This window comes from Nicotiana tomentosiformis, chromosome 4 (genome assembly GCF_000390325.3).
Source record: "Nicotiana tomentosiformis chromosome 4, ASM39032v3, whole genome shotgun sequence".
In the NCBI taxonomy this organism is placed as follows: Eukaryota; Viridiplantae; Streptophyta; class Magnoliopsida; order Solanales; family Solanaceae; genus Nicotiana; species Nicotiana tomentosiformis.
Genome location: NC_090815.1, coordinates 6,894,114 through 6,966,202, shown reverse-complemented (window position 1 = coordinate 6,966,202; position 72,089 = coordinate 6,894,114). Strand labels below are relative to the sequence as shown.

Here is a 72,089-nt window from a genome sequence, read left to right as displayed (position 1 = left end):
CAAGCTTTGCGTTCGCGAAGTAGCCCTCGCATTCGCGAAGAGTAAAATTGGTCAGCAGAAATTTGTGCTTCGCGAATGCGAGGCACTGACCGCGTTCGCGAAGGGTAAAAGTTCCAGAAACAGAACTTAAGTTTTAGAAAATGGGATTCGTCCCATTTTCAACCCTTTTCCATTTTTGAGCTCGGGTAAGGCGATTTTTGGGCGATTTTCACGGAAAAATATTGGGGTAAGTGTTCCTTATCCTATATTGATTATATTTCACGACTTCATACTCATTTATATCATGAATCTGTGATTTTATGGAAGAAAAATCAGATTTTTATAAAATCTTCCAACAACGAAAATTTAAGATTTAAAGGTCCATTTGACATCGGAATGAGATAATTTTTATATGGTTGGACTCGTCTCGGAATGAGTGTTCGGATTTCATGAATTTTTCCGAGATTTGATACGTGGGTCCCACTGTTGAATTTTTAATGAATTTTGGATTTTTATCCGGAAAATGTGTAAATTCATATGGAATTAATTCCTATGATTAGTATTGAATATATTGAATTGTTTGTAAATAGATTTGAACCTTTCAGAGGCAAATGTAAAAGGAAAAGCTGTGGTTGAATAATTGATTGGAATTTACAAAGCGAGGTAAGTGTCAGGGTTAACCTTAACTTGAGGGAATAGAACCCTTAAATTATTTGTTATGTGAATTGTATGTGAACAACGTATAGGTGAGGTGACGAGTGTCTATACGTCGTCAAATTAATTTTTTGCCTACTTACTTGAAAAATCATAAATTATTTTTAATCATAAATTAATTATTATAATAATTATTTCTCTCTTATTCTTTGTCACATATTAATTCTTGAATTCCTGCATTAATTGTTACATGCTATTTGAATTATGTGTTTTAATTATTATTTGACATTTAGCATATTAAATATTAAACTGCCTATTTTCTCCCTGATTTCTATAATAATTTGCTATTTGTCATTGTTTGTTTCATAATTAAATCATAATTATTATATGTTTGTTGTCTTATAGTTTTGTATTAATTATTGTATTTATCGAGAAAAATTCTTCTATAAGAATTGGTAAATGAATATGTTGGAGGAGCGAGTTGCACGCCGCAACAGAATTGATTGAAATGGATATATATTGGAGGATCGGGTTGCACGCCGCAACAGACTTATTAAAAAGTCAATATTGGAGGATCGGGTATTGGAGGCAACAGACTTATTAAAAAGTCAAAATTGGGGGATCGGATTGCACGCCGCAACAGACTTAGTTAAAAGTCTATATATATACTTGATTGAAATAAATACATGACAGACTTGATTAAAAGGAATATATTAGGAGAGCGGGTTGCACGCTACAACAGAATTGAATGTGAATATATTGTGAAAGCGGGTTGCATGCTGCAACATAATTAGTTGAAATAATAATGGATTATGACTGCTGAATTGGCTTCAATTATTATAAATGAGTTACCTGATTTATTTTTATTATTTGTTGTTGTTATCAATATTGCGTACATGTTAATGTAAGTGAACCGCCTTAGCCTCGTCACTACTTCGTCGAGGTTAGGCTCAGTATTTACCAGTACATGGGGTCGGTTGTACTGATACTACACTCTGCACTTCTTGTGCAGATTTTGGAGTTGGTCCCAGCGGCGTACTATAGACTTGCTCGGATTTCAGCTACCAGAGGAGACTTGAGGTATAACTGCATGGCGTCCGCAGTTCTGAAGTCCCCGTCTATTTTACTTTAGCTGTGTGTTTATTTTCAGACTGCTTTATTTATTTAGACCTTTATTTGTATTTATTCTAGAAGATCGTGCCCTTGTGACACCAATTCTGGGATGGTATTTAGACACCGTTATTTTTATGGATTATTTCACTATATTTTAAACTTTGCTTCCGCTTTTGTTTCCTTGATTATTAATAATTTAAAGATTATTTAAAAATTTGTTAATATTATTCTAACGTTGGCTTGCCTAGCAAGTGAAATGTTAGGCGTCATCACGGTCCGAAGATGGAAATTTCGGGTCGTGACAGTCATCTTCAGGAATATCTTCCCATAACCTTCAATCTTGGTTGTTGCAGTATTTCCCATGGAAAGCTCTTCTTCGAGACCAACAGTAGAGTAAGTCGCAAATGTTTCTTTGACAGTACAAACATGTAGAGTGGCTACAGAGTCAATCCACCACTCCTTCAGATTTCCAACTAGGTTACATTCCGAAAGCATTGCACACAGATCATCAATGTCATTATTCTTCTCCGCTATGTTGGCATGTCCCTTCTTCTTATCCTTTTTCGGGAGACGATAATCAGGGGCTTTGTGACCAGCTTTTCCATAATTGTAGCAGTTGCTCTTGAATTTCTTTTTGTTCTGCTCCTTAGTCTGTCCAGAAGACCTCTTTCTCTTCTTACTTTTTAAAGAAGTCTCCTCAACGATATTAACTTCCATGATCGTTGAATTTCCACGAGACTTCTTCTCGGCTGTTTTGTTGTCTTCCTTAATCTTGAGACGAATCACAAGATCTTCCAACTTCATTTCTTTGCGCTTGTGCTTAATATAATTTTTGAAATCTTTCCACGAATGAGGTAAATTTTCAATCATTGCAGCCACTTGAAATGCTTCATTCACGACCATACTTTCAGCAATAAGGCCATGAAAAATAAGTTAAAGTTCTTGAACTTGGGTTCCAACGGTTTTGCTGTCTATCATTTTATAGTCTAGAAACTTGGCAACCACAAACTTCTTCAAGCATGTATCTTCAGTCTTGTACTTCTTCTCAAGTGCGTCTTATAATTCTTTCAAAGTTTGCACGGCACTGTAGACATTGTACAAGTCATCCTTCAAAGCACTTAGAATGTAGCCTTTACAAAGAAAGTCTACGTGTTTCCACGCCTCAACAATCATAAACTTCTCATTGTCCGACATGTCAGCGGCAGGCACTGGAGAGTTTTCACTGGTGAACTTCTGCATACAAAGTGTGGTAAGCCATAAAAATACCCTTTGCTGCCATCCTTTGAAGTTGGCTCCAGAAAATTTTTCCGGTTTCTCGACCGGTAGAACAACAGTTCGGCTTGACGAGGCTATCGTCGTTGCCGCAACAGTCACCGAAGAATTTTCATTATCAATTGCTATTTCTCACTGTCAACAACAGAAGAGTTCAATTAATGACAAAAAATAAAATAGTAAACAGTACTGTAATGAACGATAAATAGTACGTTTAATAAATAAAAACCGAAGTTTTTTATATACTGTTTCACAGTAATCGATGAAGTTTTTATGTTCTTCAAATCGTTTCTGAATTTTAATACTCCGATAAAGTTTTTATATCTTCAAATTAGAATAGAAAAAATCAGATGGAGTAGAAAACCACACAAGTTTTAATCTCCAAAAAACAGAATACAAAATACAATAAAATAATTTTCTTAAGATTGTTAGTCAGTACGTATTACTTTAAATAATGAAACAGTAAACTTTCTGAAACAGGAAAAACAGAAATAGAAAGTTAACAACAACAGAATGTCGAAATAATTTCTGAAAAAATAATTTCGGAATAAATCGAGCCCACTGAATGCACAGTGTGTCCTTAAAGAAATTATTCCCCTTAAGTACCCGAGGTGCTGGAATATTATCCTCCCAGGATAGAACAATTTAAACTCACCGGAGTGTTGGTACCAAAAATGCCGATAAAATAGCAAACCACTCGAAGGCTGTAAAACACACTGAAGATTTTGTGGAGAAGAAGAAGAAGAAGAAGAGCAAAAAATTTCGTAAGGAAAGATTCTAGGATTCAAAGCATATTTATAGACTTTCTGGCTATTGGAACATGCTATTTGAAATATTGCGGGAAAACGAATTTAAAATAATTCGGGAAAGAAAACGGACCGGACCGGGTCGCGTCGCGGGTCCTGGGTTATTTCGGGTTGAATTTTTGTTAATTAATTAAATAATTGAAAGAAATTTTGTCCAAAAATTAATCAATCAATCTTTGACCAAAGCCGAAGCCGAGCGGGCGACAAGGACGCGAGGCTTACTTTCTTTCCAACCCATTTAATACCAAGAGAAGTGCTTTCTCAATATAAGCACATTCATTTTTCTTTCCACTAACAATGATGGACACTTTGATCTTTCCAAAGCAAAAGGGAGCTCACTTTCCCTCCACTTTCTTCCCTCCATTTTCCATTCACCAATCTTTAATCCCAATAAAAACCTACTAAAATCTCAACAAATGTTAGATCTGAACCAATAATTTTAACAGTATAATAAGTTTAGTAGAAGGTTGAACCCATTAAATTTAAATCTTAAATCTTGTTCTTGTTGCCGGCAAGGTGAGGAAGTTCTAGATTCACAAAATGACGGATGATAGGTTCATGGTGGTCTTATTTTATATATATACTCGTAAATTAAACCTAAAGCAATAAGTTGAATTGAACCTAACCTATAAGAACTCACTCTATTCGCCTCTACTTTTACATACAATGAAAGTAAGAGAAAGATTTTAAGTTAATGCCCGATAAATATCATCGTACCTAATAATTTTTTTATAATTAATTAATTCAAATATATATCTTTTTAAAAATATCTGTTTATAATATGTCCAGTTTCTTGCACATACATCTACCCCTAGCTATAAGCATGAACTGGCACTTTCATTCCTTGTTTTTGCTCCTCAGACAATGTTGTCTCCTTATCCGACTCTGATGATAATAATATTATTATTTGTTCATGAATATGAATCTAATATTTTAAATGACATTATTTGTTTCGACAAAAGCTGTGAAAGATTTATTGTGTCTCTCTTTATTGTCCCAGCTTTAAGATCATAAATTATGAAATTTCCAAGAAATATTATCCAAGAAAAAGGATACTATCACTAATACGAAACATGAATGAGAATGAAATACGCTATTTTAATTTGCAATCGCTTGAGAAGCTAATCGTAAGGAAAGAAGCGAGGAAGAAGCAAAGTTGTCTCCGAATCTTTGTTTCGGATCCCTCTATACAGTTGCGGAATCAGAATTTTCGTTAAGGGGTGTCAAAATATATAAAAGTAAATATACCAAAAAATTAAGGAAAGTCAATACATAATATATATATACATATAATTTATTTATTTTACCTAGCTACACAGTGTATTTTTCCCGCAAAGGGATATCATTTGACACCCCTTCCTATAAGGTGGCTCAGTCAGTGCCTCTATAGTCGTAATACTTATAACTTATCTGATAGGCGAATTCAAGCTTTAAGTTTTATGAGTTCGAACCCATTATATTTTTTAAGTTCAAGGTTCATATCTAACGTAAAAATGCGACTTAAATTATGAAACTTTTTATGATATGATAGATATGTGAGCTTTATGTATGTGGTCGAACAATCTCATCTATGCATATTTTAACATATTGAGTCATGTGTACATGGTCTTGATTGATAGAAAACGTATCGCATTTCTTATTCTTTCCGCTATATATCAAAAAACCATATCAAATTCCTCGAACATATACGACGAACCTATCGCAAAGTCCATACTCTATAGTACTCTTCTTTCTAACTTCCACTGTAATATTTTTTTTCGCTAGTATAATCTTTTTGGCCTGTTTAATCTTCACTTGATACAAATCAAATATCTAAACAATGTTAATTTGTTAATATCCAACTTCATTTTTTCCCGTCAATAGAATTACCTTGATACATTTGTAGATGTATGGCATTAATTGTGAATCTAAAACGGTGTGTTTAATTTCCTCTAAAATAGTCTATACCTCAAATTTGTCAACGACACAATTAACGCGTGTGACATGTCACTATCATGTGATTACATATTGTGTGATATATTGTTGGCCGTTCGTGCTCTAACGTTTGATATTTGTCATGTACGATTCTACTAAAACAAGATTAAACATGATCCTTTTAATTAGCAATATAACATTGCGATTTAACTTGTAATCAACTCAGTCGTGTTGCATTTAGTTAGTACAAAGAACAGAAATATTGGGGTCATTTCCTAAACAAATTTATTATTATATATGTGGTGGTTCTAACATTGTATTTTGAAATATAATCGTTTTTTATATGCAAAAATAATAGCAAAAGTGTCTATAATGTTTATTATCTATCTAATTATTTTAGGGCTATGCCCAAATATTAGGCGTTATAGATGATTTATTCTTAAATTTTACTGTTACATTGGATAAAGTTCAGTGGTCATGAATGACATTAAACTAACAAACTTAGCAAAAATAATAAAGCAAGAAAAACATTATCTACATGTTAGTGCGACATTTCTTTTGCATTTCCCTTACAAACTCAAATTCAGACATTTTGAGATTAGAAAATCTAATATTTTGCCAATAGAACTATTGTGGAAGGTTAAGCTATTATTTCCTGTAGAAAAATCGATGACATATAGGTATACAAATATATTGTACGTATCTCCATAAGTTTAAAAGCCTCAATTTGAGAGGCACATTTTTATTATTATTAAAAGGTTAATAAACTTATCGCATAGCTCACATCAACCCTTTTTTTTTTTTTTTTTGCTTTCCTTTTATTTTCCATTTCTTTAAAAATTAATGAACTTGGTCCTCCAACGAATATAAGGATGAGACTGAAGTAGAATTTCCCAAACTCCACATAAATATGGGATGCTTTATGCATCGGGGTACCCTTTAGACTAAAGCAGAACCGTTAATTTTTGTGGTAAATATATTTGATAATTGAATTAACCTTAAACTTATTGAAAAAGAAACCCTTAAGCTTTACGTCTTTACTATTTAAGACAAGAAAATTGAATATTTGATAAATAAATATGTTTGTGTTATAAAATAAAGACAGTAAAGTAAAGACATGTATAGAAAGAAACTGATATATTATTCAAACTTCAAACTTATGTATATAATGAACTGAATTCTCCTCTATTTATAGAAGAAAAGAAGTTGATGTGTAAGCTGCTACTGCAAGCTGTTTGTAAGCTGCTGTGTAAGCTGCTACTCTAAGATGCTGTGCCAGATATAGATAATCTTCTACCATGGGTAATATTTATCCATAACGGAGTACCGAAAGGATAAGTTTCTTCGGGAGGCTTATTTTCAATGGAGTACTAAATAGATAAATATATTTACGGCGAAGTCTCATATGGATAAGCTTCTTCAGGAAGCTTATTTACAACGGAGTACTAAATGAATATCCATAATATAATATATTTATAACACTCTCCCTTGGATATTCATTAAAAGATAATGTGCCTCATTAAAACCTTACTAGGAAAAAACCCCGTGGGAAAAATCTTAGTGAAGGAAAAAGAGTACACATATTTAGTAATACGCATTGCTAGCTGCCTCATTAAAAACCTTATAAGGAAAACCCTGTGGGAAAAAATCTTAATAAAAAAAGAGTACATCGCGTATTTTACTCCCCCTGATGAAAATCTTGTTTCAAATATTTAAGTCTCCGTATTCCAATCTTGTATACCATCTTCTCAAAAGTTGAAGTTGGTAAAGATTTAGTGAATAAATCTGCCGGATTGTCACTTGAACGAATTTGTTGCACATCAATGTCACTATTTTTCTGAAGATCGTGTGTGTAGAATAATTTTGGTGAAATGTGTTTCGTTCTATCTCTTTTTATAAATCCTCCCTTCAATTGGGCTATGCATGAAGCATTGTCTTCGTATAAAATTGTGGGTCTTTTCTCACATTCCAAATCATATTTTTCTCGAATAAAATGAATTATTGATCTCAACCATACGCATTCCCTACTTGCTTCATGAATAGCTATTATTTCAACAATAATAGCATGATTTGAAGAAGTAGCAATAATAGATTGCTTTGTGGAGCGCCATGATATGATAGTACCTCCACATGTAAAAACATACCCAGTTTGAGATCTAGCTTTATGGGGATCAGATAAATAACCTGCATCTGCATAACCAACAAGATTTGCACTATCTTTGTTAGCATAAAACAAACTCATATCAAGAGTTCCCTTTAAATATCGCAATATATGTTTAATTCCGTTCCAATATCTCCGTGTAGGAGAAGAACTATATCTTGCTAGTAAATTAACAGAAAATGCTATGTCAGACCTTGTAGCATTAGCAAGATACATTAGTGTACCAATTGCACTGAGATAGGGTACTTCGGGACCAAGGAGTTCCTCATCCTCTTCTGGAGGTCGGAACAAATCTTTATTCACTTCAAGTGATCGGACAACCATTGGTGTACTCAATGGGTACGCTTTGCCCATGTAAAAGCGTTTTAAGACCCTTTCTGTATAGGCAGATTGATGGATAAAGATCTCGTCTGCTAAATGTTCAATTTGCAGACCAAGACAAAGTTGTCTTTCCAAGATCTTTCATCTCAAATTCTTTCTTAAGATATTCAATTGCCTTTTGGAGCTCTTCTGAAATTCCAACAAGATTTATGTCATCAACATAAACAGCAAGTATAACAAATTCTGAAGCCATTTTCTTTATAAAAATACATGGACAAATAACATCATTTATTTAACCGTCTTTCAGCAAATATTCACTGAGGCGATTATACCACATGCGCCCAGATTGCTTTAAACCGTACAAAGATCTTTGTAATCTGATTGAGTACATTTCTTGAGATTTTGAATATACTTCAGGCATTTTAAATCCTTCAGGGATTTTCATGTAAATTTTATTATCAAGTGACCCGCACAGATAAGCTGTAACCACATCCATTAAATGTATTTCAAGCCTTTCACGTAAGGCTAAACTGATGAGATATCGAAATGTTATGGTATCCATAACTGGTGAATATGTTTCTTCATAATCGACTCCAGGTCGTTGTGAGAATCCTTGTGCAACAAGGCAAGACTTGTATCTTTCAACTTTATTTTTATCATTTATTTTTCGCACAAAAATCCATTTATGACTAACTGGCTTTATACCGGCAGGTGTTTGGACTACTGGTCCAAAGACTTCTCTTTTAGCAAGTGACTTTAATTCCGATTGAATTGACTCTTGCCATTTTGGCCAATCAGATCTTTGTCGACATTCTTCGACAGATCGGGGTTCAAGGTTCTCACTATCTTGCATAATGTTAAGTGCAACATTATACGCAAAGATATTATCCATCACTATTTTAGATCGATTTAAATTAATCCCATCACCAGTAGAACTTATTAAAAGTTCCTCACTCACTTGAGTCTCGGGTTCATTGATTTCTTCAGGAATCTCAAAACTAATTAGATCTTGGGTCTCTTCAGGAGATCCCTTCATAATATCATTTTGATCATTTGTCGATTTTCTTTTTCTAGGATTTCGATCCTTAGAACCCAAAGGTTTACCACGCTTCAGGCGTGCTTTAGGTTCACTAACTCTCATGCTAGTAGCTGGTCCTGCTGGGACATCAATTCGGATAGGCACATTCTCTGCAGGGATATGCGACTTAGTTATCCTTTTCAAATCAGTAAATGCGTCTGGCATTTGATTTGCTATATTCTGTAAATGGATTATTTTCTGGACCTCCTGATTACATATGGGGGTACGTGGATCAAAGTGAGATAATGATGAAACTTTTCACACAATTTCTCTTTTGATTTCCTTTTTCTCTCACCCTAATTGTGAAAAATTTATTTCATCAAATCGACAATCTGCAAATCGAGCAGTAAATAAATCTCCCGTCAATGGTTCAAGATAGCGAATAATAGAGGGTGATTCAAACCCAATATATATTCCTAACCTTCTTTGGGGGACCATCTTACTGCGTTGTGGTGGTGCTACTGGTACATATACAGCACATCCAAAAATTCGTAAATGGACAATATTTGGTTCATGACCAAAAACTAATTATGAAGGAGAATATTTATTATAATGTGTTGGTCTGAGACGGATAAGTGATGCTGCGTGCAAGATAGCATGACCCCAAATAGTAGTGGGCAATTTTATTTTCATAAGTAGTGGCCTTGCTATCAATTGCAGTCGTTTAATAAATGACTTTGCAAGGCCATTTTGAGTATGAATATAAGCTACAGGATGTTCAATTTTTATTCCAACTGATAGACAATAATTATCAAAAGCTTGAGATGAGAATTCTCAAGTATTATCAAGGCGAATAGCCTTTATAGGATAATATGGGAATTGTGCCCTTAATCGAATTATTTGGGCTAAGAACTTTGCAAACGCCAGGTTGCGAGATGATAGTAGGCACACATGAGACCATCTTGAAGATGCGTCTATTAGGACCATAAAATATCTAAACAGCCCACTTGGTGGGTGAATAGGTCCACATATATCCCCATGTATACGTTCTAAAAAAGTAGGGGACTCAATGCCAACCTTCATTGGTGATGGTCTAGTGATCATTTTGCCTTGATAACAAGCATCACAAGAAAATTCATCATTTGTAAGAATCTTCAAGTTCTTTAATGAATGCCCACTCGAATTTTCAGTAATTCATCTCATCATTATTGATCCAGGATGGCCCAAATGGCCATGCCAAAGCACAAAAGTATTTGAATCAGTAAACTTCTGATTTACGATAGAGTGTTGTGCTTCAACTGTACTAATCTTTGAATAGTATAAGCCAGAAGATAAAGTTGGTAACTTTTCTACAATGCATTTTTGGCTAGAAATATTCTTTGTAATACAAAGATATTCCACGTTCATTTCATCTAATGTCTCAACATGATACCCATTTCGGCGGATATCTATTAAACTCAACAAGTTTTTTGGGACTTTGAGGAGAACAATGCATTGTCGATAATAAATTTTGTTCTCTTAGACAGAAATACAGTAGCTCTTCCGGAGCCTTCAATCAAACTTATATTACCAGAAATTGTTGAAACATTTACTTTTTCCTTATGCAAATAAGAAAAGTATTTCTGATCTTTGAATATGGCATGAGTTGTTCCACTATCAATTATACAAATATCTTCATGATTGGTCTTTGATCCAAACATAATTTGAGGATTATCCATATTCTTCAAAATGACATAAACAAAATAAATATGATAGTAAACATCATTTTCAAAGCATAACTTTTATTTATGTAAAACAATTACATAACCATACTATCAACTGCAAACAACAAAAATTAAAATATTTATATTTCTACAGATTCACTACCGATCACATGACTTGTTTCTCCTTTTGGGAGTGCAAAGTAATCAGCTACATCCAAATGCATGAAGTCTAAATTATCTTCAGAAATAAAATTTGCTTCAGCATTTTTCTCTGTCTTCTTCAGGGAGGCTTGATACAGCTCAACCAGGTGCTTTGGCGTACGATATGTACGTGACCGGTGCCCTTTTCCTCCACATCTATAGCATGTATTTTCTGGCTTTGCTCCTTGCTCCGCTTCATGCTTTTGTTCCTTCCTTTTCTACTGCTGGTGGTGAGGAGGGTTCTTTGGTGCATTATTATTACCACGATTAGAGTTTCCTCCCCGATCACGACTGGGGCCACGTCCTCTTCCACGCTTAGCTTGGTGGAAGTTCGTCTCATTCATTTCAGGGAATGGACAAGAATCAATAGGTCGACTTTCATAGTTTTTCATTAATAGCTCATTATGTTGCTCGGCTACAAGAAGATGTGAGATAAGTTCAGAATACTTTTTGAATCTCATCTCTCGATATTGCTGCTGCAGGAGCATATTCGAGGCATGAAAAGTGGTGAAAGTTTTCTCCAACATATCATGATCAGTAATATTATCACCACATAGTTTCAATTGGGAAATAATTCTGAACATAGCATAATTATACTCACTGATAGATTTAAAATCTTGTAGCCTTAGATGAGTCCAATCATAACATGCCTGTGGAAGAACGACCATCTTCAGGTGGTCATATCTGTCTTTCAAATTATCCCACAATATGACTGAATCTTTAACAGTAAGATATTCCATTTCCAGGCCCTCATCAAGGCGATGACATAAGAATATCATTGCTTTAGCACGGTCTTGGTTTGATGCCTGATTTTTGTTCTTGATGGTGTCTGCCAGACCCATCGCATCAAGATGAATTTCGGCATCAAGCACCCAAGACATGTAACTTTTGCCCGATATATCCAGGGTTACAAATTCAAGTTTAGAAAGATTTGACATTATTTAGAAAAAGAAAGTTCGTACCTCTGATACTTTCAAAGTATTTGCTCGAGATGGCAGAGTCTCGTGCTGATAACGTGTTATAAAATAAAGACAGTAAAGTAAAGACAAGTATAGAGAGAAACTGATATATTATTCAAACTTCAAACTTATGTACATAATGAACTGAATTCTCCTCTATTTCTAGAAGAAAGGAAGCTGTTGTGTAAGCTGCTACTGCAAGCTGCTGTATAAACTGCTTGTAAGCTGCTGTGTAAGCTGCTTGTAAGCTGCTACTCTAAGTTGTTGTGCCAGATATAGATAATTTTCTACCATGGGTAATATTTATCCATAACGGAGTACCGAAAGGATAAGCTTCTTCAGGAGACTTATTTCCAATAAAGTACTAAATAGATAAACATATTTACGACGGAGTCTCATATGGATAAATTTCTTCAGGAAACTTATTTACAACGGAGTACTAAATGAACATTCATAATATAATATATTTATAACAGTTTCGGAATAATTATCAAAGCATTTTTAAATTTTGTTAAAGATAACGCCTCTAGATTATTGAGGATGTTATTATTATTATAATAATGAAAGATATTCCTAAACATAAAGATATTACTAGGCTTAACACGTCATTGTTTCCTCCACGTGTCATGGGTCTCAGCCCCCCATTGGTTTGACCAGATTTGTCATGAAACTTCAAAAAGAATCTTTCCAGTGTCATTCCATTACGTAAAACGTGTAAAAAGCACATCTTAAAGTTATAAATAATCCTCTATAAAGAGTGACATCACTTGCTATTACAAATTAAGATGACCTGATAATATAATATTTTTAATATGAATGAATTAAAATTAACTCTTTATTTATTAAGTACAAGAGTTGTGGTATTACGAGAAAAATGGCAAAAAATGGTGACTACTGCTTATAATTTTTACGGAAAAGGGTCAAATATACCAGTGAATTATGCGAATTAGAATAAATATGCCCCTCATTATTAGTTTGGCCCAGATATGTCCAAACCGTTCAATACTTGTGCATCCATGCCCTTAGTTAGACGGAACCCAATATTTTCTCTCTTTTAAATAACTAATACCCGAACCCGACCTAAATCTAATGACCCGACCCGACCCACCCCTATTTCTAAAAGACCCCACATGTTAATCCCCCGTATCGGTATCTAGCCCTTCCTTTACCCATTCTCTCTTCCTTCTGTCCTTTCTTTCTAAAAATTTGGCCTTTCTTATTTCTGTCTCTCATATGGTAAGGATGTTTTAGACTGTTACCGTTATGGATGTTGTTTACACACTTAAGAGGCAGTGCAGGACTCTCTATGGATTTGGTGGTTAGGTTGTTTAGTTTGTGATTTTAGGGTGTTCGTTTCTCAGCACTACTATGGGTGTTGTTACTGCTATGGGTGTTGGTTTCTCAACAGCGTTGTGTTGAACTTTCTGGTGTTGGTTTCTAGAATCTGTTGTGTTGAACTTTCTGGCTCGTTGTTATTTCTTCTTTTAGACCCATTCTTCTTCAAATACTATGTCAGCACTTCTGTTAGACCTATTATTAAATGCCTTTAACTGTAGCCTCGCAAACATTGTTACTGACAGTGAATCTGCTATGTCTCGCAAACATTGTTGCTGTGATCACATTCGCAAATATTCTGCAAATACTATGAGCTTGCCATTTCCGCCAACTGTATTAACTCCCTTCTCTCAACTCTCTAATCCCCAAGAAACAAAAGGAAAACAAACAAAAATAAGAATTGATTCAACCACATATGTACAGAGATGAAAAGTAAATTTTGGCATTTAATTAGAATTGGTATTTAACTAGATACAGATACGGGGGATTAACATGTGGGGTCTTTTAGAAATAGGGGTGGGTCGGGTCATTAGATTTAGGTCGAGTTTGGGTATTAGTTATTTAAAAAGAGAAAATATTGGGTTCCGTCTAACTAAGGGCATGAATGAACAAGTATTGTACGGTTTGGACATATCTGGGCCAAACTAATAACGACAAACATATTTGTCCTAATTCGCATAGTTCACTGGCATATTTGGCCCTTTTTTGTAATTTTTATAGTTAATTATTTATCCGTAAAGTTATACAGTTGAATTTGTTACGTGGTTTATAAACAAGCAAACTGATGATTTGATCCAAAAATGACAAATAAACAAGATTAAAAATAAGACTTAGCGGTTAAAATCGAAGAAAATGACAAGCTTGGCTCCGAGAGAAATACCCCCGAGGACAGAAATAAGAACAATGTAAGAGAGAAAGTAAAGTTATCTGATTAAGCTTGAGAATGAAATATAACATAAGTTTTTTCAAGAATTTCGTGTCTTACAATTACTGTTCAGCCTACTATTTATAGTTATACCTAGGGAAACAAGATCCTAGGATCAAGCCTCTCTTAAATGACAATAAAGGGCTCATTGATGAATATGTAATGACATGTCATAAATAAAAATATTATCTGCAACGGCTGCTCATTTAATGTCAGGGAATATTCTTCAATGAATGTTATCCGATGGTAAATATTCGATCTGCTCACGTTGATCATGCTCCCTTCGGTGTCTATCCGATGTCAACTGCAACTGTTGTTCCCAGTACGGGTTGTTACTTGATTTTACTTTCTACATGTCTTCGGTTCTACGTGTCACGCTACTATTCGATCATTTAATACATAAACCAAGTGGCCTATTGTGGCCACTTGACAATTTAGGACAAAATTAGTTAGGTTAGATAATAGTTAATTTTTTTAATTTAAATTTTAAAAAAATAAATTATGCATTATGTGTTGTTAATAATTAGTTACTCTCTTTGAGTTAACAAATTTGGAGTTTTAAAATTATTCTAAAATAAAAAAAATAATAATAATAAGAAAAAAAAATGTCAATTCGAATTGGGGAGCGGTTTCTTCCTAATGGGGTAGTCTATATATATAAAGTTCTACAAATATTTTTTGATATTGAAAATAATTTGATTTCGAATTTAAAGATAAAAATACTATTTCAAATTTATAGATAGAAATATTTGAGTTGAGATAAAATAAAAGTTCATTTGCTTATGGCAAATAATGCAAAATTACTTATATGTTTATATTTTAACAAAAATTCAAAATTATAATTTAAATATGATAGTATTTCGATTATATATAAAATTCAAAATGAAAAAACTAATTATAATATTACATTAGAAAAGTTTTACAAAGATGCATGAAAATAGAGATAATATTAGGATATTTTAACTTTGAATTAAATTATAAAAATAAAATAAATTAAATAACTAATACCCAAATATATTATTGATAAATTTAAAAAATTGAAGCATTGTGAACAATAAAATAAAATTTAGCTCCAACAAAGTTGGAGCTTTAAATAGTTTGAAAAAAAAAAAACAAAAATAAAAAACTAAAAAAATGGCAATTCTAATTGAGAAGTAGTTTCTTTCAAAAAACAAATTAACATTGCATATTTAAAGTTTCATACTTAATAAAATCTTACTACAATTTTAAGTTAGAAACAATTATAATTTTTATTAGTTTTGAATGAAAGGTAAAATTTTTGAATCTGTGTGTTAAGATTAGACTAGCTTTCAACTCTATTCAAATCAAAGTTTGGATGTTTATCACTTTTTTTATTTTCATTTATTTTTCTCTAATCATAATTAATTGAAAATAATAATAATAATAATAATAATAATAATAATAATAATAATAATAATAATAATAATAATAATACTAAAACTTTTGAATTTGATCTAAAATTTATCCCACTGCATATCGTGAACATAATTATTTTTTATAATTTTATTATTAAATTTAAATATACTTAACTATTTTTTATGAAAATAATAATTTTTATATATATATATAGAGAGAAAATTATTTATTTTGTAACCCTTTTTATTTTAAATTTGAAAGTTACCCACACATAACATAACTTCATATATTATATTAAAAAAGTGGTAATGAAGCATGAGATCAAGTCAAGTGTCATATAGAGAAAATTCTAATTTGCACTTTAAAGGTAAAATTTAACTATATTTTATGACAAAATTTAATCTCGATCTATATTATAGATTTGTATAGATAATTTTGAATGCTAAATAATTAAAATCTGAAATACCACAATCTTTAATATTCTCATTATATTATATAATTTCAAGATTGTTTATATATTTGAATTGATATAAAAAATATTAGTCTCGCATGTCATTATCGATTCACACAAAATAATATATAATAATAAAATAATTACAAATATCATAGTAAAAAAATATAAAAATTAAAACTTTATATATAAAATAAAATAAAAGAAAATTTTAATTTCTTATTCCATATAATGTAGAAAAAAATATTAAAGATATTGATACATTTTACACAAAATAATAAAATAACATCTTTTTTAATGTAGTAAAAAATCAAAATTAGTATTAACTATAAAATTATTTCAGGCATAAATTATGGTTAAAATACTAATTTAAGGAATAAAAGAAAGTAAGTAAATGAAAATAAATATATTTTTGATAAATTTAGACAATTGAAGAATTAAAAATGATTGAAAGTGAAGCCAAGTGGTAGTCAAGCTTTATATGAATATATTATATTAAAAGGATAGTAGGGAAGCTTGATATGAAGCCAAATGGCGTATTGAGAAAAAGTACAAAATAAATATAGAATGAAGAGACTTATTTAAATTTGAGATGAGAAAGTGATTTTTCAATTATGAAGAAAAAATACAATAGATAATATCACGTAATTAAAATCATAATAAAATCAAAATTAAATAATATTGAACAATGAAAGAATTTGAAGTAACGAATAAATAAACTTACTCATAAGAAAAATAAATGTTTTTATTATAAAATTATAGAGATAAAACTTATTTGAATTTGAGATGAGAAAGTAACTTCTAAAGTATAATGAAAAAATTCATACAAATAACAAAATATAACTAAAACTATAATAGATAAAGTTAAAAATAAAAAAGATATAGAAAAATGAATAAATTTCAAGTAATGGAGTAATAAATTAATAATCAACTTTGTTAGAAGTAGAAAATCTATATTATTTATGCGATATTAAAGGATGTAATAAGTAAGGACATTAAATCGAAAGACAAACTAATAAAAATTTCATATGATAGTGCAATCATACCGAGCAACAAATAAATCAATAACTATAATCTAGGAACAAAAGAAGAAAAAGTAGAATAAAATATAAAATGATAATATGTATTATAACTTCAAATTATAAGGTGTTTTTGAGTATTAACAAATAAAACGTTATAATAAATAAATAAAATATTAATAAATACAATAGATTATGTAATAAAGAAAAACGAAGAATTAAAAAGTTATTGGACTGTTTTAATTTTATCCAATTTAATTATTGGTCATATTTTATTGGGTAAGGAAAAAAATTTAAAATTTAATTCAAGTAATATGATATAATATGGTGAAACAAATTAGATAACGGAAAAAAGTGAGTAATAAAAAAATCAAAGCCACCCTCCGCATATTTTCGTCCTTTCTTCTTCCACTGTCTTCTTATAAATCCGCCATTTTCATCACTTCTTCAAGCTCTCCCTCAAATTCCGCCATGAAAATTTCTTAAGAAAAACCCATCATAAAAAAGCACCCTGTTCACCGAATCTTAAAAAGTTAGCCACGCACATTTGAAACTCCTTTATTTTTTTCTTGTGAATTTTCCAGATATGGTTCTCCTGGAAAATTCTCATTCTCATGTTTCTTCTACTACCCAAACACGGCCTAATTATTACTATACTCCACCACCATCCTCTACTAAAGCCCACCGTTCACTTGGCCGGTCAATGCGCACTATCCGGTCCACTCTCTACCAAGCCGAAAATAATTCCGGTCCGGTTTACGAGAACCTCACCGATTCCATTGTCGATTTTCGGCTCAGCGAGCTCGCAAAAAAACCGCCGCCGCCGGTTCATAAATGTGATGTGGATTTTCTGGAACTTTCTAGATCTTTCAGTGATTTCTCGGCGTGTAGCAGTGATATTTCCGGCGAGTTGGAACGTCTGGCGAAGGTTCCAATTTCGGATCCGAATTGGAGCTCCGAACCAGAACCTTGTGTGGGATTTCTAGAGAGAGATTCGTTTTCAACGGAGATAATAGAGAGTATTGAACCGGAAGATCTTCTACCGACGGTGAAACTCTGCGTCGACAGTTTAAAGTCACCGTCGGCGGCCGTGAAGAGATCGGCGGCGGCGAAATTGAGGCTCTTAGCAAAGAACCGAGCTGAAAATCGCGCATTAATTGGCGAGTCCGGCGCGGTTCCGGCATTGTTGCCGCTCCTCCGGTGCTCCGATCCGTGGACTCAGGAACACGCTGTAACGGCGCTCCTCAATCTCTCGCTTCACGAGCCGAACAAAATCCTAATTACAAATTCTGGAGCTATAAAATCCCTCATTTACGTTTTAAAAACGGGGACGGAAACGTCGAAGCAAAATGCAGCTTGTGCGCTGTTAAGTTTAGCTTTGATCGATGAGAATAAGCTCTCAATCGGTGCTTGTGGTGCTATTGCGCCATTAGTGGCACTGTTAATTAGCGGAACAAATCGGGGTAAAAAGGATGCATTAACGACATTGTATAAGTTGTGTACTGTGAGGTTGAATAAAGAGCGGGCCGTGAATGCGGGTGCTGTGAAGCCGTTAGTGGGGTTAGTGTGTGAGGAGGGTGGAGGGTTAGCTGAGAAGGCTATGGTGGTGTTGAGTAGCTTAGCGGGGATCGAGACGGGGAGCGAAGAGATTGTTGAGGAAGGTGGGATTGGTGCACTGGTGGAAGTGATTGAAGATGGAAGTAATAAAGGGAAGGAATTTGCAGTGGTGACACTTTTGCAGCTGTGTGTTGACAGTGTGTGGAATAGAGGGATTCTTGTTAGGGAAGGAGGGATTCCTCCTCTTGTTGCCTTGTCGCAGAACGGAACTGCTAAAGCTAAGCATAAGGTTAGTTTCCTACTGTTTGATGCCATTAAAAGGAAGTTTTGATCACAATTAGTTGTGCTTATTGTTTGCTTGCCATAAAGATTGAATCTTGATCAATACTTGTGCTTATTGTTTGCCATTAAGTTTGTACTTTTATCAATTACACTTGTTTTATTGTTTATTCTAAAGAGGAAATCTTGATCAATTGCTTGTGCTTATTGTTTACCGTAAAGAGGAAGTCTTGTTAATTTGCTTTTGCTTGTGCTTGTTGTTTACCATAAAGATTGAATTTTTATTGTTTGCTTGTCTCATTGTTTACCATAAAGATAGAATTTTTGTAGATTGCTTGTGTTAGTTGTTTATCATAAAGTGAGAAACTTATTGATGGTCTGTCATAAAATAGCCATTGATCATTTCAAATTATAGATAACTATTATTTGGATTTACTTGTTAGACATGAATGGAGACTAATGGATTTAAAGGAATAATATAGCAGATTGATTGATTCGGATGTATATTTTATTTAATTAATGCTACCAGCTTATTGATTTAACTAGATAACAAAATATTTGGGTCGAACTTCAAATTAAGTTTTCAACATTCATAGTGCAATATATCAAGATTTTGACTTCTTCTAACCATGGTCATGTCATATGGGGTGTTCCCATTTTTTTGGATGTAAATCTGGAAGATGAACATGAAAACATGAAAAAAAACGAAAAAGGAAATCTGGAAATGGAGCTTTATAGTTGCCATGTGTGATGTGCCTTTATGAGAAATGCATTTACTTGTATTTGATGCTGTCATATTTGAAAATTGGTGCTAGCAATAATATATAGATCGAAAGTGGTTTGCAGTTTTGCTTTCCGCGATTGTGATGCATAATGTGTGTATTCATTTTTGGTCCATGAAATGGAAGCTGTTTTCAGACAGTTGCCATTGTTATGGAAAACTCAATCTTAATGGGGCTTGGTTGTTTTTGGCAGGCAGAAACGTTACTCGGATACTTGAGGGAACCAAGACAAGAAGTTTCTACTTCAACTCCTTAGAAAGGTTGGCATCGTCTGTTTATAGGAAGTGGTACGAAGAAGTTTGTACAGAGTGGTTACAAATTTAGGAGTTCACGACATATGTCGGGTAATCTAAAAAATAAATATGAAGCTAGCTTAAGGAAGCTGACTTATTTAGGTGAATTCTTTACTAGGTATTACAGAGGAGCTGGGCAGGGATTGTGGGAAGGTTCTCATGTTTCTCTTGAATTATTATCTGTTGTATGTTTTTGGGAGAGAACGTTTTTTTGCCTAGTTGTTTGGTAAGAATTTGATAATCATCCCTTAGTTTTGTTTAGGAATTCAGCCGAGGGTCTATCCGAAACACTCTCTCTGTCTTTTCAGGGTAGGGGTAAGGCTGTGTACATCTTACCCTCCCCAGACCCACTCGTGGGAATTCACTGGGTTTGTTGTTCCAAATTCTTCTGAAAGGTTTACTAATCTTCTGATTCTTAGTGTGTAAAAAAGCAACTATTCAGTATGCTTGAGTTTCTTTTTTCTTGAACAAGAATATACGGTAGTGTATGCTGTAACATATATGGCCAGTAATGAGATAATTTCTTGATTTTATGACTGAATTTTGTCAAACTTTAATGCTTGCTCCAAGGCTGGGTTGTTAATTTTTACAGCTATTAAATTTGTGTCTACATCTATACAACTAGAGAGCATCAGATGTCTGTCTTTTCCACTTGGTGTGAATACAAGGTGCAGCAACCCCATCTCTTCTTATTAACATCATTTGTAGCATTTTATTCTTAATATGCATTTATTCCTACATAGAAGGGGAGCCTTGGTAAAGTTGTTGTCATGTGACAAGGAGGTCACGAGTTCGAGTTGTGAAAATAACCTCTTGCTGAAATGCAGGATAATGCTGCGTACTATAGACCCTTGTGGTCCGGCCCTTCCTTGGACGCCATGCTCTTTTTTATATGTTGCCTATATAGCTTCTCATGTTTGTCTATATTCAATTACATTTCGACTTTTTAGCTGGCAGAGTTGCTTAAGATTTAGTCAATTGAGATGTGTTTAAATGAGTTGGTTAGCCAACAATGTGGTCCTCCAAATTTTGATCCCTCTTATACATTTGTAAGATAATCCAACACTTAATCCAAACTCTATTTGGGATCCCATTATTAAATTCAGGTGACAGTGAAGTAGTTTCTCTTAATGTACACATGGGACCCTGTGGAATAATAGTCACAACTCTCAAAATGTGGCATGATATGTTTGATAAAGTTGTGAGCCATTAATCATATATTGTGACAGTTGATATTTAATTGTTCTCCACTTTCATATTGTACCAAATGAGCACTGCATTGCTCAAAGGGGATTAATGGTAGGGTCCTTTGAATTATTACTCTTTGGTTGTAAAGGGTAGAGGAACTGCTGTGGCTTGGTCCTACCAGGACCGATTTTGTAACCAATGGCGTATGCAAAATTGTGTAAACAGTATGGGCTCATTTTTCTTTTTCTTTTGGGGCATTTGTGTTTATATACAATTTTCGGGTCACAATTGAAGTTATACTCACTTTGCACAAGTCTAGACACATTAGGATCACCTTCAGACTTATCGGGTCTGAAGTTGAAAAATAAGTAGCCTGAAGTGCAATGCAGTGAAGGCCAAATAGGTCTAAACTCTTAAGTACAACAAATATTTTCGTGAACTTAAGGCTAAATAGGTCTGAAGTGAAAAAATTGTACTTCAAATGCACTTAAGGCCAAGTAGGTCTAAAGTGCAATCAATATTTTCATGCACAGGTCAAATAGGTCTGAAGTGTAAATTGCCCGAAAGAGAAACTTGTTCTTCGAATTTCAACAATTCAATAAATGATTAACACCTAGATCTACTCCAAATGAGTTCAAATTTCTAATATAACTTTCAAATGTCATCAAGAACAAACCCCCATCATCAATTTGTCAAAACAATAATAAATCTAACAAACTCATGTTGCAACTAATAATAATAAGAAGAAACCCTAAGTAATAGTAAAAAATTAAGCGTTACAACAGGTCACTACTGTAAAACACCATAAATCACCTTAAAGCATGCTCACAAATACTATATAAATTCATCGTCACCTTTATTTTCACAACGGAGGAGGAGGGAGGTGTACTTTGGGTACTAGTTAAAAAAAATTTAAAAAGTGGATACAAGTTAAATAGGAGTGACCAAATAGGACGTCCCCTGAAATTTTACTTTTCTTTTTATCTAATGTGGCTGCACCCGATTCAATTGGAAAAAATTCAAAAATAGTCAGATTTACAAGTGGTAATTGAAAAATAGCCACATTTCAAAAGTAATTAAAATTTAGCCACTTTTCATGTAAAGATAAATCTGAAAAAAATACTGTTCAAAACCCGAAAAATATTCCAGCATAATATACTGGAGTTCCAGTATAATATACCAATCCAACATAATATGCTGGAAGTTCATACACGGGTACTCCAATCTCCAGTATATTATTCTGGACCGGTCTGTGTTGCATCAAAATAGTGACTATTTTTCAATGACTTTGCAAACGTTAACTATTTTTCAATTACCAATCCGAAAACTGGCTAACCCGTGCTATTTTTATTATTCAATCTGGGGATAAGTTCACAAATGACATTTAAAGAAGTTGATCTTGAACTTTTGACCTTTAGGGCATGCAGAACTTTTAAGTTTAAAAAGTTTTACTTCATGGGATTTTTTTTTTTTTAACTTTTAACGTTGAAAGTTTGCCTATTAGTACTACTCTATCCTATTGGCTATTGGGCACTTGCCATTTTTTTAACCAACACAAGTATCCACCAAGACTTGTGCAACTAAGGCTGAGATTTGGATATGAGACCTCCTTGTTCTCCTCTCATCTCATTGATACTAGGGGTGCATATAAATGGTGCAGGCTTATTGTCACAAGTTGGTTTTTCTGTTAGTTTGGGTATGGAACAGTAGTTTTAGTATTTTTTATATTATTTTCAAATGGTGACTGGCATACTGTATGCATACATATTTTTATTAGCAATATATATTTTACAAGGTTTCTTCGCCACTGCTTGTAATACATTCAAGCAGAGACGAACCTAAGATTTGAGCATCACGAGGTCACCACTTCAAAAAATTATGAATTGCAGGAGCTCGGATTCAAACCTGGGTCATCAAGAGAGTGAAGGTACTTTAAGCACTTCTACAAACTAGCTCCTCTATCCAGATTTTGTGATTTTAGGGGGGGCCACATAAAATATTTAAGGGATTCTCACTATATATATATATATATATATATATATATATATAGTATTTTTTTGTTCTATAGTATTTAAAAAAAGTGGCCAAAACCACTGTTTGGTTTTTGAAAAATTCATTTTCAAAAAATATTCAAAAACTTTCAAAATTTCATGGACAAACACATCTCAAAAAATAAAATAGAAAAAAGGAAATTTTTTTATGGACAAACGGATATTTAATCTAAATTATTCTCTTTGATTCGTGAATAACTATATAAAAATAGATTCATAATTGCAAATAGTAAAAGAATATGCATCCAAAAGGTTTTAATTGGGACAGATTTGATTAAACACAAATATCCATAAACGCCAAGATTTTGCCTTAGCTTCTTCTTTCTATAAATAAACACATAGACAGCACCAACTGTTAGAGGTGGACGCATTTATTATCAATTTATCATGTTGTTGGCAAAGATTTGTATATTTTGGAATGATAGAAAATACTATATGCAATTTTTATATTACGGGATCACTCCTTCAACCGACTAATTTGAGATCGAACTGTAGTATTAGTTGTAATAAATCATTGGTTATCAAAAAAAAAAAAAAAACGATAAGTCATGATAAATAATTAACTATGCATTTTGAAACAAATTCCACTAATATTAGAAATTTAATCTCTTATGAGATACCAAATACATGAAATATTCTATTTGCAAGACAGTGAGAATAAAGTAGTCCCTCCGATTACTTTTAGTTGTCAATTATTCTAAAAATAAATTTTTATTTTTACTTGTCACTTTTTTCATACCAAGAGAAAAATAATTTATTTTTTCTATTGTGCCCTTAACATTAATTACTCATTCCAAATCATTTTTCAAATCATGTAAGACTATACACCAATTAATATGAGTATCATGGTAAATTATGTACTTTATTTATTATTTTTTAAGGGATATACAAAATTAATAATGGACAAGCAAAAGTGAACGGAGAGAAATTACTTCTTTAATATCTAAATCCTGGTCTGATTAATATTTTGATATGTTGAAACTGGAAACATGTCCATTTTTAAAGTCCAAAAATCCTTGATTCTTTCATTTAGGACAGGAAACTTTAACTTAGATTCTTTACTGAAGTTCTAAGTTTCTGTTGCTTTTCTCATTTTCCAGGAATTTAAAAGCTATCATTTGCTTTTGGGAGGACTTAATAAGAATTTGAGAAAGTAACTTAGAGTCCGTTTGGACATAAGAATTTTATCATTTTTTTTGAAAAATTTTCACTTTTTTCTGAAATCAGTATTTGCCCATAAAATTTATATTTTTCACTTGAAGTTTGATTTTTATTTTAAAAATTTGAAAAACTCCAAAAAGCTATTTTTCAAAATTTTCACTCATAAAACTTCAAAAACAACACAAAATTATATTCATGTCCAAACACAACTCTAATTTTCAAATACCATTTTTACTTGAAATATTTTTTCCATTTTTTTTTTAGAATTTTATAATTCTTATGTCCAAACGCCCACTTAGTTGTGCATTATATGGAGAAGGGAATTTGCATGTCACGAAATCACGATCATAACTCATGGAACATATTATCAGGGCATTTGCACAAATGTCTTTTTCAGAGGCCATTATCTAAATTCTATCCCTTCTCAGCTCAGCGAGATATTTGACGGCAAAAAGAAAAAGAAATTTTAACCCATTTGACCGGCTGGCCGAAAATAATTACAACCGTTAGTCAAATACATAAAAAAAAAAATAAGGCAAAGGGTCAAATATACCCTTTTATTTTCGAATATTGTCTACATTTAACCTCTGTTATACTATCCAGCTAAATTTACCCTGCCGTTATACTAACCGTTCAAATTTACTCCTACCATCAGTAAACTTTTAAAATTACCCCTCAATCCGTCAAGTGACCCAGAATCTCCCAAATCATTTTAATTAAGTCACTTATTCTTCTTCTTGATCAACTATTTTTAAAATTATTGGCATTTACCTACTTTCTTAAATGGAAAAAAAATAAGAGAAAGAAATATTAAAATAATACAACGGTTAGTAAACAAACTATAGTAAATTGAAGAATCTAAATTAGGTAGCTTGTCTAAATTTTAAAAGTATTTACCCCAACTTTAATGAATTTGTTGCATCAAACGTATGGAGACTTTGCGAGTATTAGTGATATAAATTGAAGTTCCTTGGAGACTTTACATTGTCGAATTCAACTTTGCTTTAATCAAATGCCTACGCATTGTTGATATTTGGCTATAATTTCATATTTTTAGTGTATTACTTACCTTATATTTAAGTACTTTAGTGCTAAATTATACTATATTTATACTTAATTGAGTTTATTTTATGTGTAGGTACTTTAGAGATAAAAGCTGAAGCAAATATGCTAAACATTGAACTACTGAAGGCAAGAAGACAAATACATGTAAAGAAAAATAAAGGAAGAAGCAATTTATGAAGATGAACCTTCCAAATTATGAGAAAGCAATAAGATTATTACTAATGTAAGGATGAAAGATGACAAAGTAGCATGAAATGCTTGGAAAGAAAGATATAGGCAATTGGCACTATCAAGAATGAATATTGATTAAATCAAAGAACAAGGCAAGGAATATACAAGTGACGTGTGGAAACAAAGTGAGGCGTCAGATTTCAGCGGCCATATGTCAGGCGACGCAACATTTGCATCCTCACGTTTGAGCTTGCGAGGTGAGGTACTTAGCTCGCGACAGAGCTGACATCGCACAGTGTATAGCGAGGCGAAGCTCGCGTTTTGCCTCGCGTCGCAAGGCCTGTAGCGAGGGTGTTCCGGATTTTTAAAATCTATTTTGTCTCCTATTTAGTTTTGGACTTGGTTATTTCGTTTGGGTCTTTTCCCTATACATATAAATAGTCATTAAACACCATTTTAGAGGGTTGTGGTTGACATAATTATTAACGTTTATTAATTACATCTTCGTTAATTCGGATTATCATCTTGTGGCTGTTTCTTTAATTCTAGTTTTAATTTGTGAATTGTTGTAGCTACCAATTCACCCTACTATCTATGCTATGCTTGGAAAAACCGTGTTTAGATTAGAGTAGAATTAGAGAAAGCTTGATTCTGAACTCGTGGCTCGGGGAAAGATTTCGCGGTTAAGATAGGAATATACCTAACGGTCTTGCTTAATTAAATACCATATTATATTCGTTCATGATAGACTCAATATCATAGGAATATATGATTGATATATTGTGAGCAGACAAGTAGTATTGTGGGAACATGCGATTCATATAAATGATCCGGTTAATTAGCAACCATAGATAATCTGGATTAATGAGTGTAATTATTGAACTTAATAGGATTGATAAACCCACCACAACCCTGGAATTTTCATCTCCTCTAAAGTAAAATCACATCATACGCATTTGCATTCTTGATAAATTAGTTGTTACTTGTTTAATTTCCGCAATAGTAGATTAATAGAAAAATATCACTCTTAAATAACTTGGACAATTAATTAATTTTAGTTTGCTTAGTTAACGATCAATCTAAGTCTCCGTGGGTTCGGCATCCGACTTTCGAGTCACTTTATTACTTGACGGCCACGTATACTTGCGTGTACTTGGAATACCAATAAGTTTTTGGCGCCGTTGACGGAGACTTAGTTATTGATTGTTTAGTTATGTTAAGCTTTAATTCGTTATTTGTTCAAGTTTTAATTTTTAGTTTGCTTTATTTGTGTTAACCCAGGCTCTTATCTTGAGTGCGGAGGAGTAGAAGCGCAAACAATCTCCTTCATCTTGACCCTGAAATCGAACGAACACTTCATAGAGTGAGGAGGGAAGTTAAAGCTAGAACTAGAATTAAAAGAGAGTTGGACATCGTAATTCAACCACAACCAATAGAGATGGCAGGTAATGAAGAGCATCCGGTGATAAAAGTTGCAAGGCCCAATCTGGCTCTTATGACTCAGGCGATTGTGAAGCCTGATATCATAGGTCACTTTGAACTTAAACAATACATGGTACAGCTGATTCAATCCACAGGGCAATATGTTGGCTTATCTCATGAAGACCCACAGAGGCACATTTAGAACTTCCTGAAAATTACAGACACTTACAATTATCCGAACGTTTCCAAGGACTATGTCAGGCTGACACTGTTTCCCTTTTCACTGATGGGGGAAGCTAAGGAATGGTTAAAAAAGGAGCCCGCGAACTCAATCCACAATTGGGATGATCTAGCAAGGAAATTCTTAATCAAGTTTTTTCCCACAAAGAAGACAAAGTCATTGAGGAGCCAGATTCTTGGGTTTCAACAACGAGATGGCGAGACTCTTCGACAAGCTTGGGAAAGATACAAGAAGCTACTCAGAGACTGCTCACACCATTGTCAGACTAATGAGGTATTGGGTCACACTTTTATTGACGGGTTGGGCGAGGCATCAAAGATGAATCTTGACTCAGCATGTGGGGGTAGTTGCATGGCAAGACCGTATAGTGAGATCCAGATCCTGCTAAATAATTTCACTGCTAATGATAATAATTGGCAAGGAGATGGGGAACCATGAAGAGCACTTAAACAAAAGGCAGCAGGTGTGATCGAGCTTGATGATTTCTCAGCAATGACGGCATATATAGCGAGATTAGCGAATCAGATGAATAAAATGACAATGCACCACGCACAACAAATGTCTACTTGCTGCGAGTTATGTGGTGAAGTCACACAAGTGACATATGTCCCGTGAATCCTGAATAAATCTACTACGTGGGGCAACAAGCTAGAGGGACGATGAATCAAAATGCTCAATATGATAATACATACAACCCGAACTGGAGGAATCATCCTAACTTCTCTTGGGGTGGAAATCAGAATATCAAACCTCAAGTGAATTACAATCATCCACCTCAACCTCCACAACAAGTAGAAGAGAGTCTGACTGACATGATGAAAAAGCTCTTGATAGAGAATCAGAAAGTTATGGCCAAGAATCAACAAGTCAGGGCAGAGAATCAACAAGTTAGGGCAGAGAGTCAACAAGTCAGGGCTGAGAATCAATAATTGCGCACAGAGTTCAGAAATCTAGCGAGGCAGTTTGGGCAGATGGCTAATAATCAGAATACTAGACCTGTTGGAGCTCTCCCAAGTGATACAGAGAAAAATCCTCAAGTCAATGCAGTGACATTGAGAAATGGGAGAGAGTTGGTAGAAGTGCCTAAGAAGAAAAGGGAACAATCTGGGCTCGAAGAAGAAAGAGTGCCAAAACCTGTTGAGGTAGATGAGAGAAACAAAACAGAGCCTGAGCAAAAATCAGAGAGGGTGCCACCCCCTTTTCCTCAAAGATTGAGAAAGAAGAATGATGACCACATGTTTCACAAATTCCTAGATATGCTGAAGCAGATACATTTGAACATCCCTTTGGTGGACATGCTCCGTGAGGTCCCAAAGTATGCAAAATATATTAAGGACATAGTGGCAAATAAAAAGAGGTTAACTGAGTTTGAGACTGTAGCATTTAACTGAGGAGTGTACTTTCAGGATTCAACATATGCTTCCACAAAAGCTTAAGGATCCGGGTAGTTTTACCATCCCCCTGAGAATTGGTGAATTTGATATGGGTAGAACCTTGTGTGATTTGGGTGCAAGTATCAATCTGATGTCATTGTTAGTGTTCAAACAATTGGGCTTAGGAGCTCCGAGACCCACCACGGTGATGATACAGTTAGCTGATAGATCTTATGTTTATCCTGAAGGGGTAATTGAGGACGTCCTGCTGCAGATTGGCAAGTTTATTTTTCCTGCAGATTTTATCATCCTGGATTACGTGGCTGATGAGTTAGTTCCTATCATCTTAAGACAACCTCTTTTGTCCACTAGAGATGCAATTATCAAAGTCTGAAAAGGTAAGATGATCCTGAGGGTGGACAATGAAGAAGCAGTCTTTAATATATATCGAACCATTTAGTTGCCTCGTCATTACGAGGACCTGGCCATAATTTCGGTGGTGGAGATAAATGAACTAGCCATAGAGCCAAGGGCGTTTAAAGAAGATGCACTAGAAAAGGCATTGACATTGTTCAATCACTTGGAACTTGAATAAGTGGTTGAGGAGATGTTGCACATTCTGGATGCATCATGCGAATACATAAGAGAAAGAACCCAATTTGAGCCTCTGGATAGGTCAATCGACCCGCCTCCTAAACCCTCAGTTGAGGAGGCTCCAAAATTGAAACTTAAACCCTTACCATCTTATCTTCATTATGCATATTTAGGAAATTTTAACACTTTACCTGTGATTGTTTCTTCTCATTTGTCTGAATTGCAGGAAGAAAAGCTCTTAAGGGTGCTGAGGGAGCACAAGCATGCCATTGGTTGGACGATGTTTGACATAAAAGGTATTAGCCCTGCATTCTACATGCACAAAATACTTATGAAGGAGGGACACAAGCCTAGCGTAGAGCATCAACACTGCCTTAATCCAATCATGAAAGAGGTGGTAAGAAAAGAAGTAATTAAGTGGCTCGACACAGGTATAGTATTTCCTATCTCCGATAGCAAGTGAGTAAACCTTGTTTAATATGTACCTAAAAAGGGGGTATGACTGTTGTAGTAAATGAACAAAATGAATTAATCCCAACTAGGAATGTGACTGGTTGGCAAATTTGCATAGACTATAGGAAGTTGAGTAATACTACACGAAAAGATCACTTCCCCCTCCCCTTCATTGATCAAATGCTTGACATGTTAGCCAGACAGGAATACTATTGTTTCCTTGACGGCTATTCGGGGTATAATCAGATTGTTATTGCCCCGGAAGATCAAGAAAAGACCACTTTTACATGCCCTTATGGCACTTATGCATTTAAGAGAATGCCATTCGGGTTGTGTAATGCACCTGCGACTTTTCAAAGGTATATGATGGCTATTTTCACCGATATGGTGGAACGGTTTGTGGAGGTTTTTATGGATGATTTTTCTGTGTTTGATCCATCTTTTGATGAATGCTTAACAAATCTTGCTAAAGTGCTTGCCAGGTGCGAGGAGACTAATCTGGTACTGAATTGGGAAAAGTTTCATTTTATGGTACGTGAAGGTATAGTGCTGGGACACAAGGTGTCCAAAGATGGACTGGAAGTTGACAAGGTTAAGGTAGAAGCAATTGAAAAGTTGCCACCACCAATTTCAGTGAAAGGATTTAGGATTTTTCTAGGACATGCAGGTTTTTATCACCGATTTATAAAGGATTTCTCAAAAATTTCCTCTCCTTTATGCAGGTTGTTAGAGAATGATGTGTCATTCAAGTTTGACGATGCTTGTCTGAAAGCATTCAAGGAGCTAAAAAAGAAGTTAGTGAGTGCACCAATCATAGTAGCTCCTGACTGGAACAAGCCATTTGAGATGATGTGTGACGTTAGTGATGGTGCAATTGGGGCCGTATTGGGCCAGAGGAAGAGCAAAATATTTCACTCCATTTACTATGCAAGCAAGACTCTCACTCCTGCTCAAATAAATTATACTGTGACAGAAAAAGAGTTTCTTGCTGTAGTGTAGGCGTTCGATAATTTTTGAGTCTATTTGGTTGGCACCAAAGTCATCGTCTACACAGACCATGCAACCATCAGGTATTTGTTTGAAAAGAAAGATGCTAAACTAAGGCTAATCTGTTGGGTTTTACTCTTGCAGGAATTTGACTTAAAGATTCGAGACCGTAAAGGAACAGAGAATCAAGTGCCTGATCACTTATCCAGGTTAAAAACTCAAAATCATGTAGCTGAGGGAGATGTCATCAAGGAAACATTCCAGGATGAGCAATTGTTGGTCATTACTGCTGGGGAGGTACCATGGTATGTAGATTTTGTGAACTATTTGGCAAGTGGAGAGATGCCGCCTGATCTTGAACCTTATGCTAAAAAGAAGTTCTTGCGAGATGTGAGGTCATATGTGTGGGATGAGCCATTCCTGTTCAAATCGTGTATTGATCAGCTAATAAGATGTGTGCCTGAATCTGAAATAAATGATATCTTACATGAATGCCATGCATCGCCTTATGATGGTCATCATGCGGGTGACAAAATAGCAGCTAAGTTATTGCAATCAGGTTTCTATTGGCCTAGGGTGTTTAAAGACGCCCATGAGTTCGTGAGGAGATGTGATAGGTGCCAGAGAACAGGAATAATTACGACAAGGCATGAGATACCATTGTACGGTATTATGTAGGTTGAAATTTTTGATGTTTGGGGAATTAATTTTATAGGTCCGTTTCCCTCGTCCAATGGGTGTAAGTACATTTTGGTGGCCGTTGACTATGTGTCGAAGTGGGTGAAGGCCATAGATCTTCCTACCAATGATGCCAAGGTTGTTGTTAAGTTTGTGAAAAAGCATATCTTTACAAGATTCGGCACTCCGAGAATGATGATAAGTGATGAGGGCACCCATTTATGTAACAAGCTCTTGGACAATGTCTTAGCGTAATATGGGGTCAAACATAAAGTTGCAACCGCTTACCACCCTCACACTAGTGGGCAAGTGGAAGTTTCAAATAGAGAGATAAAGCAGATCCTGGAGAAGACGGCTGGTGCAAGTAGGAAAGATTGGGCTACAAAGCTTGATGATGCTCTATAGGCATACCGGACCGCCTATAAAACTCCAATCGGAACCTCCCCTTACAAGCTGGTTTATGGAAAAGCATGCCATTTACCGGTGGAACTTGAGCACAAGGCTTATTGGGTAATAATGAAGCTGCACTTTGATGCAGACTTAGCGGGTAGAAAGCGGTTGATGCACTTGAACGAGCTTGATGAGTTTCGCTTGCATGCGTATGAGAATGCCAAGTTATATAAAGAAAAAACTAAGCGCTGGCATGATAAGCATATTCAGCATCGCGAGTTCGAACCGGATCAGTTGGTTCTTTTGTTCAATTCGAGGTTGAGACTCTTTCCGGGGAAGCTCAAATCGAGATGGTCGGGCCCGTTTGAGGTAGTAAGAGTCACTCCACATGGTGCAATTGAGTTTCGCGTCTTAGGTGGCGAGAGAACATTCTTAGTGAACGGACAAAGAGTAAAGCACTATTATGGAGGTGACTTTGATTGTCAGAAGTCGAAGGTGTTACTTGCCAATGATTAGAAGAGATTCTATGTCGTGCCGCGACGTTAAATCAGGCGCTAGTTAGGAGGCACTCCATCTTTATTGCTTTCTTTTATTTTTATTTTTATCTTATTATTGTTTTAGTTTTTGTTTTTGTGAGCTAATTGGAAGAGTGCAAAAGCGAGTTAGATGATGAGAATGAAGTGTGGGGTGCCCACACCAAGGACCATGCCTGGGGGAAGTTTGAGTACCTCGTGAGCCATGATTGCTTCAGCCTTTGGCCTTTCAGGGAGTTTCTTGTCCACCCTTGTTATTGTTTTGCTTCATTTATGTATTAGGGGCACTGCACTCTTTTAAGTGTGGGGTGGGAGAATTATCTAAAAATAAAAATTAGTAGTAGGATGTAGAAATATGTTAGCTTCTTATTTTTGATTTCGTATTTGTGGAAAATCGAAAAAAAAACAAAAGTGAATAAATTGGACTTTTCCCGACGATTGATCTCCTAGACAGTTTTCTTGAGGGATTTAAGTCTAAAGAAAAAGGACAAAAAGATTTTTTTTATAGGTAGTGTAGCAATTCCCCCTTAGTTTTTCTTTGATCCGCGGTTCTTTTTCAAGGGTGTTATTCGAACCGGGTGTAGTTAATTTTATTTTTTAGGAGTAGGATCCATTGTGAGATGAATTGAATTGAAGCAATATCTTTTGACTTTGTTATGCCTTTAGAATAGTGAGTACTTTGGTTGTGACGCTTAGACTTAGTTTTTGACTCTTGTATAAGTACCTTAAATTATATGATCTTAACTTTGCTTAACTGCTTTGACTAGAGTGTCTTGATGAGTCCAATCGTGAGTGAGTTATGTGCCATGTGTGTGTGAGATTTGTGTGTAATTCTGTGCATTGCACTGGATGTCTAGAATTTGCCCTGTGTGTTTGCAAAGCGAAATAGTAGTTTTGTTTAGTATTAGAAGTGATATAGGCATTTTTTTGTTGAGCCAGTTATATACTTTTCTTTTACCCACCTAATTGTTATGTATCGTAGTTAATCCCGTTGAGCCTGTAATCCTGTTTTCTTGGCAACCACATTACAAGACTTACCAATTTGTTTGAACTAACCATCTATTTGATCCTTTTCACCTCTTATGAGCACTTGAATTGTAATGAACTTTGTAAAAGTTAAAGTGAAGGTTGGTTTAGCTTTTGAGTGGAACTAATGAAATAAGAAGAAATGTGCACTGTTTTGAAAAAAAAAGTAAGAGCCACTTGAATTGAAAAAGAAAGAGAGGAAAAAAATAGTTGAATTACTGTGAAAAATATTCATTGATAGTGGTGACTCTTGATAATTATGCTTAAAGAAATATGGAGTTAATATACATTGATGTGAAGGTGGTGTTATGGTTTGACATAAGTATGGGGTTTGAATATTAAAGTATATGTATTAAAGTGCTTAGGGAGGTGTAGTTACTCTTATATCCAAATGTATCCTACTCGACTCGCAGCCTACATTACAACCAATTAAAGTCCTACTTGATCCTAGACTGAATGAGCTCGATTAGTAGAGTAGTAAACTACGGGTAAGCCTATGGCGCATCTTTTGTGGCATATGAATGTTATTTCTGAGAGTGAGTGAATTTTTTCTATCTTGAGTTCCTAATTGTTCTTAAATTTTATTGTGTGTGGAACTACTCTCTTTTATTGTGTGAGGGCACTTGATTCATGAAGGAAATGTAATGTCATTGACTTCTATGTTAGAGTAAGTGAGTGAGTTGTGAATAATGCATGGTACCGGTGAGTCAAATCTTGAGGTGAAGATGTTACACCCTTGTGCTTAGTCTATTTTAAAGATTCTTGGTGTGATGATTTAGGAGAATTGTTTAAAAAGGTCGTGTCTATATAAAGTGTAGTTTGATTGCTTGAGGACAAGCAACGTTTAAGTGTGAGGTAGTGATGTTTGGCTATAATTTCATATTTTTAGTGTATTACTTACCTTACATTTAGGTGCTTTAGTGCTAAATTATACTATATTTATGCTTAATTGAGTTTATTTTATGTGTAGGTACTTTGGAGATAAAAGCTGAAGCAAATATGCTAAACATTGAAGTACAGAACGCATATAGACAAATACCTGTAAAGAAAAATAAAGGAAGAAGCAATTTATGAAGATGAAACCTTCCAAGTTATGAGAAAGCAATAAGATTATTACTAATGTAAGGATAAAAAATGACAAAGTAGCATGAAATGCTTGGAAAGAAAGATTTAGGCAATCTATCAAGAATGAATATTGATTAAATCAAAGAACAAGGCAAGGACTATACAAGTGACGTGAACATCATTGGAAACAAAGTGAGGCGTCAGATTTCAGCGGCCATATGTCAGGCGACGTTACATTTGCATCCTCGCGTTTGAGCTTGCGAGGCGAGGTACTTAGCTCGCGACAGAGCTGGCGTCGCACAGTGTATAGCGAGGCGAAGCTCGCATTATGCCTCGCGTCGCAAGGCCTGTAGCGAGGGTGTTCCGGGTTTTTAAAGCCTATTTTGTCTCCTATTTAGTTTTGGACTTGGTTATTTCGTTTGAGTCTTTTCCCTACACATATAAATAGTTATTAAACACCATTTTAGAGGGTTTTTTTGCGACCGAAGGCAAGAACATCACGTGAAACCACTCTTGGAGGGGAAAATCATAGAGTTCTTCATCACTTTATCTTTTCTTTGTAATTTGTTTATGCAAAATATTTGGAAAATTGTTACTACGAACATGAGTGGCTAAGCACTCTAAGTTCTAGGGTTGTGGTTGATATAATTATTAACGTTTATTAATTACATCTTCGTTAATTCGGATTATCATCTTGTGATTGTTTTTTTAATTCTAGTTTTAATTTGTGAATTGTTGTAGCTACCAATTCACCCTACTATCTATGTTATGCTTGGGAAAGCCGTGTTTAGATTAGAGTAGAATTAGAGAAAGCTTGTTTCTGAACCCGTGGCTCGGGGGAAGATTTCGCGGTTAAGATAGGAATATACCTAACAGTCTTGCTTAATTAAATACCGTATTATATTCGTTCATGATAGACTCAATACCATAGGAATATATGATTGATATATTGTGGACAAGCGAGTAGTATTATGGGAATATGCTATTCATATAAACGATCCGGTTAATTAGCAACCATAGATAATCTGGATTAACGAGTGTAATTATTGAACTTAATAGGATTGATAAACCAACCACAACCCTGGAATTTTCATCTCCTCTGAAGTAAAATCTCATCATACGCATTTGTATTCTTGATAAATTAGTTGTTACTTGTTTAATTTTCGCAATAGTAGATTAATAGAAAAACGTCACTCTTAAATAATTTGGACAATTAATTTATTTTAGTTTGCTTAGTTAACGATCAATCTAAGTCTCTGTGGGTTTGATATCCGACTTTCGAGTCACTTTATTACTTGATGGCCACGTATACTTGCGTGTACTTAGGGAACCAACAATTGTGTATTCTTAAGTTAATCGATCAAACTCTACACAGACCAGACAATAATAAAATATATTCGAATATTCATGTACGTATATGATGAGCAACTGCATATAATATACAATAAATAGACACATTGAATTCTACGGTGTATACGATTAAAAAAAAATAAAATTTTAAATCAATTTAAAACCCATTATCACAAGAAGAGAAGTGGGTGTATTGGTAATTAAAAATATTCATGAATAATTTATATAGTCTAGTATCTTTAGCATTCACATCAATAGTAATTTCTGAAAATAGTGGAGCAACAAGAACAAGTTCTTTAAATAAAATTTTTTTGGGAGATTCTGGATTACCTACCAGACCATGGGGTAATTTTTAAAAGTTTACTGATGATATGGGTAAATTTGGCCGGATAGTATAACAGTAGAGGTAAATTTGGCCGGATAGTATAACAGAAGTTAAATGTAGACAATATCTTAAAGTAGAGGGATATATTTGGCCCTTTTTCCTAAATAATATATATTGATTATGTATAAAATATAATATATAATTTTTATTTATTATTTTAGAAGGCAGCTATACATCGTAGATTATTTAAAGAAAAACCTCACTCAACTACTTTTCATGGCAAAATTTACCACATTATGGCAACGAGGACAAAATTTAAAAAGTAGTCTCAAAGAAATGGTGCAAATAATTCCATATTATCTGTTTTGGTCCAACAGATCTAGCGGGTTTATCCCTTAAATTACAAGTAAAATTATATTATATGTAGGTCAACTATTATTTTGTACACATATATATTCAATCTTGAACACTCTTGAACGCTCGTCAACACCCTTAGCAAAATTTTCGATTTCTCCCTAACCCATTTGCGATATTATCTGCTTGATATGTAGGTGGAAACCTTTTTTTTTTTTCCTTGCAGGGCGTATCACCTATTTATTCTATGATTTTTATTCTTTTTTGAACTATTTATTTAATTTCTGGATAAGGCATGTTAGCTACATAAATAATTGGTTATTGTGTTCTACTAGATGCCATTTTATGTGGTCAAGAAGATGACATTTTAACCAACAAGGAGTGTGATAAAGTGGTAAATATTCCTTCATCCTTAACCAGAGGTCTCGGGTTCGTTGTGATTCAGCTGTTGGCAAATCAAATTTGCTTGCAAGATTTAAAAGAGATGAATTTTTTTCCTAACTCAAAATCAACAATAGGAGTAGAATTGCAGAACCAAAAGATGGACATAAATGGAAAGTAAGTTAAAGCACAAATATGGGATACAGCAGGTCAAGAAAGGTTTAGAGCAATTACTTGTGCATGTTATAGACGCCAGAGTTTTAATAACATTGATCAATGGCTTAATCAGGGGCAGAACTAGCATGCTGGATACGGGTTCGATCGAATCGAGTAGCTTTGGTCTAAACTACATATTTGTCTTTAAAATCCCTTAAATAAGTACAAATTATTAATTTAGAACCCAATAGCTTAAACGAACTATAATCCCAAACCCATAAACTTCAAATTCTAGCACCTTCTCTAGGCTTAATGAACTTCAGAGTAAGCAATATGATACTTAATTATCTTCTCATTTAGTTTATAAATTGTTTAACTTAGCATGTTTAATGACTAAATTAATTACTTGATGAAGTGTTGTTAAATGATTTTTGTTGCATTATAGTTTAATGGAAGGAGACATATTTAAACATATTTAGAGAATATACAATGTTGTTAATTCTTTAAGCTACTTTCACGAATTTGTCTATTCATCAACCATGCTATAGGCTTGGCGCAAAGATAAGAGTCGTCGTCGTGTGATCATGAGGTCACGAGTTCATTCCGTGAAAATAATTTTTTTTAACAAAATGTTAGGAAAGAGTATAAACGATTAAGCCTAATGTAGTCCGACCTAGCCCATCCCCAGAACTTATGCATAGCAGGACAAACGTGTATTCAGGATTTAAACTTGTTAAACTTGATAAGCATATCCCATAAAGATCTTCGAACTGATCATATTCTACATATGAGTTTAAAGTTTAATACTTGTTCAAAATTTATTGATAGTTTTACATATGTATTTATGCTTCATGTTGAAAATACCAGGTTAAGTTGAACCTATTGATTAGGGGTGTACAAATCGAACCGAAAAACCGCACCAAAACAAAAAGTGATCAAACCAAACCGATTAAAAAACTCGACTTGGTTTGGTATTGAGTAAAAAAAACCGAACCAACCCGACATATAAATATATAATTTTTATATATACTTTTAAGATTTTATATAGAATCTTCTTTAAAAAATGTCTAGAAATATTTGGGATTCTCTTGCGTGATATAAATTTTAATAGAATATGAAGTGGTCCATATTTATTGACCTTAAATAATGGGTTGTATGATCACTTTCTTATCAAGTGTTACTGAAATGCGTTCATCTCTTTGTTCTTCCATATTCATATCATATGTTAAGATCTTATTAAATTCTTGTATCTTTTCCGAATGTGAAGTGATTATTAATATATTTATATATCATATTGATTTTTATGTTTAATTACTACATTCGGTTAACCTGAAAGTGTACATCAACGAAAAATTATTATCAGACGACTAAAAAAATAACTATTATGTGTTACTAATAGAATTCTCCCATAAGAATATTTTAATCGATAATATGTTTGTCAATTTTTATATTTTTACTAAATATATATTTACTTATCAAATATTTAACAAAGTAAGATTGAAATAATATTTAACTAACAAAAAAACTGAAAACCCGACAAAACCCGACAAAATCGAACCAATCCAAATCAATATAGTTGGTTTGGTTTGGTTTTGATAAAAATCAAACCAACCCGGTTCATGTACACCCCTACTATTGATAATAGATTACATCCGCGTCTAAGAAGAGCTTAGTGCACCGAGCTACAATTTGTTTTTAATCAACAATGCTATTGAAGTTTTATGTTTAATTCTTTCTTGCTATTATGCTTGTGAATTTAGTGGCCAAGGATTTAATTATTTTGTCAATTTATTGGTGCAGCTCATTGTGACATGAATGTGGTTACAATTGTTGGCAATAAATCTGATCTCAAAAATTGCCAGAGAGGTTACAACAGAAGAAGGCAAAGCCTTGGCCAAGGCACATGGTTTATTTTTCATAGAAACATCAGCTTTGGACTCATCAAATGTAGCTGCTTCTTTTCAAACAGTTGTTAGGGAAATTTACAATATTTTGAGTAGAAAGGTTATTATTCAATCTCAGGATCTTAAACAAAATGATTCTAATTGGTTGCTGGCAAACAAGAAAACTGTGGTTTTGCATGCTGATAAAAATCAAGAAACAGATGGATTATTAGCAAAGAAAGGTGGCTGCTGTTTATTATAAGTCGATAGTTGTGTACTAAGCTCCCGCTATGCGCGGGGTCCGGGGAAGGGTCGAATCACAAGGGTCTATAGTACACACTCTTACCCTTCATTTATGTAAGATGCTATTTCCATGATTCGAACACGTCACATGGCAGTAACTTTACCAGTTATGCTAAGGCTCCTCTTCTATAAGTCAATAGCTGTATTTTGTGTGTTTTGAGGAGCATATTTCTCCTCTCATTTAGTATATTGCTCGAATCCTTTAAAAATGCCTCTGGGTGTGTATCGGATACTCAGATTCCTTCAATTTTGGTGGATCTGACATAGGTTTGATAGTAATTTTTGGAGGATCCGAGCTTACATAGTTGTAATTTATTTTCTGAAAAGACAGTAAATTTCCTTTTGTGCCATATGCTAACTTTCTTTTGGAATGTAAATTATCTCGAGGGGAAAAAAAAATCTATTTTCATAGTTTTTTACTTCAATTTTTACAATGCCATTCTATTTAGCTTCTTGCATCCAAGAGTGTGGCATAGCGATCAATAAAATTGGAGTTGACTATGAGAGATCAGAATTCAATTTCAGTTTATCAAGAAACTGAAAATGTTCATTGAATTTGCAAATGACAGAGCCAGAAAAGGACAGATGACAACTGAACAACAGCCAGCAAATTTGCTGGAAACTTTAGTATATAACGTAAAAAGAAGAAAAGAATCCCAACAAGAAAATGAACATTTTGCATCAAGTCTCATTGTTTCACCCGATATTCAACATACAATTATCTTAAGCTATGTTACGCGGACTCTCCAAAATACTGCCGCACCCGTATCGAATTCTTCAAAAATACACTGCTTTTGAAGAATCTGACAGGCGTCCGGCGACATTATCGGAGAGTCCTAGCAACATAGATCTTAAGTATATTCCGCTATCCAACTTTACGTCTCAATCAAATGCCAACGTAGAAAAGAAGCAAGAAAATGAAGGCCTATATTAAAGTAACTCTATGTTCAAACCATATAAGAAAGTCCCTTCCATTGTAAGCAGTCGTTGAGATAAGTTCTAGAGTAGGTATTGAATTAGCTCTAAGTGAATGTACCTTTAGCCTGAAGTAAGGAATATGAGTAATTCACAATCTATACTTTGGTCATGCTGTATTTTCCACCTATATTAAACAATCGATATCCAAACTTCCATACATTAATCTTCCTAGGCAGCAATACCTGATGAAAAAACAAGAGTATGTAAGTAACATAAGAAGAATGTAAACGAAGCAAATTTATAATAAGTGCAGGACATGGAACATCATGGTCTGTGCTCTTGGCTCACGTTTAGTTTCTAGTATCTCGTACAACAAGCCGAATATGCAACAATAACATTTGGTTTCCAGCTAATGCTTAAATTCTACCCCTCCTTATTCATTTTGTGTTTCCCTTTGAAATTGTAGAACAATCATGGCATACCGGTTTAATGAGTTCTAGTGCAATAAAATATCAAAAACTATTTAATAGAAAGACCAAAAAATAGAATAGGAAAATTACTTTTACCTCTAGTTGATGCATTTTCAAAACTATAACCACCAACATAGTCGAGGGAGTCTGCACTCCTGAGTCCATAAGTAAGAGCTTCGGAGCTGTCTAGCTCTGGAGATGATGCGCGCCAAGTAGAGTCCTCATAAATCGAACCACTTACTGGCCCATAAATATCACCAAAAGCCTTGGCATGAACACCTTGTATTGGAGCATATGATGATTTAGCATCAGCATTGCTTCTTGCATTTTGTCCATACCCTGCCCCACCGTCAAATCTGGTTTCTCCATTGCTAAAAGTGATGTTATCACCGCCAAAAGAACCTCTATGTCCACCTTGGCCTGAAATTGGAGAGGAACCCCATATTGTACCACGACCTCCAAAAGCACCAGATAATCCTGTATTCCCGCTTCCAAAACCAACAAATTCAGTAGTATTTGCATAGTCCGTACCATAATAAAGACTCTCATTCTCCCACATGTTCTGACCTGTTGAATTCAACACAGAACCATTTCCAGCTCTTCCAGGTGCATACCCCGCAGGAACATTGTGTCTGTTTGAATTCTCGTCATGAAAGGAACTTAAGTTACGTCCATAACCAAGAATAGAATTGAAATTTCCACTTCCTCCAAAGCTTGAGCTCAATCTGGAGTGATCTATTCTTTCTCCCATATTATAGTCAGCTGGAGTCAACGAAGAGTATCCATTGCGACCAACAGGAGTTGGACTATATCGACCTTCCATTCCGACTCCATAGCTTCCCATCGAGCTCGGACTGTAACCTTGAGGATATGCATTTAGGAAATTGTTTACCCTGTTCACACCATTGTTATATCTACCTAATTGGCTTTGGATTGGCCCGGGCGATAACTCTTTTGGAACAGCATGCTTGACCTCAACCATTTTACCATTAAGTTCATGAAATTTTTTGTATAGTACTTTATCAACTGCCTCCTCTGATTCATAGGTGATGAATCCAAAACCTCTAGGCCTTTGTGTGTTCTGATCATACATCACCACAACATCTGTGATCGTCCCGAATTGGTCAAAGTACTTCTTGAAGTCAATCTCGGTGACTGAGGATGCTAACCCTCCGACAAAAATCTTTTTGGTGCGAACAGGACCAGGAGAACCCTGTATGCTTCCGTTGGTTCTATTAACATGTTGATCGTCCCTAGGAACGGCTTTTTTTGCCTCTACCTGTTTATAAAAGGAAATAATCAACAAAGTATACATTTATTTCTGCTAAGACTTCATGCAATATCTGAATTGACTTAAAAGGACACACATTGTTCTGCCAGGCATACAATAACTATATTATATGGTTTTCCTTACCTCGCTATAGACATACAGTTTTCTGGTTATGGGGTTACAAAGTCTTGGCCGTTCAAAGAGAATAAGATGATAAATAGCCTAAATCCTCAGAGCTACATCTACCTAATTAACGCATGGTTTAAATCCACATTTCCAAGTAATAACTACTACACCCTTTCATATCACGCAACATATTAGCGATATATCCCTCAATATTTTATAGATCATTTCAAATTAGTTGACCAATGGTGCTATAACTCGGCTCTTGCATTACATCCGTATCATGCAGCCCCTAACAGATTCACTTATGTAAAACTAACACTCATCAGGCTGAATCAATTTCTTCGTTGAAATGATGCAATGTCAATATTTTACATATGTCCAACTCATGAAAACTGTGTAAATCTCATTAAAGTGCATTTCCAATGAATATAATTGTAATCATAAGCAACAACTCTTCTATAAAACAACAATTAGCACTCTTACTGATAAGTATATCACAGGAAGAATTCGAAATACTACATAAATGCTTGGATTTGCTTAAAAAATTGACATAAAATTTCAATAAAAATACCAAAAGGAACACTGTATAGGATGTAGTTCAGAAATTTTTAAGGTTACTTACAGTTCTACCATCAATCATGTGTTTTTCCTTAACAACTTTTTCAGCAATCGAAGGGTCTGCAAAGACAACAAAGCCAAAACCACGGGCACGGCCTGTGGTTCAATCTTTCATGATCACAGCTTCAACTACATCACCAAAAGCTTGAAAATATTCTCTGAGCCTATCCTCATTTGTGTCCCAAGAAATCCCTCCAACAAATAATTTGCCACTCTGCATTTCTTCTCTGCAGATAACAATAACATTACCAATCATCCGTCCAAAAATGAAACTCTAACTATACTTCAAAGTTTTTTAAGTCATATGCATTGACAGTGTAAAGATTTTTTAATACTATTAGTAAGTTTTGACCTGTGATAGCAGATTAGTTACTATTTTTACCCGATTACCAATTAATGCTCATGAAGGATTTACCCTTAATTTCTAACAAGTGACCTAATTTTGTAAATATCAAATCGTCAGTATGTAAAATTAAATTCTAAATTCAAATCATTCACTTGACCAAGTAAAAGGCTTAACAAAGGATTTAAAATTAGAAAGTTAGATTCTTGAAATAGCTTGCATAAACTTCAACTTGAGCTTTTCTAATAAACTTCTCGACCAAGAATTCATTGCATCATCAATGAAACTATTCAATATGAAATATCAAAATGCAGATTAAGTAAAAAGAATAGCATCTCAAACAAAAGAAACTACCAAAAAATTGGAAATTCAAATAAACAATCAAGGAATGTATAATCTGCAGTTCAAGTGTTCAACTAGAGATCATCTAATTTTCAACAGATCAAAATTCAACAAACCCACAAACCAGAATTCTTGAAAAAGTCATACAGATTGAAACTGACTTGAAACATCCAAAAAAAACATACCCACAAACCAGAATTCTTGAAAAAACTCATAAAGATTGAAACTTTGACTTGAAACATCCAAAAGAATATACCCCACAAAGTAAAAAAAAGCCATAAAGATTGAAACTTTGACATGAAACACACAAAAATATTTCAATATGTAAAACTTAAAGAGGTTGAATACTTGAATTTACCAAAAGATGAAGGCCAAATTGTTGGAGTTCCTGTGAATGGAGAGAGATGAAGGTAAGAGAAAAAAAGAGAGTGTGGTTATGAAGAAAACTGATTCAAATATATATATATATATATATATATATATATATATATATATATATATATATATATGTACAATTTGCATATAACTAACTACATTACATATTTGTATAGGAGTATTATATTGTGAATGACAGAGCTTCTTTAGCTATCCTCTTGTGTGAGAAATGTAGAAGCTTGTAAGAGGGTGGAAGATGGTGACCTCTTATTTATTTTATAGTTTTTCAACAAACAATTAGTATAGTTTTGGAAGAAATGATTTCCTAAGGTGAATGTGCGTTACAATTTAAATGGACGAAAATAACTTTTACAATAATTTTTGTATTTTATAATATAGACCAACTCAATAAATACGTGATATATGTAGTTAATATACTTTTATAACTAAATTACAATTAGTTAATATATATTTTTACCTTAATTTATTACTTAATAATAGTAAACTAGTATGATTTCATGTAAATATCGGATGTAAATAAGTTTTTGATAATATTTTATATTATTAGTATTTTCTATGAATCTTCTGTGAAAAAAATCATATAATTAAAATAATCTTTAACATGTTATAAAATAAAGACAGTAAAGTAAAGACAAGTATAGAGAGAAACTGATATATTATTCAAACTTCAAACTTATGTAAATAATGAACTGAAAACTCCTCTATTTATAGAAGAAAGGAAGTTGTTGTGTAAGCTGCTACTGCAAGCTGCTTGTAAGCTGCTACTCTAAGCTGTTGTGTCAGATATAGATAATCTTCTACTAGGAGTAATATTTATCCATAACGGAGTACCGAAAGGATAAGCTTCTTCAGGAGGCTTATTTCTAATAGAGTACTAAATAGATAAACATATTTACGGCGGGGTCTCATATGGATAAGTTTCTTCAGGAAGCTTATTTACAACGGAGTACTAAATGAACATCCATAATATAATATATTTATAACATCCCCCTTGGATATTCATTAAAAGATAATGTGCCTCATTAAAACCTTACTAGGAAAAAACCCTGTGGAAAAAAATCCTAGTGAAGGAAAAAGAGTACACATATTTAGTAATACGCATTGCTAGCTGCCTCATTAAAAACCTTATAAGGAAAACCCTGTGGGAAAAAACCTTAGTAAGGAAAAAAGAGTACATCGCGTAGTTTACTCCCCCTGATGAAAATCTTATTTCAAATATTTAAGTCTCTGCATTCCAATCTTGTATGACATCTTCTCAAAAGTTGAAGTTGGTAAAGATTTAGTGAATAAATTTGCCGGATTGTCACTTGAACGGATTTGTTGCACATAAATGTCACCATTTTTCTAAAGATCGTGTGTGTAGAATAATTTTGGTAAAATGTGCTTCGTTCTATCTCCTTTTATAAATTCCCCCTTCAATTGGGCTATGCATGCAGCATTGTCTTCGTATAAAATTATGGGTCTTTTCTCACATTCCAAACTATATTTTTCTCGAATAAAATGAATTATTGATCTCAACCATACGCATTCCCTACTTTCCTCATGAATAGCTATTATTTCAGCATGATTTGAAGAAGTAGCAACAATAGATTATTTTGTGGAGTGCCATGATATGATAGTACCTCCACATGTAAAAACGTACCCAATTTGAGATCTAACTTTATGGGGATCAGATAAATAACCTGCATCTGCATAACCAACAAGATCTGCACTATCTTTGTTAGCATAAAACAAACCCATATCAAGAGTTCCCTTTAAATATCATAATATATGCTTAATCCCGTTCCAATATCTCCGTGTAGGAGAAGAACTATATCTTGCCAGTAAATTAACAGAAAATGCTATGTCATGCCTTGTAGCATTAGCAAGATACATTAGTGCACCAATTGCACTGAGATAGGTATTTCGGGACCAAGGAGTTTCTCATCCTCTTCTGGAGGTCGGAACAAATCTTTATTCACTTCAAGTGATCGAACAACCATTGGTGTACTTAATGGGTGTGCTTTGTCGATGTAAAAGCATTTTAATACCCTTTCTGTTAGGCAGATTGATGGATAAAGATCCCGTCTGCTAAATGTTTAATTTGCAGATCAAAATAAAGTTTTATCTTTCCAAGATCTTTCATCTCAAATTCTTTCTTAAGATATTTAATTGCCTTTTGGAGCTCTTCTGGAGTTCCAACAAGATTTATGTCATTAACATAAACAGCAAGTATAACAAATTCTGAAGCCATTTTCTTTATAAAAATATATGGACAAATAACATCATTTATGTCACCCTCTTTCAGCAAATATTCACTGAGGCGATTATACCACATGCACCCAGATTGTTTTAAACCGTACAAAGATCTTGGTAATCTGATTGAGTACATTTCCCGAGATTTTGAATATGCGTCAGGCATTTTAAATCCTTCAGGGATTTTCATGTAAATTTTATTATCAAGTGACACGTACAGATAAGTTGTAACTACATCCATTAGATGTATTTCAAGCCTTTCACGTAAGGCTAAACTGATGAGATATCGAAATGTTATGGCATCCATAACTGGTGAATATGTTTCTTCATAATCGACCCCAGGTCGTTGTGAGAATCCTTGTGCAACGAGGCGAGCCTTGTATCTTTCAACTTCATTTTTATCATTCCTTTTTCGCACAAAACTCCATTTATGACCAATTGGCTTTATACCAGCAGGTGTTTGGATTATTGGTCCAAAGACCTCTCTTTTAGCAAGTGACTTCAATTCCGATTGAATTGACTCTTGCTATTTTGGCCAATCAGATCTTTGTCGACATTCTTTGACAGATTGGGGTTCAAAATTCTCACTATCTTGCATAATGTTAAGTGCAACATTATAAGCAAAAATATTATCCACCACTATTTCAGATCGATTTAAATTAATCCCATCACCAGTAGAACTTATTAAAAGTTCCTCGCTCACTTGAGTCTCGGGTTCATTGATTTCTTCAGGAATCTCAAAACTAATCAGATCTTGGGTCTCTTCAGGAGATCTCTTCATAATATCATTTTGATCATTTGTCGATTTTTTTTTTCTAGGATTTCGATCCTTAGAACCCAAAGGCCTACTACGCTTCAGGCGTGCTTTAGGTTCACTAGCTCTCATGCTAGTATATGGTCCTGCTGGGACATCAATTCGGATATGAATATTCTCTGCAGGGATATGTCACTTAGTTATCCTTTTCAAATCAGCAAATGCGTTTGGCATTTAATTTGCTATATTTTATAAATGGATGATCTTCTGGACCTCCTGATTACATATAAGGTATGTGGATCAAAGTGAGATAATGATGAAACTTTTCACACAATTTCTCTTTTGATTTCCTTTTTCTCTCCCCCTAATTGTGGGAAATTTGTTTCATCAAATCGATAATCTGCAAATCGAGCAGTAAATAAATCTCCCGTCAATGGTTTAAGATAGCGAATAATAGAGAGTGAGTCAAACCCAATATATATTCCTAACCTTCATTGGGGCCCATCTTACTGCGCTGCGGTGGTGCTACTGGCACATATACATCACATCCAAAAATTTATAGATGGGCAATATTTGGTTCATGACTAAAAACTAATTATGACGGAGAATATTTATTATAATGTGTTGGTCTGAGACGGATAAGTGATGATGCGTGCAAGATAGCATGACCCCAAACAGTAGTGGGCAATTTTATTTTCATAAGTAGTGGTATTGCTATCAATTGCAGTCGTTTAATAAATGACTCTGCAAGGCCATTTTGAGTATGAACATAAGCTACAGGATGTTCAACTTTTATCCCAACTGATAGATAGTAATCATCAAAAGCTTGAGATGAGAATTCTCCAACATTATCAAGGCGAATAGCCTTTATAGGATAATCTGGAAATTGTGCCCTTAATCGAATTATTTGGGCTGATAACTTTGCAAACGCCAGGTTGCGAGATGATAGTAGGCACACATGAGACCATCTTGAAGATGCATCTATTAGGACCATAAAATATCTAAATAACCCACTTGGTGGGTGAATAGGTCCACATATATCCCCATGTATACGTTCTAAAAAGGCAGGGGACTCAATGCCAACCTTCATTGATGATGGTCTAGTGATCATTTTGCCTTGATAACAAGCATCACAAGAAAATTCATCATTTGTAAGAATCTTAAGGTTCTTTAATGGATGCCCACTCGAATTTTCAGTAATTCGTCTCATCATTATTGATCCAGGATGGCCCAAACGGCCATGCCAAAGCACAAAAGTATTTGAATCAGTAAACTTCTGGTTTACGATAGAGTGTGCTTCAACTGTACTAATCTTTGAATAGTATAAGCCAGAAGATAAAGTTGGTAACTTTTCTACAATGCATTTCTGGCCAGAAATATTCTTTGTAATACAAAGATATTCCACGTTCATTTCATCTATTGTCTCAACATGATACCCATTTCGGCGGATATCTATAAAACTCAACAAGTTTCTTCGGGACTTTGAGGAGAACAATGCATTGTCGATAATAAGTTTTGTTCCCTTAGACAGAAATACAGTAGCTCTTCCGGAGCCTTCAATCAAACTTATATTACCAGAAATTGTTGAAACATTTGCTTTTTTCTTATGCAAATAAGAAAAGTATTTCTAATCTTTGAATATAGCATGAGTTGTTCCACTATCAATTACACAAATATCTTCGTGATTGGTCTTTGATCCAAACATAATTTGAGGATTATCCATATTCTTCAAAATGACATAAACAAAATAAATATGATAGTAAACATCATTTTCAAAGCATAACTTTTATTTATGTACAGCAATTACATAACCATACTATCTACTACAAATAACAAAAATTAAAATATTTACATTTCTACAAATTCACTACCGATCACATGACTTGTTTCTCCTTCCGGGAGTGCAAAATAATCAGCTACATCCAAACGCATGAAGTCTAAATTATCTTCAGAAATAAAATTTGCTTCAGCATTTTTCTTTGTCTTCTTCAGGGAGGCTTGATACAGCTCAACCAGGTGCTTTGGCGTACGACATGTACGTGACCAGTACCATTTTTCTCCACATCTATAACATGCATTTTCTGGCTTTGCTGCTTGCACCGCTTCATGCTTTTGTTCTTTTCTTTTTCACTACTGGTGGTGAGGAGGGTTCTTTGGTGTATTGTTATTACCACGATTAGAGTTTCCTCCCCGACCATGGCCATGACCACGACTGGGGCCACGTCCTCTTCCACGCTTAGCTTGGTGGAAGTTCATCTCATCCACTTCAGGGAATGGACAAGAACCAGTAGGTCGTCTTTCATGGTTTTTCATTAATAGCCCATTATGTTGCTCGGCTACAAGAAGATGTGAGATAAGTTCAAAATACTTTTTGAATCCCATCTCTCGATATTGCTGCTGCAGGAGCATATTCGAGGCATGAAAAGTGGTGAAAGTTTTCTCCAACATATCATGATCAGTAATATTGTCACCACATAGTTTCAATTGGGAAATAATTCTGAACATAGCAGAATTATACTCACTGATAGATTTAAAATCTTGTAGCCTTAGATGAGTCCAATCATAACGTGCCTGTGGAAGAACGACCATCTTCATGTGGTCATATCTATCTTTTAAATTATTTCACAGTATGACTGGATCTTTAACAGTAAGATATTCCATTTTCAGGCCCTCATCAAGGTGATGGCGTAGGAATATCATTGCTTTGCACGGTCTTGGTTTGATGCCTGATTTTTATCTTTGATGGTGTCTGCCAGACCCATCGCATCAAGATAAATTTCGGCATCAAGCACCCAAGACATGTAGCTTTTGCCCGATATATCCAGGGCTACAAACTCAAGTTTAGAAAGACTTGACATTATTTAGAAAAAGAAAGTCCGTACCTCTGATACTTTCAAAGTATTTTCTCGAGATGGCAGAGTCTCGTGCTGATAACGTGTTATAAAATAAAGACAGTAAAGTAAAGAACAAGTATAGAGAGAAACTGATATATCATTCAAACTTCAAACTTATGTACATAATGAACTGAAAACTCCTCTATTTATAGTAGAAAGGAAGATGCAGTGTAAGTTGCTACTGCAAGCTGCTGCTGCAAACTGCTTGTAAGTTGATGTTGCAAGCTGCTTGTAAGCTGCTACTCTAAGCTGTTGTGCTAGATATAGATAATCTTCTACCATGGGTAATATTTATCCATAACGGAGTACCGAAAGGATAAGCTTCTTCAGGAGGCTTATTTCCAATAGAGTACTAAATAGATAAACATATTTACGGCGGAGTCTCATATGGATAAACTTCTTCAGGAAACTTATTTACAACGGGGTACTAAATGAACATCCATAATATAATATATTTATAACATAACATAAATTATAAAATCAAATCACCCATAGCTTTATGTGAATTTCCATTTGCTATAATTTACCCATGTGGAAGTATTGCCTTCACCTTTTCTTTTCCCTTTTTTAGCAACTGATTCTGAATTTATTCGATAAGCCTACTTTCTTATTTTTCTTTAAGAACTATTAAATTTTGAATTCATAATTTAAAAATATATTAAATTCAAGGTAAAAATAAAAAATTAAAGCCTATCAAATTAAATTCTAGACCGGTCTCTGTCTTTCCACCCCACTATCTCACATATACTATGTGAGAAATATTTATAGATTTTACAAGAAATTTTTGAAAGAAAAATTAGGGTAATTGCAATAGTTAAAATAAAATGAGAATAAACATTAGTCAATGATTAATCATTTCAAAAATATTTGTGGCCAGCTTCCTTAATGTGGAGGAAAGGGATGAACCCCAACTCAAAACATGGACGGTGGCAGCCTGTCCCATGCTATGTCAAAGCTACAAATATCCTCTAATAATATATAATTAAAGAATAATCTGCTTTTTGGCCAAAAGCAAGAATACAACAGTTAAGACTTTATTTAATTAATGTACCAAAAGAATATACATAAATACACATGGATGAGGCAAACAAGAAGAAAGGGATTAATGAGGAGGGCTATGATTAAAATAAATTGTGGTCAATTATATAAATATTTACTGACCAACTTAAAACTAGTTAATTCATAATGAATCATCACATTAATGAGCAAAGCTATTCTGTTAAATATTTGAACATATATTTTAAGAAATTCAAAATGACACCTAATTAACAGTCACTTACCAACAGTCCCAATATCAAAATATGAGTACTGCTTATGAACGAGGGTGTCAATGGTTCTGTTCGACCGGTTATTTTATAAAATTTGTACCATACTAATTTTTCGGTTATTCTATTATGTATAACTAAAATTAGACTTTTCGAAACCATCCCAATCATGTCGGTTTCTCTTCGGTATCGGTACGGTTCGGTTAATTTTCGGTATTTTTTAAATATCATATAAAATTCACCAGTAGAAGTAGAATGCAATAACATACGTTCTTTTATAGAACTTAGCAAAACTTTGTAGACATTTTTACTGTTTAAGGGGTGATGAATTAAAAAAATAAATAAAAGATGACTAGAGTATAGATCCATCAACTATTCTACAACAATGTAAAAGAAACGAAGCAAAGGCAAAATAAATATAAATCACACGAGTGAAAAGATATTAACCAAACTGAGATTCAAGAATAAAGTCTATAGAAAATTAAATATTCAAAAAGATAAATCTAAATTATATGAAAGGAAACATATTCAATACATTGTAGTTTGCTACTCATTATCGCTAGAATACTTTGTGTCTTGCTAATAAAGATACTTGAAATAACTTAGTTTAAGTAGATGTAGTATAATAGGTTTTAGGAATTAATATTTTGAGTTTAATTACTTGTTGGCTTGTAATAGTTTTCATAATTCCAATGCCCAAAGAAAAATTTAATGCATTATTATTTTTAAACTTACTAGATAAATATATTTTTCACATGTAAAATTTATTCGGTACGGTTTGGTATTTTTTCGGTTTATATTAATAGAATAAAAAAAAACTACCCTAATTATCGGTGTGATTATAGATTTATATAATAAGAAACCTAAAAATCGATTCGATGCGGTCGATTTAGTTGGTTTTCGAATATCCATTGACACTCCTACTTATGACGCTTCTAACATGACAATTTTCATCCTGGTACGTTTGGTAAAAATGACAAAAAAAGAAAAGCCCGATGCATTAAGCTTTCGTTATGCGCCGTACCACAAGGGTCTATTGTACGCAACCTTACCTGGCAAGAGGTCGGTAAAAATGACCCCAAAAAAAAAAAACATTCTCGGCTAATTTCTTCATTAAAAGTTGAAGTTGAGTAGACTTTCTCTACTATAGAGCTTAAAGCTATTTTCTTTCCTAAAGAAACACTCTTCTAGTCTATGAAAATACTAACGTCAAGATCACAAAGGCAAAATTTACAGATCTCAGACAGCAATCGCAACAATGTCATCGCCAAGCAGAAGAAGTTGCCAAAGCTCGGTTCTTCCATCCAAGATAAAGCGCCTCCTGGCATTCGGCAAGCTTATAATTTGGGCTATACTCCTTCAACATGTCTTTGATCGTCTCACCAACCGATGGACTCAAAGGGAAAGGAGTAAAACCAGCCATCACAAGTCTTGACCTCCACTTGCCAAATGGTTCGTGCCTTTCCACTCTTTCGGCCCCTTCACATGCGATTATATTGACAATGTCCCGTGCAACACAATGCTCCTCTGCACTGATCCGCTGCTTGTCATCCCTCGGACGAGCTGCATCAATTGATTCAAACATAGCTGTATAGTAATCTAGAGTTTCACGGAACCTTGGAAGGAAAGGGGCGGTGTTGGTGTTCGATTCTTGTTCAACTAGGGTGACAATTTTGGGAGACAAGCTCTTAACTAGTCTTAATAGGCGATCTCTATGGTTCATAGTGCTTACGCTCTCATCTGGCATGTGGTGCAACATGTAAGGGAAATTAACTGCCAGGGCTTCTCCATGTCTAACTTGCAGGTTCTCTAGTTCGACCCTACAGCCTGACATGGCAGCACCATGGAATTCGAAAGGCACTCCACAAGACTCGGCAACTTTTGTTAACCTTTCACCGACTAGCGTAAGTCCTCCACCTCGTGCATGAGCTGATTGGGAATCATCGACGCCTGTGACGCGGACAAATGGCGGTCCACCAGGCCGACGAGCAAGATCGTGAAGGAGGAACATCCATTGACTTCCCTGTGCAATTTGAAAATCAATGATGTGGATTCTATTCTCATTCCTCATGGCTTCCCCGATGACGACATTGGCGGACATATAAGCGAACTTGAAGTAAGGGCAGATGTGATAGAGGACTTGCATGTAAGACAACAAATCTGAGCTAGTTGGTTCGTTGCACTTCAGTTTTTTGTATATGATACTTCCTGAGGACAATAACCGTGCTCTTAGCCCTTCCAACATGTACGCACTCAGTCGTTGCATTGGTTCGCCAGAAACCGATACCCTTTCCTCTAAGACATTCATTAGCCCTTCTGCAGATGAGATATCAGCCTCTGCTACTGCTTCAGCACAGGCAAAGAGCAGATCTTTCAAGTCCAATCTGGAGGCTATGTCCAATACTTGATTCCACTTTATCAAGGAAGAAGGTTTTGAGATTACACCATTGAACGAGCAACTGCTGCTGTCATCAATATCAGAGTCAGGACCTAGCAACTTATTCTTCAGTTCCCTCAGCACATGCTTCGTTCCGTTGCCATCATCAACTCCTGAACACCAGCTTACAGGTGAACCACAAGTGTTATCATAGGAATGATGTGGATCAGACATGTATGACTGAGAACATTGAGGAGAGAACGGACTCCTGTTGGAAGAGATGCTCACGGAAGGATCTGCATCGTAGACGGTGTAGTCAGTAGCTGGCAATGAGTCCAGAGTGAAGAACTGTTCATTCTGTGTCTGAAAAGAAAACTGTGTCCCAGAGCTGCTACTATCGTTATAAATGCTGTTGTCAAAAGCACGGTAAGGAGTGTAGTATTGCTGAACTTGCTGCATTGGTTGCTGGTTCAAGCTATGTACACTGCCCGACCTTTGTGGTCTCTGAGATGCATACATCTGGGGTTAAGTTACTAACTCACTTCGAATAGGCTAAGATGCTGTAGGCTAATTCAAGCAACTGTTGCAAAGAAAGGCTATCTTCAATTTGCTAAACCTTCACACTTAGTGAAGGATGCATGCAGTGATCAGGAAATGTCTTCACTAAAACTCGTCCCAACATCTCAAAGAGCGGATATTCTTTCAGAAGAGAGTGACTGAGCTGAACTGAAGCACTAGAGCGGAGTGGATAATTCCGGTGCACCGTTGATCAAATTGTCAGAACCAACAAAATCTGCCAAGAAGTAAAACATGATCAGTATGCTTCATGAGTTCAAACTTTTTAAAATGAATACTAAAAATCACAAAAGATTTGTCACAATAGAACAAAGAAGCCTTCCTTTTAGAGCCAAAATGCTAACTTGATCAGTGTCAAAGATGTTATGACAGGATAAGTAGAAATGAATATCCACATCTTTTTGCTGGCAAAGTACAAACAAGTGCAATGAAAGGAAGAATATACCAAAAAACAAGGCAAGAGACATAGTATAATCATTCATCAAGGACTAAACGGGCAGCCCGGTGCACTAAGCTCCCGCTATGTGCGGGGTGCGGGTAAGGGCCGGACCACAAGGGTCTATTGTACGCAATCTTACCCTGCGATTGCAAGAGGCTATTTCCACGGCTCGAACACGTGACCTCCTAGTCACATGGCAACAACTTTACCAGTTACGCCAAGGCTCCCCTTCTCATCAAGGACTAAACCAATAGAAAAATTGAAAAAGCATATTAGATCAGCAGATCCAATAGTTTCAACAGTTCAACAATCCTTTAATTCCATAGCATGTCACCTTCGCAAAAAGGATGCTCGCCCTTGACCAAGACACAATGTCTTACATACCCATGAAGTGAGTTAAAAAGGAACATTACATAAACAGATAAACGGAAAAAAGAACAAGTTAGGATCGTTTCATCTTAAACTGAGCAAGCGAATCCAGATGGTGTAATTACTCTGTCATACATGAGATCTCGATATATCAAGGAAGGAATTAGGGAAAGCATTAAACAACACTAATTAATGAAGTTTGTGTTGCAGCTCCTAATGAGGGAAGACCATTTAGTGGAAGATTTAAGTATAACTAACTCACATTAGTAAAAGAACATAGATAGACAGCAAATTTACCAGAAACTGTATCCGGTCTATAACTCCCAATATGACTAATAAAAAATACAAAGGCAGGAAGAGTTTAGAAACTTATTGACAAATACTATCAACTTAAAATCAACTCATTAATCATTGCCATCACAAGCCTCTTAATAGGAAAGGCACTAGAAAAAAAGCCCCGTTTCTAAGTAAGGTAAGCTTTGAAACCGTAGCTTTCCCGGTTTTTCCCCGTACAGTCCATTTGTCCACAACAAATTAAATGAAACCTGACGAAAAAGAAATGAACACTTCACATAGAATGAACTTTGTGTTAGTTTATCTCCAATCGACTCCTCGCTTGCCACTACTAACAAGGTCTAGGTTTATATAGGTTGATTGCCACTCCATATATGTTTCAGTAGCTAGCCCCAACCAGCAGGGACGGATGTAGTGTGCTAATTATGGGTTCAATTAATTTTTTGAAAAATGGTCAAAAATGCCCATAATGTATTGAAAATGGCTCAAAAATACACTCAGTTAATCTTTCGGTCCGTAAATGTCCCTAACGTTTGTTTTTTGGCTCAAACTTACCCCTATATCTAACAGAAGGGTCAACAATACCCCCAACGTATTGAAAATGGTTCAAAAATACCCTTCGTTAATATTTTGATCCACAAATGCCCCTAACGTTTGTTTTTGGGCTCAAACTTACCCTTATATCTAACAGAACTAACCTGGTCAATTTTTTTACTTTAACTTCGCCATGTAGCATTTTTTTAATCCGCCACGTGTATTATTTGTATTAAATAAACTCACATGTATCTTTTAAAATACCCAACGACCCTGACCCGCTCCTATATATTTGGACGGTCGGCTAAAAATAATTACATTCGCTAGTTAAATATATAAAAAATATACATTGATTATATATAAAAATATGTATATTATACATTAATATTTTTATATATATTTTTTACATGATATTATTTTTAGGAGAAATTATACGGTGTAGTTTTCCCTTCAAATTTTGAAGATCTTAACAAGTTTAACAAATATAAATTTTAATTTGCAAACATAAAAATGATAATGTTCTATTTATATGATTCTAAAGGAGAAGCAAAGAAACAGATGGAAAGGAAATTATTTAAAACCTTTAATTATATACATATCCAACTGCTTAGCACATTAATGGAGTTCACATGATCTTTTCAATGGGAACTAATAGTGTTTTAATATATAGCGATAGAGCTAAAATATTAGCAAAAACTGTCATTCCATTGTCAGATTTGCTTAATAAATTCGAGTTATAGATCATAATTAATAGGGAAAACTACACCGTATAATTTCTCCTAAAAATAATAGCATGTAAAATATATATTAAAATATTAATATTTTTATATATAATCAATGTATATTTTTAACTAGCGAATGTAATTATTTTTAGCCGACCGTCCAAATATATAAGAGCGGGTCAGGGTCGTTGGATATTTTAAAAGATACATGTGGGTTTTATTTAACGGAAAAGGGCCAAAAATGCCCTTGAACTATTTGAAATAGCTCAAAAATGCCTTCAGTTTGTTTTTGGCACCAAAAATTTCCTTCTCATCTATATTTTGGACCACAAATGTCCTTAAACCGTTAGTCTTGCCATTAAAGGTGACATGTTAGTCCAACTGGGTTAGATTTGCTTACATGGCCATCCACCTAAGCATCCAGCAAAATTATTTTTTCGGAAATGTTTTTAAAATACAAAATCAACACTTATTCTGAAAAAAGTAAAACAAAACCGAAAAAAATATTTTTCCGGAATAAGTGTTGATTTTGTATTTTAATAAAAATTTCCGAAATAAATAATTTTTCCAAATTTTTTTTACTTTTTTCGAAATAAGTGTTGATTTTGTATTTTTAAAAAAAATTCGGAAAAATAATTTTTCTGAAAAAATAATTTTACCATGTTGGATTGCTTTGGTGGATGCCCATGTAAGCAAATATAACCCAGTTGGACTGCCATGTCACCTTCAATAGCAAGACTAACGGTTTAAGGGCATTTGTGGTCCAAAATACAGACGGAAGGGATATTTTTGGTACCAAAAACAAACGATAGACATTTTTGAGCTATTTCAAATAGTTCAAGGGCATTTTTGTCCCTTTTCCGTTTATTTAATACAAATAATACACGTGGCGGATTAAAAAAATGGCACATGGTGAAGTTAAAGTAAAAAAAATGACTAGGTTAGTTCTGTTAGATATAGGGGTAAATTTGAGCCCAAAAACAAACGTTAGGGGCATTTACGGACCAAAATATTAACGGAGGATATTTTTGAACCATATTCAATAAGTTAGGGGTATTGTTGACCCTTTTGTTAAATATAGGGGTAAGTTTGAACCAAAAAACAAACGTTAGGAGCATTTACGGACCGAAAGGTTAAAGAAAGGTATTTTTTAGCCATTTTCAACACGTTAGGGGCATTTTTTGCCCTTTTCCGTTAATTTATGTACAAAAATTTGTTAAAATTACAAAAATTCTAGATATGAACCCATAATGAGTTTAATTCTAAAAATCTTAAAACTTGAACCCATAGAATTTAAATCGAGCATCCGCCTGCAAACCAGCCGAGCGAAAAAAATAAAATAAGAAGAATGACAAAAAGAAAAAATAATAAGAATAATGAGCTGCAAAAGCAAACCAATTTCTCCACAAAGAGGAACTTAGTTCATTAACTGATAAATAATCAACTCATCCTACTGATTACTCAGCATGTGACAACGAAGCTACGTTAACAAATGACAGAAACAATTTAAAAAGATAAAAACCTTTTCACTTTAGAAATGAAAAAACAGAACCTAACAGAAACATGAAATTCAAACGACCAAAGCTCTAATTAACTTCTGAACAATAAAATTTCTTCAAAACAAGAACAAAAGAAGCAAACACCTAAAAGACTTCAGTTTAATTCTTTCCTTATACCACGAACTATACATTAACAAACCAAAGGTTGCAGTTAATGAAAACAACGTAGACTAAGTCAAAAATAAAAAATACACAGAAAATCAAACACTTTCCAGTAGGAGTAATTTACCAAGAAAACCAGAGATGAGAGATATATACCCAACCAAAAAAAAAAAAGAGTAACATAATTATATTCAGATGAAAATTAGAACCTTTTTGTCTTCTGCTAAAACAGAGCGAGAGAGAAGAGGAATTTGCCTTTTGCCTTCTGTCTTGTGCTGATTGATGATACGAAGAAACCAGGAGTTTAGTATTTTATTATATAGTGAGAGACTCAAAACCAGAGGACGAAAATGCCCTTGTAATTGTATTGTAATTTCTTGGAATACCCCTCCCCTGTGTAGATCTCAAAGTTACTGACTGATAGCACGTGCGCAGTGCCTGTTTCTAGTCTTGCCTTTTGGAGAATATTCTGAGTCGAAAATATTGAGAATGCCATGATATATCTCAAAGTGCGTGTACTCTTATTTTTATTTATTTATTATGGACAAATACTAAAGTTTTCTTCGCGTAACTCGAAGGTCATGGATTTAGAATCGTGTGAGCAACAATTAGGTTAGGCTATTTACGTCACATTCCTTGGATGCTATCCTTCTCTTGATCCTGTGTGAATGCGAAATATTTTGTGTACCGAACTAAAAAAAAAGTGATGGTCAGATCAATTTGCGCGAACCTTAATTATTTTATCATATATTAGTTTGTTACCTTTCACGGGTAATTGTATGTAAAATATATTGCCTTGCATTTATTAATTTGAGGTGTTATCCTGAATTGAACCATGTACTATCAAATTAGTGCAATCAAAGTTGAAAGTTGGACTAAGCTACAATCTAACCTTTTCCCTAAAATACTATTCTACGACTTTCGCTTCAAAGAAGATATGGTAGAGTAATTTTTGCCAAATTAACCATGGTTAGTATTTTGTTAGAGATATTTTCCTATGCTTGGCTCAAAAAAGCATGTAGTAACTTATTAAAGCGTTAAACAACTACTTTATCTATTTCATCATACAGACATGCTATAGGAGAAAAATAGTACCCTTAGTAAAGTTGCTGATTTAAAATTTAGATTTTGACATAAGCACGAGATTAGGGATGTTCGTCGGTCGGTAAGGTACTGAATTTAGATATTTCGATCGGTATTTTCGGTATTCGATTTCTGAAGATACTATACCAATATCATATCTAATTAAATTCGGTATGATTCGACTTTTCTCCTTTTGGTTTCGATTTATTCGGTATGGTAACTTCGGTTTATTCTGCTTCAATATTAACTAGTGTATAGAGCCATATACTGTAATATTCTTAATTAAAGTGCACACAAATATAAAAATAAAAATGATCTAAGCATTGTTGATAAAAGTTTTGTCAAAACCAGCAAGTATCAACCCATCGAGAGGAGAAACGTACATAAATTAATAAATTTAATAATTGAAAATGTCATATTACTTGCTTAGAGCTAATTCCTGAACTTAACGAATATAACAAGGATTAATCCAACATATGCAGTTCAATACACGAGAAGAAACACCCCAAAATCGTAAAAGTATTACATTAAGTTGCTTGGCATCCTAGAGTATAAGAGTCAAAATCTGAAGCCTACGTTGTTCCTCAATTTTCCTAAAGAAGTACATAGACATCACTACCGGCCTCAAAGAAAAAGTATTATGTAACTTATTAAGTTATAATTAATAATATGTGTATTGTATAACTTATTATATATTTCAGTATTATTTTTTTAAATACCAAATACCATACATAATATTAATTTTTTTTATAAAGAAAAACTTAAACCAAATACCATATCAAATACAAAAATATCGAATATCAAATATCAAAATTTTCGATTTCGCTACGGTAATTCGATATTTACCAAAGTATTCACGGCCGTACACGAGATACTACATTGAAGTTTGACCTAAAGTGGATCAGATTTTAGCTTATAGCGAGCTGAATAGGATAACAACAATGGGACAGAAGATTTACTAATTAGTTTAAGATTATTAATAGCAAACACTAAAGTAATCTTAAATTCTTAATGTAGCAAAAGTACCAGTAATTCAGGGAGACCTAGTAATACTAAAAATGTTACGAATTTAGAGTCACTTGTCTCAATGGATGAAATGATCTTTCATGATTCGTTATTATTTGAATAAAAGATAATGACCTTATAAAAATATCTTCTATTTAATTATTTATTTCATGTAAAAAATGTACTGATAAAACATGGTGAATTTTGAATCCCAAAATATCATCATTATTAGGTATTTTCTTTATTTTATTTTACGTAATATTATTTTTATATTAATTTATTTAAAATATATATATATATATATATAAATAAATAAGTTAATAGTTTTTTCTTTTTCTCATAATAAAATTTTTTATTATCATCTCTGTTTCAATTTAGATAATGTACTTTTCTTTTTAGCTCGTTCTAAAAAAAATACACACTTTAATATTTAAAAATAATTTAATTTAATTTTTTTTATTTTAACTCATTTTACCCATACAAATATCGGGGCTCCCATAACGCTGAGGCGGCAATAAATTGCAGATGGCACTGAGTAAATAAGTAACAAAACCAAGGGTAAATAAATATTGTGGGTCCAAAAGATCGCATCAGAGCGTGACGTTAGGCCTGAGGTGTTTGGATGACGCTGATTTAATAAGTTCCCAGAAAGCAGAAACAAACGGTAGTCACACTCAACAGTATATTTTTTCACTCAATTTATTGCAACCTATATCCGATTAATTCGAATTCATTATCTTTGGTTCTTTCACTTTTTTTCTTTGTTGGGGAGGGGTGGGGAGGGGGGGGGGGGGGTTCGAGGATGACGATTCAAAGTCAATTTATTTGGTCAAGAAGTCATTTAAAAAAATAAGTATTTGATGTACAATTTATTGATCCGATTAATTCGAACTCGCGTCGGATATGTCGCGATAAAGGAGGAAGGAGATCTTTAATAGAAAATTCTCTATTTTCAGGACTCTTGAACTCAAGACCTCTAATTAAAGTTGGAGAGATCTCATCCATCCCAAACATATTTGTGTCGGTGTTCAATAATAATACTTTAGTAAATTATACAACTCAAGATCTTTAGAAAATGATTAATTTGTCAAGAAGTTTATTAATTGAGATTAACGAGGCAAGTTGGAGATACTGAGACCAAGAATTTTATGTTCTATGTCTCTTTGGTACTAATCTTTATATGTGGTAATTTAACTTTCCCACATAAGTGAAACAGAAGGAGTATTAAATACCGAGTGGGACACTTAATTAGCTACCACTCATTTTCAACTAAGACTTGGAAGAAGTGATCTATGGTTATTGGAATCAGTTGTCTCCTCCTCCTGTGGGCCAAATTTCTTGACTTTTACTTTTTTCTTTGTGTTTCCTTTCATTTTTCCAGTGTATATTGAAGAACAACCATTTCATTTAGTTCCAAAAAAACTTACGTAAGGTTGAAAATAAGCAAGAAAAAATAGCTAAAAACTACTTATCAAAAGTTTCTTAACTTAAACTCGAGATATCTGATTAACAGAAAATGGATAGATCCACCACAGCCCTCGGTGGTATAGTATTCGGATTCCAAGACCAAGTTTCTTTCTTTCTTTCTCGGTCAATGCTGAAACTTTTGTTTACCCTCAAAATCGGATTACAATTGAATTTGTTAGTGGATATAAGGACATGTGGATCAACTTGATACAAAACGATAAATTAGATTGCAATTGAAATAAATAACGATAGATTAACCGTAAACCACGTGAGTTGGATGATTTCGGCTTTAAGAAAGCAAGCCAACCTTGAATTGAATGCACTTTATTTGACAGAAAAATATCAAAGAGTAAGAGCTTGGAGAATGTATTGCTTATCAGTATATGTTACAATGTCTTATGATTTTTCAAGTCCCCTTTATATATTAAGGGAGATCTACCTTTTAAGGTATTATTTTATTGTTCTATAAAAGTCAAAAGTCCCTAATTTACTGACCGTTGGTTTTCTTTTTGAGCCGTTCCGTGATTTCTGCCATAATGATTGGTTAATGGCGAGAATTATGGACCCTTGTCAGGAGTTGGCAAAGCTTTTTTCGAGACCGCTAGAAACGGGACCGGTTATGCCTTTGGTTAACTTGAGGGCAAATCTGATGGTCTCGATGGCTAATTTCGATAATGCTTTGGGTTTGATCTCAATCGCCAAATTTTGATCTTGGCTGTATTGAACGTTAGATCGATTTTCAAGCTCGACCTTATCCGATCACAGACATTTTGACCCCGGCCTAATCAAGGAGTCTTGGAAGCGAGATCGAATATCGAGCTCGGTTTTACCCGTATACAGATAGTCCCCTCATTTTTCGAAAAATAGATGACGAGAAATGATATGAGCCTCCGATTCTTACTTCGATATATCATGACGTAACATCCTCTTATTTTCTGGAAAGTAAATGATGAGAAACGATATGAGCTTCCGATTCTTACTTCGATAAATCATGACGACGACTTCATGACGTAAGTGATAAGAATAATTGAAACATCCCATCGGTCCAGTTTTCGAGATATTAAATGAGTGTCAGTTAGCGGTCGGCCGTTACAGGATGTGAACTGCCGTTTTGAAAAAACTATAAATATCCCTTTTATCCATTTATTAGAACTTTTTACATTCAAACTCTTCTCTTGTGTTCTAAGAAAGTTTCATCACCTTCATCTTCTGGTTTTCTAGCTTAGCCTCAAAACTTCTTCTCTTCTAGTTCTTTGAAAGTTCACGTAAGTTATTTGCTAAGTTATTTGCAAAGACTTCAAAATCTATTCCTAAAAAAGAAAACCTCTTTTTTCACAACCATCTGTTGAAAAAAATGTTCCGTCTGTCGCCAATGAGGAACCGGTACCGGAACTCTCTCTGAAATTGTTCGTACCTACGGGGGTGCCCAACCGGTGATGATTTTATGATCGAGAATACCTTCTCTGTGCCGGGTCGGTGTGAGCCGGTCTCGAGATATATCTGCTCGGTCACCGATGACGTCCTCTCTGAGGTCAAAAACGATTGTAACTAGGCTAGCAAGCACGTGGTGGTACCCAAGCCCGAGGAGGCCATTACCACCCATGTGGAGGGTTTTTTGAGTGTTTACACTTATCCCTTTACGTTGGGCCCCTTGGACCCGGTAATCGCCGCCTTCTGTAAGAGGTACGAGGTGACCCTTGGTCAAATTCACCCCTCATTTTGGATGATAGTAATTCTTCTTCGTTTCTTTGTGAGCAAGATCGAGGGGTGTCCCTTCACCATCGATCATTTAATGCGTTTGTATAGTCCCCGACTTTACCGAGGGGCAATCAAGCTTGCACGTCGGGCCAGTAAGGCCCCATTCTCGAGCATCGATGAGGATCGGGACCGAGGCTGGTTAGGCCGATTCGTTAGAGTGAAGACCTCAGATTTAATCTCGGCCGAGGATATACCATTTCCTGAAAAATGGGACATGAAACGTAAGTAAAACCTTGCCTTCAAGATTTATTTTATAGCTTTTCCTTTTCATCGATATTTTGTGATGGTGCGACTACTGCTCGGATTCCTGATTCAGTACCTCGACTCAAGGAGTGGATCAAGGGTATCGCAACACAGAGATCTTACTTCGAGCGCTCATGGCGTGAGCTTTCAAAGGGCCGATGGGAGGCCCATTCTCATGGTGAGATTTTTTCTTTAAGTTACATTCGACCTTACTTTCACGTCGTCGATATTTAACTTGTTTTACTTTCCTTTTGCAGGTTTATCGAAAGGCGTTGAAATGAGGCCTCCATCTGGTGATAACGATATCTTCACCGAGCCCCTTGCCTCGAGACAGGATAAAGAGAAGAAAAGTAGAAAGGCTCCGAGTTCCCCGGGCCCTGAGAAAAAAAGGCCAAAGAAAAGATTGGGTCGTAAACCCAAGGGAAGCACCAGTGGTCGAGCACTGTCCTCGGACTCACTCTATCGACTAAGGGACGAGTCCGAGGGGGAAGGAGAATCCTTTGATCATGTGGCCAATATGCCGCAGCAGCTCGAAGGGCAAGGGGCCTTTAAACCAGGGGGAGGCGAGGCCGAATTGCATGAGGCCGAGGTGGAGGTAGGAGCTGAGGCTGCTCGTGATGCGGGAAAAGCGCCGCATGAATCACTTGGTTTGATATTGATTGTCGAGTCGTCCTCATTTACAGATTCGATGTTTAACAAGGCCCAAGTAGCAAAAGAATGCCCCATCGAAGGAGCCCGCATATCGAACGATCCTTTCCATGATTGTTTCGATGGCGTGGATTTGACGGCCACAGAGGATGCCATTGGTTTTTGGCAATTTAGAGATACCGAGGAAGAGATCACCCTCTGAAGCAAGCGGGCCTTCCTCGAGCCCGAAATTGGTCGATCGATTTCTTGCCCCGAGTGCATATCCTGATCGAAAACGCACAGTTGTTTTTTCCCTTCCTGAGGATGCTCAGTTTCTTTTTGCCCCTGTAGGGGTGGCCAGCTATCTTCAGTGCCTGGTCATCGAGGACGATCAAACTAAGATGAACGAAGTGGATGCACCCTGACTTTTTAGCGAAGCGCAACATGCGCTGAATCGGGTAATTCCATGCTTCCCTAAGTGAAGTTTTTGATTTACACTTAACTTACTTTGCTGATGACTTAACATTTCCTTTTTTGTTCGCAGGCTTCAGTGCTTCATCATGAGGCTTTTTTGAGGTACCGGGATGACCTAAAACGACTCGAAGTTGGAGTTCGAGAGCTTACTGAGAAGAGAGATGCCTTTAAACTTCTTAATAAGCAGCTCGAAGGGGGGACTAAGGATGATGAGTTTGATTCGGTCGATCAGGTAAAAGTTTTCGAAATAAGTGATGATGAGTTTGATTCGGTGGCTGATGGTCAAAATCCGCAGGTCCAGCAAAAATTCGATCGGATCGCTCAGCTCCGAGCTGAAATGGATATAGTCATGGCTGAGACCGATAAATGGAGAGGCAAAATGGATTGTTTGACCTTAGAAAAATAGGTTGTTCGGGCACAACTTCGGCCAAAATCCAGCTAAGAGCGGCAAAGGAAAAGTCCGAGGTTCAGACAAAAAAGGTCGAGGAGCTCCAATCTCGGCTTGGTTCGGGCGTCTTAGATCGAGACAATCTGGTCCAAGAGCTTAAAACGGCTAAGTCAGAGGTTGTCGTGGACAAGTCCGAAGCTGCTGAAATGGTGGCCCAGTATAAGGCCGATACCGAAGCTGCTCAAGACCAATCAAAGAATATAGCCGAGCACATGAAGTGGCAATCTCGAAGACAGGCCCTCGATGAGGTTCACGCTCGAGGTTTTGACTTATCAGACGAGATCATGGATGCCAAGGTGCTAGAAACCGAGGCCAGAAAGCTGGCCTATCCCGAGGAGGAGGATTCCGAGGACTCAAGCGGGTCCGAGGATTGAGAAGACCTCGAAAATCCCAGTTGTTTAATTTTGTTTCTTTTTGTAGTTAGTACTCTGTGCCGAGGCTGCTCGGCCTTTGTAAAGACAATACTTCGTGAATACAAATTCTCTATTTTTTGATATTTCTCGAGTTCTTCCTTTGCTTTTTTCATTATCTCTAGGGCATTGTAGGACCTGGTTTGTCCGGGAACTCTTCCCGAATAATCATATTTTTTTGAATATGACTTGCCGAGAGTGAGTTTCGCTAAGGTTCTCGAAAGCTTTTGTAACCTCGAGTTTCATTAACCCAAAAATGTCCTTGGTCTTTAAATTTGGGTAATGCCAAATAAGCTTTGTGTCATCGGGTTTTTGTTAACCCGAAATGGCCTTAGCCTTTTAATTCGGGCAATGCCAAATAAGCTTTGTGCTCTCATGTTTTTGTTAACCCGGAATGACCTTAGCCTTTTAAATCGGATAATGCCAAATAAGATTTATGCCCTCGGGTTTCGTTAACCCGAAATGGCCTTAGACTTTAATTTCGGGCAATTCCAAATAAGCTTTATGCCCTCGGGTTTCGTTAACCCGGAACGGCCTTAGCCTTTTAATTCAAGCAATGCCAAATAAGCTTCATACCCTCGAATGTTATTAACTTGGAACGACCTTAGCCTTTTAATTTGGGCAATGCCAAATAATCTTCATGACTTCGAGTTTTATTAACTCGGAACGGTCTTAGCCTTTTAATTCGGGCAATGTCAAATAAGCTCCATGCCCTCGAATGTTATTAAATCGGAATGGCCTTAGCCTTTTAATTCGGGGAATGCCAAATAAGCTTCATGCCTTCGAGTGTTATTAACTCGGAACAACCTTAGCATTTTAATTCAGGCAATGCCAAATAAGCTTCATGCCTTCGAGTGTTATTAACTCGGAATGGCCTTAGCCTTTTAATTCGGGCAATGCCAAATAATCTTTGTTCCCTCGGGTTTTTGTTCACCCGGAACAGACTTAACCTTTTAATTCGGGCATTGCCGACTAAGCGTTGTGCCCTCGGGTTTTGTTAACCCGGAATGACTGTATCCTTTTAATTTGGGCATTGCCAAATAAGCTTGTGCCCTCGGGTTTTGTTAACCCGGAAATGACCTTAGCCTTTTAATTTGGGCAATGCCTACAGTCCCCGAGTGAAGTGAATGTTCGAACTCAGATTAAGGTGGCCATTGGGCTTGATACCTTTAGGGGGTCGGGTACAGGAAATTCCTTGAGAAATGCAAGAAGCATTTTTGAGGACAAGATGTTTATGTGCAAAGAAGAGCCTTCCTTTTTAATTCTTATGCATAATAGTCATACATGCATACATGTTTTGTGCCAGGGCTCGAGCGGTTTGAGCGGGTACGGTTCATTTGACCGTTTGGCCCTTACAATAAATCCTATTGATCGAGATCCTTCAATCACGAAGTTTATTCCCTTGTTAAATTCGATATCCGAGGATATTTGCCCTAGTGATCGGGATTGTTCGAAGAAAGGCCTCGAATGCTGTTGTGATCATTGTCGCCGGTTCGTACCTGGCCTTCTATTCTAAGTTAGCATGATTTACTTGTTGCCTCGTTAAAAACCTTGCCGGAAAAACCATTTGGGATAAAGCCTGTTTAAGGGAAAAAGAGTGCAACGCGTGCTTTCAAACCTAGGGCCTCGTATCATCCTTTTTTTGGTCACCTACAAGTGTTAGTTTAAAATGTAAAATAAAAGAAAGAACAATGTTTTACCTTAGCAGTATTATTGCTTTAAGTGAGTTATATTCCAGTTACTCGGCAATTGTTCGCCATTCATTGTTTCAATCTTGCAGGATCTTTTTCCAGTGATCTCGATAATTTGGTACGGTCCTTCCCAGTTTGGCCCCAATTTCCCTTCGTTCGGGTTTTGGGTGTTCAGTGTAACTTTTCTTAGTACTAAGTCCCCGGTATTGAAATATCGAAGGTTGGCCCTTCGATTGTAATGTCTCTCGATCCGCTATTTTTGGGCGGCCAACCGGACAAGGGAGGCTTCGCACCTTTCATCTAATAGTTCCAAGCTCGTACTCATAACCTCGTTGTTCGATTCTTTTGTTGCATGTCGGAATCTGATGCTCGGTTCTCCGACCTCGACCAATATTAAAGCTTCGATGCCATAAACCAAAGAAAATGGTGTGGACCCGGTACTGGACTTTGAGCTTGTACGGTACGCCTATAGGACCTCAAGTAGCATTTTCTTCCATTTTCCTTTGGCGATGATCAACCTCTTTTTGAGGTTTTGGATTATGGTTTTATTGGTGGATTCTGCTTGTCCGTTCCCACTAGGGCGGTAAGGAGTGGATAATATCCTTTTGATCTTATGGTCTTTGAGAAACTTGCTTACTTTCATGCCAATAAACTGTTTTCCGTTGTCGCACACAATCTCGGCCGGTATTTCGAATCGACATATATTGTGGTCCCAGATAAAATCGATGACTTCTTTTTCTCTGACCTTTTCATATGCCTGCGCTTCCACCCATTTAGAAAAGTAGTCAGTCATAAATAAAATAAATTAAGCCTTACCGGGTGCCAGTAGAAGGGGGTCAACGATGTCCATCCCCCATTTCATGAACGACCATGGTGACAAGACTGAATGTAGCGGCTCTCATGATCGATGAATCATCGGAGCATGCCTTTGGCATCCATCGCATTTGCGAACGAACTCATTTGCATCTTTTTCCATATCAATCCAGTAGAAACTGACTCTGATTATTTTTTGAACCAGTGATTCGGCGCCCGAATGATTTCCACAGGAACCTTCGTGGGTTTCCTTCAAAACGTATTCGGTGTCTCCTGGTCCCAAACATATCGCGATCGGGCCACTGAACGTTCTTCTGACTAAGGTTCCTTCCTCAGACAAACTAAATCGGGCTGCCTTCGTTCGTAGGGCCCTTGATTCTTTTGGGTCCGAGGGCTGTTTTCCAGTCTTGAGATATTCCACGTACTTATTGCTCCAGTCCCAAGTTAGTATCGTTGACTTGATCTCGGTATGGCCTTGTTCCGCCACCGATCTTATAAGCTGTACAATTTCTCCCGAGTTGATCTCGTTGTCTTCGACCGACGGTCCCAAGTTAGCGAGGGCATCATCTTTGCTGTTTTGATCCCGATGTACATGTTGCAAAGTCCATTCTTTGAACCGATGTAATGTCACCTATAACTTGTCCCAGTATATCTGCATTCGTTCTTCCCTTACCTTGAATGTCTCATTAACTTGGTTTACCACAAGGAGTGAGTCGCATATGGCTTCGATCACCTCTGCCCCAAGTTTTTGGCTAATTCAAGGCCTGTGATCGTGGCCTTATATTTGGCCTCGTTGTTAGTCAATTTCACAGTCTTAATAGATTGCCTAATTATTTTACCTGTTGGTGGCTTTAGTATGATTCCAAGAACGAACCTTTTTGCGTTTGAAGCACGGTCCGTAAAGATGGTCCAGATTCCTGAGTAAGTCCCCGAGTTAATTAATAACGCTCTTTCGACCTCGGGTATTAAGGTCGGCATAAAGTCGGCCATGAAGTCTGCCAAAATTTGGGACTTAATAGAGGTCCGAGGTCGGTACTCAATATTGTAACCACTTACTTCCACGACCCATTTGGCCAATCGGACTGAGAGTTCGGGCTTATGCATCACATTGGAAGTATGGTTTTAGTTTCCTGGAGGCGCTTAGCAAGGCGAGCGCCAATTTCTCTATTGAGAGTACCTAGTTTCGGCCTCACCTAAGGTCCTACCAACATAATAATCGGAAATTGTGTACCTCGTTCCTCCCGAACTAGGACTCCACTTACTTCTATCTCCGAGACCGCCAAGTACAAGTATAGTTGTTCGTCTGTCTTTGGTGTGTGAAGAAGTGGCGGGCTCGATAAGTACCTTTTTAGCTCCTCCAAAGCTCGTTGGCATTCCGGAGTCCATGAAAAGTTATTCTTCATTTTCAATAGTGTGAATAATCGGTGGCTTTTATCAGACGACCTCGAAATAAATCGCACGAGGGCGGCTATGCGCCCAGTTAGCCTTAGGTTGTCCATGACCGTGAAATCTTCGATGGCTTTGATCTTATCGGGGTTGATATCAATTCCTCTGTTGGATACCATGAACCTGAGAAATTTACCTGATCTAACGCCAAACACGCATTTTTCCGGGTTCAGCTTCATATTGTACTTCTTCAATATGCTGAAGGTTTCCTGAAAATGTTTTAAATGGTCCTCTGCTCGCAGGGACTTAACCAACATATCGTCAATGTAAACCTCCATCGATTTTCCTATTTTTTCCTCAAACATACAGTTTACTTGGCGTTGATATGTGGGACCAGCATTTTTTTAATCCAAATGGCATCACGTTATAACAATATGTGCCGTATTTAGTGATGAAGGAGGTTTTTTCCTGATCACTTAGGTCCATCCGTATTTTGTTGTACCCGGAATAGGCATCAAGAAAACTGAGGATCTCGTGGCCGGCCGTGGCATCGATCATACGGTCGATGTTGGGCAAGGGAAAAGAGTCTTTGGGGCATGCCTTATTGAAATCTTTGTAACCCACACACATTCTTAGTTTATTCCTTTTTTAGGGACTACCACTACGTTTGCTAACTAATTCGGGTATTTAACCTCCCGAATGGACCCTATTTTAAGGAGTTTAGATACCACGTCATTAATGAAAACATGTTTGACCTCAGACTGGGGCCTCCTCTTCTGCTTGACTGGATTGATTTTCAGGTCCATGCTTAGCTTGTGAGTGGTTATCCCCGGTGGGATCCCTATCATATCGAGATGGTACCAAGCGAAACAATCTATGTTAGCTACAAGAAATCGAATAAGTTTTTTTCTGGGCTCGGGAGTTAACCCCGTGCCCAGGTATACCTTCCGATCGGGCAGATGTCGACCAATATAACCTATTCCAGCTCTTCGACCGTTGATTTGGTTGTGTTGGATTCATCGGGGATTATAAAAGATCGGGGAACCCCGATATCATCGTCTTCATAAGTCCCCTGATTATCTGATTGGGTCGTGGCGCTATTTGGCCTCTTGGTTTGCACCCGAATTCGGTTCCTTCGATGTTGCGAGTATTAATATTAGAATCACTTCTTCGACTGCAAACATCTCTTTTACGGCCGGTTGTTCCCCATAGATTGTCTTAATCCCCTCAGGAGTTGGGAATTTTTACACTTGGTGAAGATTTGAGGCACTACCCTCATGTTGTGGATCCATGGCCTTCCGAGAAGGGAGTTGTACCTCATGTCTCCTTCAATCACATAAAACTTAGCCTCTCGTACGGTTCCAATGATATTGACCGGTAATGTTATCTCCCCCTTAGTGGTTTCACATGCCATGTTGAACCCGCTTAGAATTTGGACTACATGCATGATTTTGTCTCATAGACCAAGTTGTTCCACGACCTTAGACCGAATAATGTTGTTCGAGCTACCTGGATCAATCAACACACATTTAATTTGAGTTTATTTATGAGTACAGATATTACTAGTGCATCATTGTGAGGCTGTATGATCCCTTCCACATCCTTATCAATGAAAGATAAAATTCCTTCTGGTATGTAGTCTCAAGTTCGTTTCTCCTTAGTGATGGATACTTTGGTGCATTTCAACATCGGCCCTTGTGGGATATTAACTCCACCGATGATCATATTTATGACGTGTGAAAGGTTCGGTATCTTCTTATTTTGTCTATTTGTTAGAATCCCTATTCCTAAATTGGTTCTTGGCTCGATCGCTCAAGAATTCTCGAATGTGCCCATTGTTGAATAAACATGCTACTTCTTCTCTCAGTTGTCGACAATATTCCGTTCTATGACCGTGAGTGCCATGATATTTGCACATCTGGTTAGGGTCCCATTGAGATGGATCAGATTGTAGAGGTCGAGGACATTTGGTATCATTGATGCGCCCGATAGCTGATACGAGGGCGACATCATCGACATTAAAGTTGTATTCCGATAGCTTCGGTGCTTTTTTAGGCCCGATGGACCTGTCGAAGCTGTTTTTGATCATGAGCCCCCGACTGCTTTGACCTTGATCATTTCTCCTTTCGTTTCTTACGGGGTTCCGATCAGATCCACTGTTTCGCCGATCTCCATTTTATGGTAGATATAGGTCCCTGTTTGATCTTGGTTCATGATCGATGTCTCTCTTGACTCTATCGAGGGTTCTAATGGGATAAAAAGACTACGAGGGCCCCCCGAGTTGGTCATCTTCGACTCTGAATTTTGATTGATACCGGTTATGTACATTTGCCCGGGTAACGACATAGTATTCTATCAGATTCTGCTTCAATTGGTGTGAATCCACCGAGCTTCGAATATTGAGTTCCTAAGTGTAAGCTTGAGTAGCCCAATCATCAGCGACTGGCGGCAGATACATTCGTTCCATTTGGAAACGGGACACAAATTCTCTGAGCATCTCGTTATCCTTCTGTTTAACTTTGAGAAGGTCCGATTTCTTGGTTTCGACTTTGATGGCACCAACATGTGCTTTCACGAAGGAGTCTGCAAGCATAGCAAATGAATCAATAGAATTAGGAGGTAAGTTGTGATACTATGTCATAACTCTCTTTGACAGGGTCTCCCCAAGTCTTTTCAGTAGAACAAACTCGATCTCATTGTCTTCCAAGTCGTTCCCTTTGATGGCACACGTGTAAGAGGTTACATGCCCATTTGGATCGGTCGTTCCGTTATACTTAGGTATTTCAGGCATACGGAATTTCTTGGGGATTGG

General features: G+C 35.5%; 3 protein-coding genes across 4 annotated transcripts; 1 reads left to right on the top strand and 2 right to left on the bottom strand.

Annotated features, from left to right (window-relative positions):
* The first annotated feature begins 17,564 nt into the window (after positions 1-17,564).
* LOC104090790 (U-box domain-containing protein 4-like) lies at positions 17,565-20,660 on the top strand. The gene is made up of 2 exons (XM_009595974.4): positions 17,565-19,054; positions 20,020-20,660. The coding sequence occupies exons 1-2, from the start codon at positions 17,795-17,797 to the stop codon at positions 20,080-20,082; spliced, it is 1,323 nt and encodes a 440-aa protein (XP_009594269.1). The 5' UTR covers positions 17,565-17,794; the 3' UTR covers positions 20,083-20,660.
* Positions 20,661-39,862: 19,202 nt separating this feature from the next.
* LOC104090791 (heterogeneous nuclear ribonucleoprotein 1-like) lies at positions 39,863-43,978 on the bottom strand. Of its 2 annotated transcripts, none has more exons than XM_018768990.3 (4): positions 43,705-43,978; positions 42,676-42,898; positions 40,754-41,936; positions 39,863-40,429 (listed from the first exon to the last, which is right to left on the bottom strand). In XM_018768990.3, the coding sequence occupies exons 2-4, from the start codon at positions 42,691-42,693 to the stop codon at positions 40,416-40,418; spliced, it is 1,215 nt and encodes a 404-aa protein (XP_018624506.1). In that variant the 5' UTR covers positions 42,694-42,898; positions 43,705-43,978; the 3' UTR covers positions 39,863-40,415. The 2 variants fall into 2 exon arrangements, with proteins under 2 accessions (XP_018624506.1, XP_018624505.1); XM_018768989.3 differs by having other exon boundaries at positions 43,715-43,978.
* Positions 43,979-52,017: 8,039 nt separating this feature from the next.
* Positions 52,018-58,196, bottom strand: LOC104090793 (scarecrow-like protein 13). The gene is made up of 2 exons (XM_009595975.4): positions 58,082-58,196; positions 52,018-54,070 (listed from the first exon to the last, which is right to left on the bottom strand). The coding sequence occupies exon 2, from the start codon at positions 53,794-53,796 to the stop codon at positions 52,162-52,164; it is 1,635 nt and encodes a 544-aa protein (XP_009594270.1). The 5' UTR covers positions 53,797-54,070; positions 58,082-58,196; the 3' UTR covers positions 52,018-52,161.
* Between the last annotated feature and the right edge of the window lie 13,893 nt (positions 58,197-72,089).

What these genes read in the sequence shown, in the direction of transcription:
- LOC104090790 (XM_009595974.4), top strand. Translation starts at nt 17,795, where the DNA reads ATGGTTCTCCTGGAAAATTCTCATTCTCATGTTTCTTCTACTACCCAA. An exon ending in CTGCTAAAGCTAAGCATAAG is followed by an intron (nt 19,055 to 20,019) that starts GTTAGTTTCCTA and finishes TGTTTTTGGCAG; the next exon opens with GCAGAAACGTTACTCGGATA.
- LOC104090793 (XM_009595975.4), bottom strand. Translation starts at nt 53,796, where the DNA reads ATGTATGCATCTCAGAGACCACAAAGGTCGGGCAGTGTACATAGCTTG.